Source organism: Triticum urartu, chromosome 7A, assembly GCF_056163025.1.
Source record: "Triticum urartu cultivar PI428250 chromosome 7A, HENAU_Tu73, whole genome shotgun sequence".
In the NCBI taxonomy this organism is placed as follows: domain Eukaryota; kingdom Viridiplantae; phylum Streptophyta; class Magnoliopsida; order Poales; family Poaceae; genus Triticum; species Triticum urartu.
The window spans coordinates 738,111,431-738,182,809 of record NC_141879.1 but is presented as its reverse complement, the minus strand read 5'-3'; the positions used below and the strand labels follow the sequence as shown (position 1 = coordinate 738,182,809).

General features: G+C 45.4%; 6 protein-coding genes and 4 pseudogenes across 6 annotated transcripts; 5 read left to right on the top strand and 5 right to left on the bottom strand.

Moving 5' to 3' along the window:
• Positions 1–4,435, top strand: part of LOC147962512 (uncharacterized) — a 9,225-nt pseudogene extending 4,790 nt beyond the window's left edge.
• Positions 4,436–24,291: 19,856 nt separating this feature from the next.
• LOC125524879 (uncharacterized) lies at positions 24,292–25,626 on the top strand (annotated as a pseudogene).
• A 6,254-nt stretch (positions 25,627–31,880) lies between these two features.
• Positions 31,881–32,833, bottom strand: LOC125521778 (uncharacterized). Its single transcript, XM_048686842.2, has 2 exons — positions 32,632–32,833; positions 31,881–32,521 (listed from the first exon to the last, which is right to left on the bottom strand). Exons 1-2 carry the CDS (start codon positions 32,816–32,818, stop codon positions 32,097–32,099), a joined length of 612 nt encoding a protein of 203 aa, XP_048542799.2. The 5' UTR covers positions 32,819–32,833; the 3' UTR covers positions 31,881–32,096.
• Positions 32,834–35,810: 2,977 nt separating this feature from the next.
• LOC147962511 (uncharacterized) lies at positions 35,811–38,516 on the bottom strand. The gene is made up of 2 exons (XM_087535547.1): positions 37,239–38,516; positions 35,811–36,250 (listed from the first exon to the last, which is right to left on the bottom strand). Exon 1 carries the CDS (start codon positions 38,476–38,478, stop codon positions 37,540–37,542), a length of 939 nt encoding a protein of 312 aa, XP_087391673.1. The 5' UTR covers positions 38,479–38,516; the 3' UTR covers positions 35,811–36,250; positions 37,239–37,539.
• A 6,464-nt stretch (positions 38,517–44,980) lies between these two features.
• LOC125519526 (uncharacterized) lies at positions 44,981–50,493 on the bottom strand (annotated as a pseudogene).
• LOC147962510 (uncharacterized) lies at positions 47,842–49,111 on the bottom strand. The gene is made up of 2 exons (XM_087536236.1): positions 49,101–49,111; positions 47,842–48,292 (listed from the first exon to the last, which is right to left on the bottom strand). The coding sequence occupies exons 1-2, from the start codon at positions 49,109–49,111 to the stop codon at positions 47,842–47,844; spliced, it is 462 nt and encodes a 153-aa protein (XP_087392362.1).
• A 4,333-nt stretch (positions 50,494–54,826) lies between the features above and the next one.
• Positions 54,827–56,093, bottom strand: LOC147962509 (uncharacterized). Its single transcript, XM_087534212.1, has 2 exons — positions 55,686–56,093; positions 54,827–55,531 (listed from the first exon to the last, which is right to left on the bottom strand). Exons 1-2 carry the CDS (start codon positions 56,091–56,093, stop codon positions 54,827–54,829), a joined length of 1,113 nt encoding a protein of 370 aa, XP_087390338.1.
• A 4,666-nt stretch (positions 56,094–60,759) lies between these two features.
• On the top strand, positions 60,760–61,200 carry LOC147962508 (uncharacterized). The gene has a single exon (XM_087534211.1). The coding sequence runs from the start codon at positions 60,760–60,762 to the stop codon at positions 61,198–61,200; it is 441 nt and encodes a 146-aa protein (XP_087390337.1).
• Positions 61,201–62,263: 1,063 nt separating this feature from the next.
• On the top strand, positions 62,264–62,815 carry LOC147962507 (uncharacterized). Its single transcript, XM_087534210.1, has one exon. The coding sequence runs from the start codon at positions 62,264–62,266 to the stop codon at positions 62,813–62,815; it is 552 nt and encodes a 183-aa protein (XP_087390336.1).
• Positions 62,816–68,405: 5,590 nt separating this feature from the next.
• LOC147962506 (uncharacterized) lies at positions 68,406–69,652 on the top strand (annotated as a pseudogene).
• The last annotated feature ends 1,727 nt before the right edge of the window (positions 69,653–71,379 follow it).

The window sequence follows — 71,379 nt, the reverse complement described above, 5'->3', positions numbered from 1 at the left end:
ATGATTTATGCATTTTTGCCCCATTTGTTTTATTTGATTTTTGATCCAAGGAACTTTGAGCAACTCAAGGACCAAACGAGAGAGTTGGAAGTTTCCCTAAAAACCAATTTTGAATTTGTTTGAAGTTGGGAGTTTGGATCAAATTTGGTTTCACAAAAAAAATTCATTTCCATTATATATAAAAAAAATATAAAGAGAGAAGATAAAATGACTTCTTCAATAATAGAAGGAAAATATTGGAAAATGAATTTGGAACCAAAATATATTTGTTGGGTTTTATTTGCACTTTATTTTATTAGTTTAGCAAAAAGTTTATTTTTGAAAACTTGCATTTTAGGCCGGATAAATGTTCACAAGGTCATATATAAGACCATATATATGTGATTTTTTCTGGGATTTTTAAGAGTTATTTTATTGTATTTTGTAGCCCTAAAGTGCTTCTGTAAAAAAACGTTTAAAAAAACATGGGCAGCCAAGGCCCAAGGAAGGTCCAGCCTTCTTCATGACAAGAGGTCGTCTTCAACCTCCAGTACGTTACTGCACGCACACACGCAACATCACGTTTTCTCCCCACCCTAGAGCCCCACCCCCTCCCCTACTCTCCCTCGCTCCAAAACCGCTCTGAACAAAATCCCCTCGCCTCCATCGACCCTTTGCCCTCCTCAGTGCGCCTTGGAGTCGCCTGTAATGGCCATTACGAGGCAGAGAAACAGCCACCATTATACTCCATTGTCTGCTCGAATTCTGACCTCCCCAAGCTCTATATAAAGCACCCCTAGGAGCCCCTCTCGCCCCTCGTCCGAAGTCCTCTCCTTCTGGACTTTTTCCTTCTCTCTAACCTCTCCAATTGCTCGCCGGAGTTCGCGAATTCCGGCGACCTTTCACCGTGTGTATAGGAAGCAATCTACCACCACAACTTGTTTAAGTGGTTCACCTCATCGTCCTCTACACCGTCCCGCATGCATACTTTGCCGAAGAACACCAGAGTCGCCTTCTTCCTCGTCTCCGATGACAAGTACGGTGAACACCCAGGCCAAAATTTTCTCTTTTTCCAGTATTTTTTTCAATCTCAGATTCTATACCAATTCTTGTTTCTTGTATATCTTTTAGTCTATAGATCCGATTTAGTTGATTCTTTTTCCTACTAGTTCATAGAAATCCCATCTATCCAAAGAACCAAATGAAAAATATTTTTGAAAATTTTCAAATTTTAATTCAAACATATCTGAATTCAAACTTCGTTAGGCCATATCTCGAGTTTCGTAACTCCGTTTTAGGTGATTCTTTTGCAAATCGAAGCTCGTAATGTGTACTTTCTGTTAAAACCAAAACCATTTATTTTTGTTGCTGTAAAAATTACGTTCTGTACAGAAACTTTATTTGGATGTTTTGGAGTTTTTCGAAGTCTTTCATTTGTTTTTTTGGATCTTTGCTTGTATGCTTATGTATGTTATTGCTTGCTTACGCTAGATCATCCAGAGTGCGAAGCTTGATACTACGAATCTTTACAGTTCAACGAACGTCAGCAAGGAAAGTTCACACTTTGATCATAATTTTTAATACCCAGTTTTTACTATGCATTAGTTTAACCCTGAAAGATTGCATGAGTAGGGTTGGAAACATGTGGTTATGCTATGTAGTTCATGTGGTAGGAACCTATGACCTTTGATCACCCCGGGAATATTCGTTATATCATATATTTCTTAGCCATGCTCGTAGACGGGGATTGGTATGTGTGATCCATGCAAGTTGCGAGAGTTAATAATTTTTGGGATAACCTAAGGTGGCAACTTTAATACACATCTGGGTGGATTGTTTGGGGCACCTGGAGAAACCAGTGCTTGCCCAAGGGGAATCCCGGAGTACCCGTGTGATTACCCTAGGTCCGCCACCCAGGCTCAAAGGGATCATAAGATATTTCATGCCTAGAAACTTTCGTGTGCAGCCACAAGCCATTATAGGCTCTGGCATAGTTGAGTAAGTTGTGCGACCTCTTTCCGTGGTAGACTAGCTAATGTAGGGGAAAGTAGGTGTACCGGTCTACCCAGGGTTTGGAGGAAATACTTCAGAAAGGCTATGTCTCGATCTTCCGATCATGGAGGTGGTCGAGTCTTGTGGGGAAAAGTGCGCAAACCTCTGCAGAGTGTACAAACTAATCATGATTAGACGTGTCCCCGGTTACGGACATCTTGAGTATCTAGAAGTGAATTATTGGTTGATCTCATCACTCTTTTTAATGAAATTATTGGGTTACTAATAACTTGGGAATTTTTGGGATTGAGTTGGAGGAACCTTCTCAATAATGGCATTTTAATTTAGTAGTAAATAATAAAAAAATTATTCCTTTGTTGTAGGGTAAAATTGGCTTTATGCAAAAATTAAACTTAGAGCCTCCACCAGCTAATTTTGCATATAGAGATAGTCTTTTCATTTATTATTATTATATGGTGTGAAATTGCCAGCATATTCCATGTGCTGACCTACACGGCTGCAATGTCTCATGTTGCAGACTTTTCCGACGAGGATTAAAGGTGCGATAGGTCGTTGTTCTGCACTCAGTTTGCCGTGGAGTTGGATGGACTCATTTACCTTAAATGATTCCGCAGTTATTTTTATTGAGATGGCCTTTGGCCATATTATTGTAATAAATACTCTTTTGAGAACCTCGATGTAATAAAGTGTGATTGAACTCTGTTATAATTCCTCGAGTACTGTGTGTGTCAGCATACCGATCCAGGGATGACACTTAAGCACAGAGACTTCGATACATTTTGGGTCGGGTCGCTACACCCTCTCTTTCTATCTCTCTCTCTCTCTCCAATCCTAATCACATGACTTAAAGAACCGAATGTTTCCCCATCCATTCTTCGTAGGCATGGTCCGGGACAAAGTCCTTAATGCAACTTATGGCCCAATGCTATCTTGAAGCCATCTTTGTGAAGCGTCCTCCGTTTGGTCGCACGAATATTTGTGTGTCGTGCAAAAAAACTCACTTTTTTCAAGTTTCTCGCGCAAACTTCGATGGTGGTGGTTGTGCCAGACAAGTTCTTTGAAGAGTTCCTCATCAAGCTATGCGTCATTGATGTATCGACCAATGTGACTTTCGATCCTCGCAACACATTGTCGGGGATTGGTAAATAATGTGGTAAGTACATTTTGTAATAAAAGGGTAGGCACACAAATTTAACACAGTAAAAAATGGTATGTATGGTATGTACACATAATTAACTCGTCAAAGCGTAAAATTATATGAGGAAAAATAATTATACCTATAGCCTAAAATGTTATGAGGAAAAATAATAATAGTCATATCAGTCCTCGACATCCTTCTCGCGAGGAGTGTGCCGCTGGAGGCGGCAAAGTGTGATGATGTCAACACCAAGAAGTTCCTGCTCTACTCCACGCAGCTCTCGTGGGAGGAGCTCGTCTTCTTCCGGCCCTGGTCTTATATTAGCAAGCCAGTCCGTCGCATGGGACTTGCCATGCCTTCCTTCTGCCGCGCCACCTCCATCAAGATGGACACGCATTTTCTCCGCATCCAGCCAACGGCGCTGCCGGACAGCCAGCTCCTCCCTACACTCGAGAGGTTGTGTCTCTCCAGAAACATTGTCGACATCAACACCTTTCTCAACTAGTGCGCATAGCTACGAGTGCTCAGGGTCACCTTCCATGGGGTTAGCTCTGGCATGCTCAAAGAGGTGCTCACCACAATAGAAGCGGTCGTGGTGCTCGTACTTACAGTGTCCCACCTAGGCATCAAACTCGGCATTTATTATGGGGGACAAACTACCGACGGAGCTCAATTTTCTCCCTTCTCAGCGTTGCGGCACGGTATTTCCATAGGAGCTCGTTCTTATTAACAACTACAATGAATAGTTTACTGTTGAGATGCCATTCTTTCCTCGCACCATGTCGAGTGAGATGTGATTGTGCTCCATCTACTTCACATAGGTGTCGGAATATGAATTCTTGACCCTTGAGAGGTTGTCTCTCCAATGCTACCACTCCGCCATCCTCGATCTTTCCACCATGGTCGACCACTGCCCATGCCTATGTGTGCCCAAGGTGAACACATATTGTTTTGCAAAAGATGTATTAGTCTGCTGAACGTCATTGTAGGAGCTTGATATTGGTGTCTATGAAGGCAATGTGAGGGCATCGGCATCGAGACTCCACTGCTTACACAATAGAAGCTCGGTGTTGATGCTGACTCGGACCTCAGTGTGTCCATCTGGGCCCCAATTGTGGAGAAGGTCTCTTATTCGTTTTCATATAAAAATTTGACTATTTTGTTTGGCTTGTGGTCACTTCAGACCCTGATGGCAGAGACGATAGAGAAAACAAATAGAAACATGAGGGGCTTAAAAAGGAAGGGAAAGATGCATGTTCCCAGCACCCTCATGTTCATGTCCTATGTTTGCGAATATCTTCTTAGGTATGTCTCTTGTTCTATGTATATTTTCTTGTGTTTTCCAATTTTTCAGTCATTTGGTTTTTATTTCTCAAATAAATTTTTATCAGTTGGATGCTATTTAGTATATGTGCTTTTGGTGGCTAGATTGTTCTATCTTTTGTGCTTGACTTTTGACTAGAAAAGAGATGTCAATTGAGGGATAGAGTATGCAACTTTCCATGTGAAACACGTGAAGGAGTGCATTTGTGCATGTGTGTGTGTGAGAGAGTATATGGGCGGATCAGTGGAGTGTGTCTGTCATGTTGTGTAACTGGTGGTTTGTGAGTGAGAGAGTGGGGTGAGATAGATAGAAAAAAGAGATAAGTGAGCACGCATAATGTGTGTTAATATGCTTGTGTGTGCAAGAGATTGTAAGAGCATATCCAATAGGTGCCATCTTTTTGGGCACCAAAATGTGCATGGAGAAAAATTTGCGAGACTTAAATGCTTTTTGGGTCATAAAAAACTTCCAACTCCAATAGGTGCCCTAAAATAGGGCACATTCGAACATGCAAACAATGTTTTCTAAAGCACATTACATAGATTATTTTAAACATTTAAACACCTAAACATTACGAAAAATTAAACCCCTAACATAAAGTTCATCCTACTACTTGATCACCCTAAATAAAAAGATCGCATACTTGACGCAATTTTCCTCGCAAGTAACCACCGCATATACTTCATTCATTGTGTCTCTCTTTTGCTCAGATGCAAGTGCGATATACGTGCGATTCAGAGAAAAGTCCGAACATTGTATATACCATAACAAATACCTGGCTACTTTGAGTTGTTTGTGTCCTTTCACACCCCATGAACCCCTAATTAACCAACTTAAAATATCAGAAAATGGGGCTTCCACGATTCTTACCTCGGCACTGGTAATGCATAGTTGCACGATCTTGATTTGATACCAGAGACAACGCTAATGGCATGCCACCTACGCGAATTTGACATGTTTCTTGGATACTACGTGTCGAAGTTACACAATAGTCCTGTCGAGAAAAATATATTCTGATCATATTTATCGAGTAAGCGACCAACCACGGATAAGAAACATTTCTAGATGTGGTAAGTACATTTTTTGCGAATGTGGTTAGTATAGATATTTAACATTGTAAAAAATGGCATTGACATAAAATTAGCTTGATAAGGAAAATGGTAAGTAAACACAAATGAGAGTAGAAAGCCATCTAGAAAACTCTTATGTTACAAGACAATAAAGTACAGACCACAATTATGATGTTTGATGAGTACTGTCATGGTTGTCAATTACTTGGATGTGAATAAATGACAACTTATATTGATGCGTACGGATGTATTTATTTATTTGAATAGTTAGGCTCACCGGTTCTATAAACTAGATGATGCCCCGCGTGTTGCTGCGGGGACCTTGGTAAAAACATATGCATAAATAGATGCTAAAAAAACTAAAATTGTTGCCAAAAAAGGCTCTTGGGATTTATTTTGAAAACAATAAAGTTTATGAAGCATGTGAAAAATGTTGTATAAAAAGAATCTATTGGACTGAAGTCAAACATGGTCCCATTTTTAACCAAAAATGTGTAACATGACCTGCATATATTTGCTCCAAGCGTACAATGTACAAATGTATGTAGGTTATGCTACAAAAATGTGCAACATGACCGCCTATTCCCACGCAATAATAAGCGGAGCAAATTAACATGCATGGTTAACGAGGTGGCATGGTTGCATGAATAGACGAGTGCACAAATTATAACTTATGACCACATGCATGATTTAGTGATGTGGCATAGTTGCATGAAGAGAAAAAAATATGTAGTGGGTTGCAACTATTTAAGTATACAAGACACCGTGCATATGTTATAACCAAAGCATATAAGATCCCAAACAAATTTAATCTTGACAACTTACACTCTTTGAAAATTTTCTCTTACGTTATCAAGCAAATGAGAAAGTGAGGAAGACATATATATATTCGGTTGGTAAGTTCCACCATTCTCATGACATTTTGTCCCATATGCAAACACATATAGCCTTCTTTAGCCTTCGGGAAGAAAACAACCGCAACGAGGACATGGGACAACCTGGATTCCACCAAACACAAGAGGCATTCGGGAAAATCTGGACCACCAACCAACCTACAATTGCCCCGAGTAACTATATTTACTATATTGCTTATTATAACTATTTGTGCATCATGTGCATCTCATAAGCATATCATCGGCAGCACGTTGCCTTCGTAACGAATTATCTAGGTGTTTTAGTAAACCACTAGCTTATCATTTCAGTGTTCTTCTAGAAATGGGGAATAAGCAAACCGTTAACCCTTCTGGTTCTAAAGCCCTCGCCTTTAACCTGACACTTGCACATTATCGTGGTATATCATTGTGAAGTCCTACGTACTGTGTCACAATTATACACCTCTTATACTCACAGTTCTAGCTCTTTTTCTTCGATAAAGGGTTTACTTTATAAACGGGTTCAAAACGAGGTCCAAAGGACTCAGATTTTTACTTGCGGTCTTGTATAGTATATCGAGGAACCACTTAAAAATTTGTCCAATTTCGGGTTTGTTCTTACTAAAATGATCAGATATAAGCTGATAATAGCTGGTTAATTAATGAAGCGAATTTCTAGCATAAAACTTGCAAGGGCCTTTTCCGTCTCTTCTAGATTGCCAGGCAGCCACCTAGCCCATTTAGACCACTCTAGCATAGCCCAACATAACCCCAAACCCTGCCTATATAAGGCTAGAGGTCCCCAACATTATTTGGACAGACCCCCCTACCAATTAGGATTCTCCAACCCTAGCCATCATCCCCACCAAGCTCTCTCTCTTTTTCTCTCTCTTTCTCTCTCTCTCTCTCTAATCCTAATCACATGACGCTAAGCACCAAATGTTTCCACCATCCATTCTTTGTAGGCATGGTCCAGGACATCGAATTGTGGCACAACTCTTGAGTCCTTAACACAGCTTATGGCCTAGTGCTACCTTGAAGCAATCTTTGTGATGTGTCATCCATATGTGTCGCAAGAATATTTGTGTGTCTTGCCAAAAACTCGTTTTTCTCCAAGTTTCTGGTGCAAAACACGATAGCGGTGGTTGTGCCGGACAAGTCCTTTGAAGAGTTCCACATCAAGCCATGCGTCCTTGATGTCTCGATCAATGTGGCTTTCGATCCTTGCAACACTTTGTCGGGGATAGGTAAAAAATGTGGTAAGTATATGTTTAATAAAAGGGTAGGCACGGGAATTTAACACGGTAAAAATGGTATGTACACATAATAAACTCGTTAAAGCCCAAAATGATATGAGGAAAAATAATAATACATATAGCCTAAAATGTTTTGAGGAAAAATAATAATAGCCATCTTAGTCCTCGACATCCTTCTCATGAGGAGGGTGCCGCGGGATAAGGCAAAGTGTGACGACATCAATGCCAAGAAGTTCCTGCTCTACACCACGCAGATCTCGTGGGAAGAGCTCGTCTTCATCCTCCCGCGATCTTCTATAAGCAAGCTAGACCGTCACATGGGACTCGCCATGCCTTCCTTCTGCCGTGCCACCTCCATCAAGATGGACACGTATTTCCTTTGCATCCATCAACCGAACAGCCAGCTCCTCCGAGCACTCGAGTGGCTGTCTCTCTCCGGAAACATTGTCGACATAAGTGCCTTTCTCAACCACTTCCCCCACCTGCATTTGCTCAGGGTCACCTTCCGTGGGGTCAGGCCTGGCTTGCTCAAAGAGGTGCTCACCGCACTAGAAGAGGTTGTGGCGCTCGAACTTACAGTCTCCCTCCTAGGCATCAAACTCAACATTTATAATTGGGGCCAAACTACGGACGGAGCTGAATTTTTCTCCTTTCTCAGCGTTGCGGAACAGTCTTTGCACAGGTGCTCGTTCTTATTAACTCATTAATAAATAGTTTACTGTTGAGCTGCCATGATTTCCTCGCACCTCGTCAATCGAGATGTGATTGTGCTCCTTCTACTTCAAACAGGTGTCGAAAGATGAATTCTTGGCCATTGAGAGGTTGTCCCTCCAATGCTTCCACTGCACCATCCTCGATCTTGCCACCATGGCTAACCGCTGTCCATGCCTATGTGTGCCCAAGGTGAACATGGATAGCTCTGCACAAGATGTTTTAATCCGCTCAACATCGTTGTAGGAGCTTGAGCTTGGTATCTATGAAGAAATGTGTGTGCATCTAATACGTCTCCAACGTATCTATAATTTTTGATTGCTCCATGCTATATTATCTACTGTTTTCGACTATATTGGGCTATATTTTCCACTTTTATATTATTTTTGGGACTAAACTATTAACCGGAGGCCCAGCCCAGAATTGTTATTTTTTGCCTATTTCAGTGTTTCGAAGAAACGGAATATCAAACGGAGTCCAAACGGAATAAAATCTTCGGGAACGTGATTTTCTCACCGAACGTGGTCCAGGAGACTTGGACCCTGCTCCAAGGAACAAAAGAGGCGGTCACGAGGGTGGGCCCCCCCCTAGGGCGCGCCCCCTGCCTCATGGGCCCCTCGTTGCTCCTTCGGCGTACTTCCTCCTCCTATATATACACACGTACCCCCAAACGATCAGAACAGGAGCCAACAACCTAATTCCACCGCCGCAACTTTCTGTATCCATGAGATCCCATCTTGGGGCCTGTTCCGGAGCTCCGCCGAAAGAGGGACGTCATCACGGAGGGATTCTACATCATCATAGCCTCTCCAATGAAGTGTGAGTAGTTTACCTCAGACCTTCGGGTCCATAGTTAGTAGCTAGATGGCTTCTTCTCTCTCTTTGAATCTCAATACAAAGTTCTCCCCCTCTCTTGTGGAGATCTATTCGATGTAATCTTCTTTTTGCGGTGTATTTGTTGAGACCGATGAATTGTGGGTTTATGATCAAGTCTATCTATGAATAATATTTGAATCTTCTCTGAATTCGTTTATGTATGATTGGTTATCTTTGCAAGTCTCTTCAAATTATCCGTTTGGTTTGGCCAACTAGATTGGTAGTTCTTGCCATAGGAGAAGGGCTTAGCTTTGGGTTTGATCTTGCGGTGTCCTTACCCAGTGACAGAAGGGGCAGCAAGGCACGTATTGTATCGTTGCCATCGAGGATAACAAGATGGGTTTTATTTCATATTGCATGAATTTATGTCTCTACATCATGTCATCTTGCTTAAAGCGTTACTCTATTTTTAACTTAATACTCTAGATGCATGCTGGATAGCGGTCGATGAGTGGAGTTATAGTAGTAGATGCAGAATCGTTTCGATCTACTTGTCACGGACGTGATGCCTATATACATGATCATGCCTAGATATTCTCATAACTATGCTCAATTCTGTCAATTGCTCAACAGTAATTTGTTCACCCACCGTAGAATACTTATGCTCTTGAGAGAAGCCACTAGTGAAACCTATGGCCCCCGGGTCTATTCTCATCATATCAATCTCCATCACTTTAATCTTGCTTTGCTTTTACTTTTTACTTTGCATCTTTATACCAAAAATACCAAAAATATTATATCTATCAGATCTCACTCTCGTAAGTGACCGTGAAGGGATTGACAACCCCTAATCGCGTTGGTTGCGAGTAGCTATCGTTTTGTGCAGGTACGAGGGACTTGAGCGTGGCCTCCTACTGGATTGATACCTTCGTTCTCAAAAACTGAGGGAAATACTTATGCTACTCTTCGCATCATCCCTTCCTCTTCGGGGAAAACCAACGCAAGCTCAAGACGTAGCAAGAAGGATTTCTGGCGCCGTTGCCGGGGAGTCTACGCAAAAAGTCAACATACCAAGTACCCATCACAATCCCTATCTCTCGCATTACATTATTTGCCATTTGCCTCTCGTTTTCCTCTCCCCCCAATTCACCCTTGCTGTTTTATTCGCCCTCTCTCTCTCTATCCTCCCTCTCTATTTGCCCTTTTTGCCCGTTTGCTTTTGTATGCTTGTGTGCTAGTTTGCTTGTTTGTCGCGATGGCTCAAGATGCTACCAAATTGTGTGACTTCACGAATACCAATAATAATGATTTCCTTAGCACTCCGATTGCTCCTCTTACCGATGCTGAATCTTGTGAAATTAATACTTCTTTGTTGAATCTTGTTATGAAAGATCAATTCGCCGGCCTTCCTAGTGAAGATGTCGCTACTCATCTGAATAGCTTCGTTGATTTATGTGATATGCAAAAGAAAAAAGATGTCAATAATGATGTCATTAAATTGAAGCTATTTACTTTTTCGCTTAGAGATCGTGCTAAAGCTTGGTTTTCGTCTTTGCCTAAGAATAGTATTGATTCATGGAACAAGTGCAAAGATGCTTTTATCTCTAAGTATTTTCCTCCCGCTAAGATCATCTCTCTTAGAAACGATATTATGACCTTTAAACAACTTGATCATGAACATGTTGCACAAGCTTGGGAGAGAATGAAATTAATGATATGTAATTGCCCTACTCATGGTTTGAATTTGTGGATGATTATACAAATTTTTTATGCCGGCTTGAATTTTGCTTCTAGAAATCTTTTAGATTCGGCCGGGGGAGGCACTTTTATGGAAATCACCTTAGGAGATGCTACTAAACTCCTAGATAATATTATGGTTAATTATTCTCAATGGCACACTGAAAGATCTTCTAATAAAAAGGTGCATGCGATAGAAGAAATTAATGTTTTGAGTGGAAAGATGGATGAACTTATGAAATTATTTGCTACAAAGAGTGTTTCTTCTGATCCTAATGATATGCCTTTGTCTGCTTTGATTGAGAATAATAATGAATCTATGGATGTGAATTTTGTTGGTAGGAATAATTTTGGTAACAACGCTTATAGAGGGAATTTTAATCCTAGGCCATATCCTAGTAATCCTTCTAATAATTATGGGAATTCCTACAACAACTCTTATGGAAATTATAATAAGATGCCCTCTGAATTTGAGACTAGTGTTAAAGAGTTTATAAATTCACAAAAGAATTTTAATGCTTTGCTTGAAGAGAAATTGCTTAAGTTGATGATTTGGCTAGGAAAGTTGATAGAATTTCTCTTGAGGTTGATTCTTTAAAGCTTAGATCTATTCCTCCTAAGCATGATATCAATGAGTCTCTCAAAGCCATGAGAATTTCCATTGATTAGTGCAAGGAAAGAACCGCTAGGATGCGTGCTTCCAAAGATGCCTTTATTAAAGCGTGTTCTTCCAATACCTATGAAAATCAAGATGAAGATCTAAAAGTTATTGATGTGTCTCCTATTAAATCTTTATTTTGCAATATGAATCTTGATGAAACTGAATATGACCTTCCTTTACCTAGAAGGCGTTCTAAAAATTCGGAGTGTTTAGATCTTAATGATGAAATTGATGAAAGTGGGATTGAAAGAAATAAAAATCTAGATGTTGCTAAGCCCACTATATTGGATTTCAAGGAATTTAATTATGAAAGTTTCTCTTTAATTGATTGTATTTCCTTGTTGCAATCCGTGCTAAATTCTCCACATGCTTATAGTCAAAATAAAGCCTTCACCAAACATATTGTTGATGCCTTGATGCAATCTTATGAAGAAAAACTTGAGTTAAAAGTTTCTATCCCTAGAAAACTCTATGATGAGTGGGAACCAACTATTAAAATTAAAATTAAAGATCATGAGTTTTATGCTTTGTGTGATTTGGGTGCTAGTGTCTCTACTATTCCCAAGACTTTGTGTGATTTGCTAGATTTCCGTAATTTTGATGATTGCTCTCTAAACTTGCATCTTGTGGATTCCACTATTAAGAATCCTATGGGAAGGATTAATGATGTTCTTATTGTTGCAAATAGGAATTATGTACCCATAGATTTCATTGTTCTTGATACAGATTGCAATCCTTCTTGCCCTATTATTCTTGGTAGACCTTTCCTTAGAACGATTGGTGTGATTATTGATATGAAGGAAGGGAATATTAGATTTCAATTTCCATTAAAAAGGGCATAGAACACTTTCCAAGAAAGAAAATAAAATTATCATATGAAACTATCATGAGAGCCACTTATGGATTGCCTGCCAAAGATGGCAATACCTAGATCTATCCTTGCTTTTATGCCTAGCTAGGGGCGTTAAACGATAGCGCTTGTTGGGAGGCAACCCAATTTTATTTTTATTCCTTGATTTTTGCTCCTGCTTAGTAATAAATAAATTATTTATCCTCTGTTTATGTTGTATTTTTTGTGTTTAATTAGTGTTTGTGCCAAGTAGAACCGTTGGGAAGACTTGGGGAAAGTCTTGTTGAACTTGCTGTAAAAAACAGAAACTTTAGCGCTCAAGAGAACTGCTGTCATTTTTATTTGAAGAGTGATATTTAGTTAATTATTTTTGAAGATTATTAATAGATAAATTCCTCACGTCCAGAAATTTATTTTAGAATTTTTGGGGTTCCAGATCTTGCGCTAGCTACAGATTACTACAGACTGTTCTGTTTTTGACAGATTCTGTTTTTCGTGTGTTGTTTGCTTATTTTGATGAATCTATGGCTAGTAAAATAGTTTATAATCCATAGAGAAGTTGGAATACAGTAGTTTTAACACCAATATAAATAAATAATGAGTTCATTACAGTACCTTGAAGTGGTCTTTTGTTTTCTTTCGCTAACGGAGCTCACGAGTTTTCTATTTTGAGTTTTGTGTTGTGAAGTTTTCAAGTTTTGGGTGAATTCTTTTGATGTATCATGGAACAAGGAGTGGCAGGAGCCTAAGCTTGGGGATGACCATGGAACCCCCAAGATAATCCAAGGACACCAAAAAGTCAAAGCTTGGGGATGCCCCGGAAGGCATCCCCTCTTTCGTCCACTTCCATCGGTAATTTACTTGGAGCTATATTTTTATTCACCAACATGATATGTGTTTTGCTTGGAGCGTCTTGTATTATTTGTGTCTTTGTGTATTAGTATGCCACAACCATCCTTGCTGTACACACCTTTTGAGAGAGCCATACATGAATTAAAATTTGATAGAATACTCTATGTGCTTCACTTGTATCTTTTTGAGCTAAGTAGTTTTGCCTATGTGCTTCACTTATATCTTTTGACCTACATAATTTTGCTCTATGTGCTTCACTTAGATCTTTTAGAGACGGTGGTGGATTTGTTTTAAAGAAACTATTGATCTGTCATGCTTCACTTAAATTATTTTGAGAGTCTCTTAATAGCATGGTAATTTTCTTAATAATAATATGCTTGGTATTTAAGATTTGTGAAACTTTATTTTGAGTGTGTTGAATACTAACAAAAGATTGAAGCATGATAATTGTTTTGAGATATGGAGGTGATAATATTAAAGTCATGCTAGTTGAGTAGTTTTGAATTTAAAGAATACTTGTGTTAAGGTTTGTGATTCCCGTAGCATGCACGTATGGTGAACCGTTATGTGATGAAGTCAGAGCATGATTTATTTATTGATTGTCTTCCTTATGAGTGGCGGTCGGGGACGAGCGATGGTCTTTTCCTACCAATATATCCCCCTAGGAGCATGCACGTAATACTTTGCTTTGATAACTTCTAGATTTTTGCAATAAGTATATGAGTTCTTTATGACTAATGTTGAGTTCATGGATTATACGCACTCTCACCCTTCCACCTTTGCTAGCCTCTCTAATACCGTGCACCTTTCGCCGGTATCATACACCTACCATACACCTTCCTCAAAACAGCCACCATACCTACCTATTATGGCATTTCCATAGCCATTCCGAGATATATTGCCATGCAACTTTCCACTGTTCCGTTTATCATGACACACACTCCATCATTGTCATATTGCATATCCCGGTACACCGCCGGATGCATTCACATAGAGTCATATTTTGTTCTAAGTATCGAGTTGTAATTGTTGAGTTATAATAAAAATAAAAGTGTGATGATCATCATTATTAGAGCATTGTCCCAGTGAGGAAAGAATGATGGAGACTATGATTCCCCCATAAGTCGGGATGAGACTCTGGATGAAAAATAAATAAAAGAGGCCAAAGAAGCCCAAATAAAAAGAGGCCATAAAAAAGAGAAAAGGCCCAAACAAAAAATATAAAAAAATGATAGAAAAAGAGAGAAGGGACAATGTTACTATCCTTTTACCACACTTGTGCTTCAAAGTAGCACCATGATCTTCATAGTAGAGAGCCTCTCATGTTATCACTTTCATATACTAGTGGGAATTTTTAATTATAGAACTTGGCTTGTATATTCCAATGATGGGCTTCCTCAAATTGCCCTAGGTCTTCATGAGCAAGCAAGTTGGATGCACACCCACTTAGTTTCTTTTTGAGCTTTCATATACTTATAGCTCTAGTGCATCTGTTTCATGGCAATCCCTACTCACTCACATTGATATCTATTGATGGGAATCTCCATAGCCCGTTGATATGCCTAGTTTATGTGAGACTATCTTCTCCTTTTTGTCTTCTCCGCAACCACCATTCTATTCCACCTATAGTGCTATATCCATGGCTCACGCTCATGTATTGCGTGAAGATTGAAAAAGTTTTGAAAAAGTTAGAGTATGAAACAATTGCTTGTCTTGTCATCGGGGTTGTGCATGATTTAAATATTTTGTGTGGTGAAGATAGAGCATAGCCAAACTATATGATTTTGTAGGGATAACTTTCTTTGGCCATGTTATTTTGAGAAGACATAATTGCTTTATTAGTATGCTTGAAGTATTATTATTTTTTATGTCAATATAAAATTTTGTCTTGAATCTTTCTAATCTGAATATTCATACCACAATTAAGAAGATTTGCATTGAAATTATGCCAAGTAGCACTCCGCATCAAAAATTCTCTTTTTTATCATTTACCTACTCGAGGACGAGCAGGAATTAAGCTTGGGGATGCCTGATACGTCTCCAACGTATCTATAATTTTTGATTGCTCCATGCTATATTATCTACTGTTTTGGACTATATTGGGCTTTATTTTCCATTTTTATATTATTTTTGGGACTAACCTATTAACCGGAGGCCCAGCCCAAATTGTTGTTTTTTTGCCTATTTCAGTGTTTCAAAGAAACGGAATATCAAATGGAGTCCAAACAGAATAAAATCTTCGGGAACGTGATTTTCTCACCGAACGTGATCCAGGAGACTTGGACCCTGCTCCAAGGAACAAAAGAGACGGTCATGAGGGTGGGGGCGCGCCCCCCTGCCTCGTGGGCCCCTCGTTGCTCCTCCGGCGTACTTCTTCCTCATATATATACACGCGTACCCCCAAACGATCAGAACAGGAGCCAAAAACCTAATTCCACCGCCGCAACTTTCTGTATCCACGAGATCCCATCTTGGGGCCTGTTCCGGAGCTCCGCTGGAAGAGGGCCGTCATCACGGAGGGCTTCTACATCATCATAGCCTCTCCGATGAAGTGTGAGTAGTTTACCTCAGACCTTTGGGTCCATAGTTAGTAGCTAGATGGCTTCTTCTCTCTCTTTGAATCTCAATACAAAGTTCTCCCCCTCTCTTGTGGAGATCTATTCAATGTAATATTCTTTTTGCGGTGTGTTTGTTGAGACCGATGAATTGTGGGTTTATGATCAAGTCTATCTATGAATAATATTTGAATCTTCTCTGAATTCTTTTATGTATGATTGGTTATCTTTGCAAGTCTCTTCGAATTATCCGTTTGGTTTGGCCAACTTGATTGGTAGTTCTTGCCATGGGAGAAGTGCTTAGCTTTGGGTTCGATCTTCCGGTGTCCTTACCCAGTGACAGAAGGTACAGCAAGGCACGTATTGTATCATTGCCATCGAGGATAACAAGATGGGGTTTATTTCATATTGCATGAATTTATGTCTCTACATCATGTCATCTTGCTTAAAGCGTTACTCTGTTTTTAACTTAATACTCTAGATGCATGCTGGATAGCGGTCGATGAGTGGAGTAATAGTAGTAGATGCAGAATCGTTTCGATCTACTTGTCACGGACGTGATGCCTATATACATGATCATGCCTAGATATTCTCATAACTATGCTCAATTCTGTCAATTGCTCAACAGTAATTTGTTCACCCACCGTAGAATACTTATGCTCTTGAGAGAAGCCACTAGTGAAACCTGTGGCCCCCGGGTCTATTCTCATCATATCAATCTCCATCACTTTAATCTTGCTTTGCTTTTACTTTTTACTTTGCATCTTTATACCAAAAATACCAAAAATATTATATCTATCAGATCTCACTCTCGTAAGTGACCGTGAAGGGATTGACAACCCCTAATCGTGTTGGTTGCGAGTAGCTATCATTTTGTGCAGGTACGAGGGACTTGAGCATGGCGTCCTACTGGATTGATACCTTGGTTCTCAAAAACTGAGGGAAATACTTACGCTACTCTACTGCATCATCCCTTCCTCTTCGGGGAAAACCAACACAAGCTCAAGACGTAGCAGCATCGACATCAATACTCCACTGCTTACGAAACAGAAGCTCGGTGTTGATGCCGACTCGGACCTTAGTGTGTCCATCTGGGCACCAATTGTGGATAAGGTATCATATTCGTTTTCATATAAAAAGTTGGCTCTTAGGTTTGGCTTTTGGTCACTTCAGACCCTGATGGTAGAGATGATAGCGAACACAAATAGAAAGATGAGGGTCTCAAAAACGAAGGGAAAGATGCATGTTCGCAGCACCCTCATGTTCATGTCCTATGTTTGCGAATATCAGCTCAGGTATGTCTCTTGTTCAACCTATATTTTCATGTCTTCTCCCATATTTCAGTTACTGTATTTTTTATTTGTCAAATAATTTTTTAACAGTTGGATGCTATTTAGGATATGTACTTTTGGTGGCTAGATTGTTCTATTCCTTGACTTTTGACTAGAAAAGAGATGTGGAGTGAGGCATAGAGCATGACACTTTTCATGTGAAGCATGCGAAGGAGTGCAATTGTGCATGTGTGTAGTATGTGGGTGGATCAACGGAGTGTGTGTGTTGTGTTGGGTAACTTGTGGTTTGCGAGTGAGATAGCGGGGTGACATAGATAGAAAAAAGCGATAAGTGAGCAGGCATAATGTGTGTTAATATGCATGTGTGTGCAAGAGAGAGTAAGAGCATCTCCAATAGGTTCCCTCTTTTTGGGCATCAAAATGCGCTTGGATCAAAATTTGGGACACTTAAATGTTTCTTGGGGCATAAAATCCATCCAACTCCAATAAATGCCCTAAAGTAGGGCACATACGAACATGCAAACAATGTTTTCTAAAGCACATTACATAGATAATTTTAATCATTTAAACACCAAAACATTGCAAAAATTTGAACCCTAAACATAAAGTTCATCCTACTACTTGATCACCCTAAATAAAAAGACAACGCATACTTCACACAGTCTTCCTCGCAAGTAACCATCGCATATACTTCATTCATCATGCCTCTATTTTTCTCTGATGCAAGTGAGATATACATGCGATTCGCAAAAAAGACAGAACATCGTAGACATGGTCTAGGACATCGAATTGTGGCACAACTCTCGAATGCTTAATGCAGCTTATGGCGCATTGCTACCTTGAAGCCATCTTTGTGAAGCGTGCTCTATATGTGTCGCGCGAATATTTGTGTGTCTTACCAAAACTCATTTTTTTCAAGTTTCTGGTGCAAACCTCGATGGTGGTGGTTGTGCCGGACAAATCCTTTGAAGAGTTCCTCATCAAGCTATGCATCCTCGATGTTTTGATCAATGTGGCTTTTGATCCTCTAAACACTTTGTCGGGTATTGGTAAAAATGTGTTAAGTTCATTTCGTTAATAAAAGGGTAGGTACAAAAATTTAACATGGTCAAAAATGGTATTATGGTATATACACATATTTAACTCGGTAAAGACTAAAATGATATGAGCAAACATAATAATAGCTATAGCCTAAAATGTTATGTGATAATAATAATAATAATAGCCATCTCGGTCCTCGACATCCTTATCTCTAGGAGTGTGCACTAGAGGTGGCAAAGTGTGACGACATCAACGCCAAAAAGTTCCTGCTGCATTCCATACAGTTCTCGAGAGTGGGTGCACCATGCTAGATCTTACCACCATGGTCGAGCGCTGTCCATGCCTACATGTGATCAAGGTGAATGCAGATAGTTCTGCACAAGATGTTTTTGTCCGCTCAACCTCGTTGTAGGAGCTTGAGGTTGGTCTCTATGAAGGCACTGTGAGGGTATCGACATCGAGACTCCACTACTTACGCAAGAGAACCTCGGTGTTAATGCCGACTCATACCTCAGTGTGTGCATCTAGGTGCCAATGGTAGAGATGTTCTTGTATTGCTTTTCATCTAAAAAGTTGGCTCTTATGTTTGGCTTTTGGTTACACTTTAGACCCTGATGGTAGAGACGATATACAACTACAAAAAGAAAGATGAGGGGCTAAAAAGGAAGGGAAAGATGCATGCTCGCAGCACCCTCCTCTTCATGTCCTATGTTTGCGAATATCTGCTCACGTATGTCTCTTGTTCAACCTATATTTTCACGTGTTCTCTTATTTTTCAGTTACTGGATATTTTTTATTTCTAAAATATTTTTTATCAGCTGGATGCTTTTTGGGATTTGTTCTTTTCATGGCTAGATTGTTCTATCTTTGTGCCTGAGTTCTGACTAAAAAAGTGATGTGGAGCGAGGGATAGAGCATGACACTTTGCATGTGAAGCACTTGAAGGAGTGCATTTGTGCACGTGTGTGTGAGAGAGTATGTGGGTGGATCAATGGCGTGCAGGTGTTGTGTTGTGTAACTGGTGTTTTAAGAGTGAGAGAGTGGGGTGTCAGCACGCATAATGTGTGTTAATATGCTTGTGCGTGCAAGAGAGAGTAAGAGCATCTCCAATACGTGCCCTCTTTCTGGGCACCAAAGTGTGCTTGGATCAAAATTTGCGGCACTTAAAAGTTATGTTTGGGGCATAAAAAACATCCAACTCCAATAGGTGCCCTAAAATAGGGCACATTTGAACATGCAAACAATGTTTTGTAAAGCACATTACATAGATCATTTTAAACATTTAAACATCAGAACATCGCAACAATTTAAACCCTAAACATCAAGTTCATCCTACTACTTGACCACCCTATATAAAAAAGAACACATACTACACGTAGTCTTCCTCGCAAGTAACCACCACATATACTTCATTCATCATGTCTTTCTTTTGCTTAGATGCAAGTGCGATATACATGCAATTTAGAAAAATATTAGAACGTCTTATAAACTATACATATAGTGTAAAATCCCTGGCTACTTTGAATTGTTTGTGTTCTATCACACTCAATCAATCCCCTAATTAGGCAACTTAAAATGTCAGAAAATGGGGCTTCTACAATTCTTACCTCGGCACCAGTAATGCCTAGCAGCACAAGCTTGATTTGATGCTAGAGACGACACTTATGGCATACAATCTAAGCGAATTTGACCTGTTTCTTGCATACTATGTGTCAAAGTTGCACTATAGCCATTTAGAGAAAATATATTATAATGATATTTAGCAAGTAAGCGACAAACCGCGGAGAAGAAATGTTTCCATATGTGGTAAGTACATTTTCTTGCAAATGTGGTGTTTGAGTATCTCCACCATTATTTAAAACGCCTTTAGTTGTATAGGATAGCATCTTATAGGCCTTTGGAGGCATATGAGAATACCCGCTAATAGTTTACGTGTTTTTGTGCCAACACCTACAGGCTGCCGGTTTGACCATATGGAAGATGCACTGGAGATCAAGGACATGGAAAAATCATAGACGCAATCCTCTTCCGCCTCCCGCCTGATGAGCTTGAGAATTTTGTTCGTGCATCCGTCGTCTGCAAATTGTGGCGCCGCCTCCTCTTCGGTAATGGCTTCCTCAACCGCTATTGAGCCTTCCATAATACGCCACCTATGCTCGGCCTTCTCCACAGTTGGCTCTGCAATCACCCCTTCATCTCCATCACAAAATTTATCCCTCGTGATCATTATAAACACAATAATGTGGCCGACTACCGCCACGGCCGTGTCCTATTTTCAGATTGGGTCATCTAGTTCCCCATGCCGGGAAACACTAGGGAGCTGCCGGCACCACAGAGAGGCGATAGTTGGAATACTTATGAATGTGCAGCCATGCTTTGTACCGTTGACTGTTGCAACCATGGGGCTTACCAATCGGGCCCATTTTTGGTGGTCTCCATCAGCCTTAACGAGGAGAAGTTGGGCACGACGATCATGTATTAGTCAAAGACGAGTACTTGGAGCGCTCGGCCTCCCTTGACCTAGCTTTATTGAGAGTGATATCAGTATCTCTTGGATGCCTGTTGTGCTCTTCGGAGGCATGCTAAATTTTATTTTTATGCACGATGCTCGTCTTGGTGTACTGAAGTATGACTTGGGAACGTCTTGTCTATCAGAGATTGAGCTGCCGTTTGTGATCCAGATCGCCCACTTTGACTCTCATGCCCTGATTATGCCAGAGGATGGCCAGCTGGGGATTGCGAAGCTCAATGGATTAAATCTCTCCGTGTACTGGAGGGCAGTTTGTCACGACCAGGTTGCAACGTGGACAGGATCTGAAGTCGTTGACCTAAAGAAACATCTCCCTGCAGGCGATCCCATGATCCCACATACTGAGTTGGTTGGCTCTGTAGAAAGAACGGCTACCATCTGTGCAACCACAAATCTTGGAACCTACATGATTGATCTGAAGTCACTAAGGTCGAAGAAGCTCACAAGTGAGCTTCATCTTTTCAACCATCGATGGGCTATGTTCCTCTATTTTAGCTTCTACAATCCACCAGGTAAGTAATTCGTTTACCACCATGTTGTCTACTGTAGTACTACTAGCTATTATTTGCAGGAAGGTGTTAATAGTTAGTAATGATATATTTTTTATCAGTGGGACAATTTGAGAACATGGTCGATTTAGGAGAAAGTTAAATGGGAAGCATCGATGAGGAATCGGGAGAGAGTGAATCTCGAAGCAGGGACAAGGAATTAGGAGAAAGTGATGCTGGAAGCAGCGACGAGGAAATGAGAAAACTGATGCTGGAAGCACCGATGATGAAGCAAAAGAAGCCGAAGCTAGAAACATCAATGACGAAGCATAGACCTTGAGTGAGGGCTTGAAGAAAGGTCATTCTGTCTACCATTTTGATATTGATTCTCGTTCAAAGCCCTACCAGTCAGTAACTAAAGTGTACCTATAAACCTGGCAAGATAGTTTTGCACAAGATATTTTAGTCCGCTCAACGTCATTGTTGGATCTTGATATTGGTGTCCATGAAGGCAATGTGAGGGCATCGACATCGATACTCCACTACTTACGCAAAAGAAGCTCGGTGTTAATGCCGACTCAAACCTCAGTGAGTCCATCTGGGAGCCAATGGTAGATATGTTCTCGTATTGGTTTTCATATAAATAGTTGGCTCTTATGTTTGTCTTTTGGTCACACTTCAAACCCTGATGGTAGAGACGATATACAACTACAAGTAGAAAGATGAGGGGCTGAAAAAGGAAGAGAAAGTTGCATGTTCGCAGCACCCTAATATCCATGTCCTATGTTTGTGAATATTTTCTCAAGTATATCTCTTGTTCAACCAGTATTTTCACGTGTTTTCCTATTTTTAATTTACTGGATCTTTTTTATTTCTCAAATAAATTTTTATCAGTTGGATGCTATTTGGGATATGTTCTTTCGGTGGCTAGATTGTTCTATCTTTTGTGCTTGACTTTTGACTAAATAAGTGATGTGGAGCGAGGGATAGAGCATGACACTTTTCATGTCAAGCACATGAAGGAGTGCTTTTGTGCATGTGTGTGTGAGAGAGTATGTGGGTGGATCAGTGGAGTGCGTGTGTTGTGTTGTGTAACTGGTGTTTCAAGATTGAGAGAGTGGGGTGTGATACATATAAAAAAGAGATAAGTGAGCATGCACAATGCGTGTTGATATGCCTATCCGTGCAAGAGAGAGTAAGAGCATCTCCAATAGGTGCCCTCTTTTTGGGCAACAAAAGTGTTTGGATCAAAATTTGCGACACTTAAAAACTCCTTTTGGGGCATAAAAACATCCAACTCCAATAGGTACCCCAAAATAGGGCACATTTGAACATGCAAACAATGTTTTGTAAAGCACATTACATAGATCATTTTAAACGGGTTTCAAGGAGAGGTTGATAGTAGGGTGTTGGAGCATATGGAAGCACAGGAATGGCATCATCTTTGATAAAAATGAGAGAAACCTACTACACTGCATATCTAGCTTCAAAGAACACTTTAGTACTATCATCAAAAGAGCCAGGCCTAGCTTAAAAGATGGGATGCAATCATGGGTAAACACATTGTAAGATGTTTGTCATGTACTTTTTCTCCTTGTTGCACAATGCCATGTAACCCTATCATTGATCAATGAAAATAGAGTTACTGTGGGGAGCTTTTTTCTACTTTGTTTGCTCAAAAAAGATCTTTTTAAACATTTAAACATCAAAACATCGCAACAATTTAAACCCTAAACATAAAGTTCATCCTACTACTTGACAATCGTAAATAAAAAAGAACACATACTACACGTAGTCTTCCTCGCAAGTAACCACCATATATACTTCATTCATCATGTCTTTCTTTTGCTCGGATGCAAGTGCGATATACATGAGATTCGGAAAAAACTTAGAACATCTTATAAACCGTACATATAGTGACAGACCCCTGGCTACTTTGAATTGTTTGTGTCCTGTCACACCCAATCAATCCCCTAATTAGCCAACTTAAAATGTCAGAAAATGGGGCTTCCACGATTCTAACCTCGGCACCGTTAATGCATAGCTGCACGAGCTTGATTTGATATGAGAGATGATGCTTATGACATGCCATCTAAGGGAATTTGACATGTTTCTTGCATACTACTTGTCAAAGTTATAGTATAGCCATTTAGAGAAAATGTATTATAATGATATTTATCAAGTAAGCGACAAACCGCAGATAAGAAACCGTTTCTGGATGTGGTAAGTACATTTTCTTGCGAATGCAGGATAATTCTCATGAATGGAAGCTGGAGAAGATCGTACAACTACCTGGGCAGTATCTTCCATTTCAATTGAAGGTGGAACTTAGGGATTATTGTTCTTCCAAGGCACTCCGCTTGGCATTGAGTTTGAGAATGTTGATTGTTACTAAATGGATGAAAAAACTTATGAAATTGCCAAGGTCTATACAAAGATGGTAAATTTCTTTGATCGTATATGCGCCATCCCCTACTTTAGCTCCCCATGCCTGTTATTAGAACAAACTATTTGATCAACTGGTAAGCGTAGTCATATTATTTATATAGACTGGGATTTTGGTCTATTGGGCTTGATTGCCTTGTCAAACTAGCTAGGTGAGGCAGCCAATTCATGGTTTAGTTTTCCGTGTATGTTTAACAATTATATCTTAGGAGGGCCTCCATCTATGAAAAAAAAGGATTACGTACTACATTGGAAATACAATATTTGTTGTTCCATATCTTAGGAGAGAAAATGGCTTTCATTCTTGCATTTTCATATGGTACATTTTTAGTCATACTTTGCACTTATACATGAATGTTGCATAACCTGCTCTTTATGAGCTTTCCTTACTTACCATGTCCCATTTCCACAAAAAGATAGGGTCACGGTCACTTGTTATGGTCTACTAATTTTTATGTATATTGCTTCCAAACTGCAATAAGATGGCTCTGGGAATCTTGTGCGGGGGGGGGGGGGGGTGAGGGTGGGGGGGGGGAGGGTCAACTAAATAATGTTCTCGAAAGGAAATGGTTTCATAGAGCCCCCTCTTCTAACCAGTAGTTGCTCCCAAATATTTTTCCCCAACTGTAACCCTAGATCCCCTTCCTCCACCTCGGTCGTGATGGCATTGCCCCAATCGGCCTCTGTACCCATCCTCGATGAGCTCATGGGGGAGATCTTCCTCCGCCTTCCTACCCTAAACACACTCTCCCGCGCCTCCTCCATGTGCGCCACATTCTACCGCATCATCAAAGGCCGCACCTTCCACCACCGCTTTCGCGCGCTCCACCAGCCTCCCAGCCTTGGATTCATGGATGCAACCAGACTCCGCCCCACCCAGGCTCTGCACGCCTCCGTCCCCGCTTGCCAGCGCCATCACCCTGCGCGCCGGGGATTTCTCCTTTGTCCCGACCATTGTTTGTACCTCCTTCTAAGCTCCGCCCACCGAGGAACGCCCCCGCTAGTGCCCTTGCGACTCCCGTAATGGTCGGGTCCTCCTCGATTAGATCTCCCTCCAACCCCGTGCGTCAACAACTGGAGCTACTCTGAAGAAGTCTCCGAAGTAAGCATCCTCATTGAGATTAGGGAGCTCATTGACTTCTTTGATGAAGGTCGCCGCCTCGCATGGACCAAACGGGAGCGTTGCAACACCGCTAACTTTCACCTTGCTATCTGTGACCCCCTATCCAACATATATGTGGTGCTTCCAACCATACCTGAGGAAATGATTTCTAGCCGCGAGATTACCTTTGGGAATTTGAACATGTGCTTGCTCCCAACACCAGCTACGAAAACAAGGAGGAGCCCTTCAAGGTGATATGCATAGCAAGATACCAAATGAATCTCATCCTCTTTGTCTTCTCGTCCACAACTATGCAATGGTGTATGGTCGAGTCCCCCATCCTCCCTTATTTAGATGACATGGTCTGTTTTGACTCTGTACACGACTGCTTCTATTGGACACATTTTTTGGTTTTGGAGTGACCATTTGATGGTGTCGGACACACACACTTTGAATTTTTCAACGGTCAATTTTCTCACCGGCTACCATCGGCACCTCAGAGACATTGACCCGAGCTTTGATCATCGGTGTCCAAATGTAGTTGTGGTGGGTAGGAAGGAGCCATTGAGATGTTTTCTCTTGTTTATCAACTCGGGTATGCTCTCCACCATACCACTCTGCAGGATAATTCTCATGAATGGAAGCTGGAGAAGATCATACAACTAGCTGGGAGTATCATGACTATTCCATGTCCATTGTGGGTGCAGCTGAGGGATTCTTGTTCTTGCAAGGCACTCCGCTTGGCATTGAGTTTGAGAATGTTGATTATTACTAAATGGATGAAAAAACTTGTGGAATTGCCGAGGTCTGTACGAAGATGGTAAATTTCTTTGATCGCAGACGCGCCACCCCTACCTTAGCTTCTCATGCCTATTATCAGAACCAACTATTTGATCAACTGGTAAGCGTAATCATAGTATTTTTTGTTGTCATTGGTTGCAATTTGCTTGTTCTACTCACATGGTTATATATAGACTTGGGTTTTGTGCTATAGGTCTTGATTGCCTTGTAAAACTAGCTAGGTGAGGCAGCCAATTCATGGTTTAGTTTTCCATATATGTTTAACAATTTTATCTTATGAGGGCCTCCATTTATGAACATAAAAAGAATACATACTACTTTGGAAAGATAATCTTTGTTGTTCCATATCTTAGGAGATAAAATGGCTTTCACGCTTGCATCTTCATATGGTGCAACTTTAGTCATACTTTGCACTTATACAAGAATGTTCAAACCAAGAATGTTGCATAAACTGCAAGTTGATGTTTGAAGGCTCTTTATGAGCTTTCCTTATTTACAATGTCCTGTTTCCAAGAAAAGATATGGTCACTTGTTATGGTCTGCTAAATTTTCTGTATATTGTTTCCAAACCACAATAAGATGGCTCTAGGATTCTTGCGGGGGGCACAAATAAGCAGCTTCTCTTCCGTTATTCTTAAGCTATATTGTACTATGCAATTTAGTGCATGCCTCATTCCTAAGAAATTGGGATAGGAAAGATTACCAGCTCCTTCCTAAGAAACTGGGATAGGAAAGATTCCCATTGCATCAATGTGGTAGCTTCAAATTTCTATCTAAATAGATGTCTGCAGATTTAAGCTTGCTCTCTAGTTGCTCTGATCTTTCTTGGGTCATACACCTGGAGTTGGATGGCAAAATTTCAAGATAGTGCTGATTTAGTTTGATATGTCTGTATTGTGCATCATATGTACCTATTGTGCTTGCTACAAGATTTGCACTTATGTTTGAGATTGGCGGTCAGGTTATGTTAGTCATATGGTCTATCAGCAGCTGAGAGAGCTAGCTTTTCTCCGTATGAGTGGATGAGTTAGTTAATATGTTCCATTAAGATTTTTTTGATGAGTTCATCTGTAATGCATGTCAAATTGTGGATGAGCTGCTATGGTTTAGTTTCTATAGCATTGCAAACATAGAGCTTGCGAGCAGACTCTATAGCCTCCATTCTCCATGGGGCATGTCTGAATGGTTGTGACTTCTCTTTTGCTTTTCCTTGATATGCCTTTTGCTCGTAGCTCTTTATGTGTAACGTACGTTGTTTTAGAAGTGCTCAAAACTTTTTTTTTTGAATCATACAAACATTTTTTACATTGTATAACATTTTTCAAAATGCCTCGTACATTTTCTTGAAAAGTGTGAATAGCTTGGAAATGTCAAATAATTCTTTTTGTATGGTTCAAACATTTTCTAAAACTTGAGAAAACTTTTTTAAATAGCATTGACACTTTCTAAATGTGGGATGAACACTTTTAAAAATTAGATAAATGATTTTTTCACAACAATGTTCTATGGTTTCAGTTTAGCCATCACACTGTCTTCACTAGTGTATTTGGCTTCAGTTTAGTGTATAATTTGGCTTAGCCGTCACTCTGTTTTCAGTAGCGAAACCAAGTCTTGAGTTAGTGCATCCACCCTGTCCACGTTCTACACACGTTCATCACTTGCACTTGCCAATGTATAAATCCGTTTTTTCGGGTTGTTCGGGTACCCCAAGTACAAACCCGAATTTCAGATTTTTAGATTTGCTACCCCGTTATGGTGTTCCGGTTCGGGTTATATAGGTACAGGTTTCTGCTTCGTGTATCGGGTTTAATGCCCACCGTGACATGCGACCGCTACACTTGCTTGGCTTGTTGCGCAAGTAAATGCTTTGACCCAAGCGTGGCTAAGGAGGCACACGTCTGCAATGACCTAGCATACGCGCTTATGTTTTTTGAACTTTTTCTTTCTCTTTGATAAGTATTAGTGTGCTTGGGCAAAAAATACTATAATATTTTTTCCTGTCATTTTATAATATGGTTCACAGTTTTCTAAAAAACTGTTCGCATATTAAGTTCTATGTATTTAGAAGAACATTGATAAAATTTAAATATTATTCATGCATTTTAAATAAATGTCCATGACATTTCATATTTTTTATATATTTTAAGAATTAAATTGTATATTAACAATATGCTCATAGAATTTAATAAATACTCACACATTGAAAGCAATATTCATGAAATTTTAAGTTTCATTGCGCAATTTTGGAAAATGTTCACCCAATATTTTTAAAATTAAAGATATAATATTTAGTCACTAATGTTTTAAACTTTTTCAAGATATAAATTTACCACATTAAAAAATGTAGACACATTGTTGAAAGAAAATATTCATATATTTATAAGCGAAAAAATTATTAAGAGAACAAATATAAAATGGCAAAATTTTAAAAGAAGTTAAGAAAACAAAGAAAAGAAAAGAAAAGAAAAGAAAAGAAAAAGGATTAAAAACCTGAAAAACAAAAAAAGAAAGTGGACCACAAAAAAACTCACATACACAAATGATTGTCGTAAACTCGTTTCCGACATTAAACCGAAAAGAAGGATAACCAAAGAGAAAGACGACACAGAAAAAAACAGAAGGATAATCACTGCCACACTTGCTAATGGGCCACGGCCCACTTCATTTCTTCTTATTCTGTGCGGGAGAGCGGTTTTTATCTTTTTGGGAACCTTCTAGAAGGTTCCTTAAGCAAGTTTTCTCTTTTATTTTTTATTTTTTATTTTTCTGTTTTCTTTTATTTTTTTTCTTTTGCCATATTTATTTTTTCCTCTCCTTTTTCTTTTTATTTTTTTCCTTTTTCCTTTTCTGTATTATTTTTCTTTTTTTTCAAAATTATTTTGTGTGTTGGAAAAATGTTCGAAAATTTGTAAATATGTTTTCACCTATCATCAATTGTTCAAAATTTTAAAAAATGTTTCCGCTTTCGAATTTTGTTCAGAAATTCAAAAAATGTTTGCTTTTTAAAAAAATCTTTGTGCTTTTTCAAAAATTGTGCAGTAGTTTGAAAAATGTTCCTGTTTTCAATTTTGGTTCAGAAATAAAAAAATGTTCGTGCTTTTATCTAAAATGTTCCCGTTTCAAAATTTTGTTCAGATATTCAATTTTTTTTGAGAATTTAGAAAATGTTATTGCTATTCAAAATTTGTTCAGAAGTTCTAAAAATGTTCCTGTTTTCAGTTTTGGTTCACAATTTATAAAACTGTTCGTGCTTTTACGAAAAATGTTCCCGTTTTAAAATTCTGTTCAAAAATTCAGAAAATGTTCTTGCTATACAAAATTTGTTCAGAAGTTAAAAAAGTTGCTATTTCAATTTTTGTTCATAAATTCAGAAAAAAATCGCAAATTTGAAAAATTGTTCGGAATTAAAAAAAGGCTGCTACAGTTCCAGGCGCTACAGTACAAAAATGTTCGCTTTTATAATTTTCAAAAAATGCTTCAGAATCTGGCGCCGATGTTAGTTCTTGAATATTTCGGGCTGTGTCCTAGACAACAACTGCTTTTTTTTTAGACAACTAGACAACAACTGCTGTCATCTCCCCTGGCTAGCTACATGCGCTCACGAGCGGGAGGGCGGGAGTTGGATCCCTAGCTAGCGCACTTCATTTTTTGCGGGATTTTCAGTTTGCGCCGTTTGCTACCGCACCCGCAAATGGGCCGGCCCAACATAGCGTTGTCTGTGAGTTTGCTCGGCTATTCGACGCAAAACGCGTCGAATAGGAGCTCCCCAATAGTCCAGCGAAAATCCTATTTACCGCTCTCTGCAGCAAATTGTCAACTAGCCCATAGAGCTAGTGGCTTGGGCCGACCCAGTTAGCATACATTGATTTCCTATTTTAGGTCTAAATTTTCTGGTTTTGGGAAGCTTTTGCTATGTTCTCGTTCGGTTTTTGTTTCCCTCTATTTTCTATTGGTTTTTAGACATTTTCGTTTTTAGGTTTTCTTCTTTAATTCTTTATTCTATCCTTTTTTAAAATTTTGACTTTTATTATTTTCATCTGTCATGTATCTCTTTTAGTTTTTATTTTCTTTTAAGAGTGTTCCCCGAACTTAAAAGATGTTTTGGTTGTTTGAAAATGTAAAAACAATATTCACAAACTTTAAATATATTCACACTATTGATAAAACTTTCACAAAACAAAAAAGTTTGGAATATTGAAAAATTCATTCTTTTGTTTAAAGTTGTTAATATTTTCATGTTAGTAATTACAAACCGACTAAAAACTAGAGTAAACCAAAAGGCCATTAAAAAAGAAACAAATTGTAAAACAACACAATTCTTTGATCGGCACAAACAACACCGGAAAAGCTAAGTGAGGTGAGACCTATAATAGTCGAGAAAAGCTTTGTGCCTCCGGAGTGCATGTAGCTCAAGAAAGGGGCTATGGGTGCACCTTAATTTTTAGTGATAACTTGTCAGTTAACGCGAAGAATAGGAGGTCCTGAGAGCACCAGACCCCCCGAGCAGCCCTACAATATGAATCATTCTGGTGGACCCATCATCCTCCCAAGCGCACTTCTTTGACACAATCTTGAGCCCATTTGAGTAGTCAAGCATTCGTCTAGGCGAGTTCGAGCAGGTCGGCCCATGTAACACACTTCCCTGCTGTGTGTATTCTTCTTGTTCTTTTTTTTTTGTACCGGTACTGCAGCGATCTGAGTACTGTAGGAGTCATTTTTATTCTGAGCATTTTGGAAAATATGAAATTGGTAAAAAGTCAATATTTTTGGAAAACATGAATAAATATTTGATATTTCCGAACATTTTATGAAAAAAAGCGATTTTGTTGGAAATTTATGGATTTTCTTAATGTGAGAAAAAATTAATTTTAAAACTTTTTAAACATTTTCTGAACTTTGAAAAAAATAGGGACCACGAGTATGTTTTTTTTTTCAAATTCTTAACATTTGGTGGAAAGCATGAACATTTTTTTGTATTTGTGAACTAATTTTGAAACTGAAATTCTTTTGAAAACATATGTATTTTTAATTGCTCATTAGTAAATATTTTTTTGCTCAGAAATAAGATTAGCTTTTGAAATTCCAAACGATATCTAGAAACCCCAGCATTTTCTGAAAATGCTGAACATTTTTTCAAAGAAGAAAACTTTTCGAAATTCAGAGCACTTTTTGAAACTAGTAAATTTATGAAACAAACAAACTATAAAAACCCAGAAAAGCCGTTGTATGAGGTTTCCAAAACTGGGACCAGAACCCCTCTGCCTACCGCTGAAATGGGGCTACTTGGTCAGTCGGTCGGTCGTCCGTGTGTGAAGCGTCGGTGGTTGGCGACAGTTCGACACAATGTGGATCACACAGGAAACACGCCCATTTGAGAGACCGCGACAGACGATGACGGGCCGCGGTCGGGCACGTGCTTGTGCGGCCTAGCCTTGTTTGTAGCGCTCAGAGAAAGCCCACGGCGTTCGAACCTGAAAAATCGAACAAACCGGAGCGCGCGAGACGGCCACAACCAAGAAGGGAGGGGCATGGTAGGCGGTGGTGCACGTCGCCGCCTCACCGAGCGCAGAAATGAGTTGAAGAGGAGCTCATTGACGGCAAGGTTGAACGTGGTCACCTGCAACCACTGAACCACCTACACAGCAACACATATCAACTGCTACACACTTCTCACATTGCTTGGTCGAAGGAGGGCAACCGTTGCAAAATTGAACTTCAGTTACCACAATTAATTATACGCCCAGTTAAGCTAGCATACTAGTATGAACAAACCCAAGCGGTCGACCAAGGTGCTCCTGAAATTCAGAGATCTGAATCTGACATCTCGAGGCACCTACAGCCGGTTCAGTTCAGTTCAGTTGGTTGCTGAAACATAGACAAATCTTGCCTTTTCAAATACTAGCTTATAAGATTCAAATAAACAACTTAGGTGATCCATATACAGACAAGAGAATAACTTGCATAAGAGAAGCGATCATTATAAGGACACACTGTCTGCACTCGTACTCGAACGCTGTTATTACAAACACACAATGTAAATGAAGGTTCTAGCTGAAGCACATGGTACTAGATGTCTGGGAATACATAAATAGGGTGGCCGATCACATCACTTGGTCTTCTTGCTGCTGTGGAGGAAGAGTAGCAGATCAGTAAATCACAGGATGCAATGCAAAGGACATGAGGTCATGAGCTAATCACAAGTTGGCCTACAAGTTTTACAGACCTTAAATGATACTATAGTCTGTGGTTACATTGAACTCATTTCAGATCATCAATGCAAGAACTTTTTTTTTTTTGATAAATCAATGCAAGAACTTGATACAGAGCCAGTAAAGTGGGACCATATGTAGTAGTAGTATATATGTCTTTATATCCGATAGTGGTTGATATCTTGAGACTTGGATTTGAACAATCCCGCGTTCCAAATCCTGCCTATTTACATGGTTCTTATTCCCTTTTATCAGCGGAGTATATGGAAGCGGATCCTGTGACGTACTAAATGATTACATCGATATGTTGTGCTGTACGACTGTCCCGCTGTGCGTGCATGTGTGTCGCTTGCCTCATTCGTTCTTGATCTGCCCACCGCTCTGCTTGCTGTTGGCGAACGCGACGAGCCAGAGGAGCACGACGGCGAGCACGACGTTCAGGACGACGTATCGGTGCTCGCCCAGGCTCTTGGCCAGACGCCACGCCGGGTGCTCATCGGCCCGCCACGCCGCCGTGTGGCCGCCGCTCCAGGACAGGCCGGCGTCCTCCTCTTCTCGCAGCGCGTCCTCTTGGCTGTCGTCGGTGGAACGGGGCACCTGGACGTAGAGGACTCCCTTGTCGAGCTGGACCTTGATCGCCGCGGCGTCCAAGACGCCGGGGAGGTCGAACCGCTTCAGGAAGTGGCACCACTGCCGGCCTCCGTTGAGGGCGCGCTCGCCGCCGATCTTGAGGCTCCCCGACGACTCCACCTGGACCTTGAGCTGGTCCCTGGTAAATCCTGCAACAACGGGCATGCCGCATGCGTGTCGATATGCGAGAACATGTGTGGAACGAGTGGGTTCAGTTCCTGCATGCAGGAATGATGGCAAAAGCAGCATGCAGCGGTACCTGAGACGTCGACGATGAGCGTGTGGAACTCATCCCCATGAACCCATTCGCTGCGGGGGTCGACTTCAGCCACGACGCGAGAGCGATGCCCAGCAGCCTCCATCTCTTGCTTTGCTTTTGCACTTGCTCCTATCGTTGCTTGAATGCGAGCCGAGTCGTGGTTGGATTGCAGCTTGGATACATTCATATATGTATATATAGACGTGAGAATTTTACTTGAGGACCGAGGACGTGAGATGAGAGAGATACCATATCTGCGGTGGAGACGAAGGAAAGGAAAGGATACCTCACCTTGCCTTGCCGGACAGCATGCTGAAATTTATATATACGTGGGTCCTATAGTCTACTCTTACCTAGGTGATTTCCCTTGCTTGAGTGTAGGTCTTTTCCTTGACCCTGAAGTGGTGCCATGCATCTCCTTCTTCTTCTTTCTTTTTGTTCGAAACTTGATGCAACTACTTCCATTTCATAACTTAAGGCATCTTTTTATTTGGAATGTTCCAACTTAAGCCATATGAATGGAAAGGTAAGCTTAGGGGGGCAGGAATCAGGATAAGAAGATTCAGATGGCTGATGAATCCTCAATGGAGTGTCAGGTTGCGGATATATCCCCCTTCTACTCTTTTTTTCTTTTTGATTTGAAATGGAGGCCAAGCTTTGGCTTATTATATTTATAAATTAAGTTCCCGAAAAAATGTATAAATTAAGAAGAGCATTATTTTGAGGAGGCCCAACACCTCAACAGGAAAATACAAAGCCTACTCCATTGAGGATTTGATAGAATATATGGTGTCTCACTGAATAAATTAGTGTACATGAGCGATATGTGTCCTGTTTTTTCTTTGGTTCACTCTTGATTTTTGAATACAATTCACTCCCGGTTTTATAGTGTGTTTAGACCACTAGAAAAATAGCACGGTACAACGTTCTGAGCAATGCCTCACTAAATAAATTAGTGTGTAATGTCTCGCTTTTTTTTAACATAGTACAGACACACCCTACCCGTATGAGCACCTTCGAGAGATTGAGCCATCATATCATATTGAGATTTACAAAGTCATCGTAGGTGCCTCGTTGTCGACGGGAATGTCTCCCCCCACTGAAAGCGCATCACCGGAAATCCTGAAACAAATGCAGGAATAATGCGACGATACCATGGTCCAATACTTATATGTACACATTAAGCACACATAAAACACTATAAGGCAATAAATCCAAAATGGAATACTAACAAGCATTTGTGTCATCTTGTGAAGGAGATAAAATCACGAATTTCATTATAATATTGAAAAGGTTGAATTATTTTGCTTATCCTATGTTGTCATATGTCAACATATTGTATCATATAACATATTGCAGGAATGAGACTCGTATTCAAAACAAATTTGTTTGGATGTCAAGATATCTTACCCTAGCATAACCTTCGAATTCGGAAATGGTTTTGGTTGCACATTATCCAATCCACTTTCGCTCCTACTAGATTGGATCAGAGTTTTGTCCATTTGTTTTCCTCCTTGATGGATTCTCTTTGACCTCATCCGCATCGTCCTCTAATAAGCTCCTTGTTGTTCTTGCCGAAGTTGTATCTTATAGGTGGATCACGGTCCTTCTCCTTCTTTCCTTGCTCATGACACCCTTCGAGAGAGGTGGGACGAGCATTCTATATGACAACATCGCAGAGAGGATCCCTGAGGGTAGTCTGAGCATGTCACCTAGGTACAATGCATGTGTACGACAACTGGGAGTTTGCTTTTCAGTTTTAACGGAGGAAGTCAACAGCACTCACCGGAAGTTTTTGGTCAAATAGAGGGAGACTAGGATATGTCTGAGGGAATGACGATATGGGGCAACCGAGAGTGCTATCGCGAGCAAAGCGGCCTGATCAGGCGCGGGCAGAAAAGTAATTATGCTAGTTGATTTCAAGTCTCGTTACGGTAGAGAAGAAACCAAGGGTTGCTTTAAGTCTACGGATTTGGTCGATATCAACCCTCAGTAGGATGAGAGTTTCACCGAAATACTCAATGGCGGGCTGGCAAAGTCACCAATAAGGAGGTGCAATCAATACAGGGTAAGATCACCAACGATTAGGTAGATATATGAGGACACAGGGTCACCATGACACTGTTCATTATTACACTCAATACATTCCCAGGAACACCATTAAGGAGCACAACATTGTTGCCACTGCTAAGGGGAGATCAAATCCATGCACATCATGCGTTCCTGAAGCCATGGGAATGAAGAATCATGTCCATCGTAGACCAACTGACTGAATCAAAATCGTGTCCATCATAGACCAACTGACTGAGTTAAAAAAAATCATAAGATTCAGCTTCAACACAATCATGGTAGTTTTTCACAAACGATAGCTCCAAACAAGAAAAAGGAAAAGATTCCCAGACCCAGATCCAACACAATCATTGTTTACTGTTAATTTCATTGTCTTTGGCTCTTTTTGTTTTGTTCCACAGTCATCTTCTCAAGTAGAAAAAGAAAAATATGCCCAGAACCAGATCCGAACAATCTCCAGCTCACATCCATTGATACATGCACCACAAAAACTAACCAAACACATATATACACATACGCACTTTCAGGTTGAGAAGAAACATATATATGTTCACTTTCAGGTTGAGCAGCCCACAACTATGCAAACAGTAAACATACAACAAGTACTTTTAAGTAGCATCAAAACAAGAACATAGGCAAGTGAAATTCTGTAGATTTTCATGTGCCATCTTGTCAGCAAGGTGGTCACATATGGTGACAACTCCACGCTATCAAAACAGCGATCACTTTGAACTCTAAAAGTTGATCTGATGATGACTCCTCTGAATCTGGACAAACATGACAGGAGTTTAGACACCAGAGAAGAAACTTGGGTCCAAATTCAAGACTCTTATACAGGCTAAAAGGAACAAATTATAGGAGCTTAGGTAGCACATATCACATTGTTAATACTGGTCTCAGCTGAATCTGAAATGTGTGACTGCAAACTCTCACTTCAATGTGCTTAGAATTGGAATTTGAAACACAAGTTGGAATACTAGCCAGACAGAGGCCCATCAACATGTATAAATAATACACTTTAAGTCATGCAAAATTGGAACATAGGCACATAGAAGTACAACAAAATTCAACTGGAAAAGGGAAAGAAACTTGGTGTATTGGTAGCGAGAACCAAGTGCCGTCCCAGTACAAAAGTGAGCGAGTCATAAAAAGGACAGAAGTACAAAATTCACCTCACAGAATTATGCACAAGCACCTGAAACCACCGCGGCACAGTGACGTTTTCAGAATCTCTCATAGTTGGGGGGAAAGACCCAACTTACAAATGTACATCAGCTAGCTCTACCACGGTTGTTGATTGACTGAAACTTTTAGTTTCACTACCACATTCTTAGGTACAGAGCAGGCACATTGATGTTACAGTAACGAAGGTAGAAGTTGCATGAAAACAAGAACAGCATACACATGACGACAGCCAAGTGAAAATACTATAGAGTGGTACGTGCCAACTTGTCAGAAACGGTGATCACATCTGCAAGAACTGCACGCTATCAAAACCACCGTTGCTTTGAACTCAGAAAGCTGATCTGATAACGTCTGCACACTGAATCTGGATAGACAAGACAAAAAGCTCAGACAACACAGAAGATCGTCTGCCCAATTCATGAATACTACTAATTCAAGAGTTATACAAGCTTAAAAGATTAAAATCTTAGGTATTTAGGTCGTATCGCAAAAATAGCGTAATATTAATCTCAACTGAATTCGAAACATGTCACTGCAGGAACTTACTTCAGTGTCTGCAATACAAGTGGGATACATAGCCAGACATATTAAAAAGAAAGAAAGAAATAATCTGGGGGTTTTGCTTTGAAATTAGGAGGACAACCATGATATGAGGATCAAAGAGTGGTGGAGAAATCGACTGCGATAAAGAAGAATTTCAGTTGATTGACAACGATAAGCGAGTAAAATATATCTTATGAGGTTGATTTCATATAGAACACCACGACGAGATAAAATTCCAGTCGCCTGTGCAATGATAAGCACTCCCTTGATCTTACAAGGTTGATTTCAGATAAAACAACATCGTGAGATAAAATTTCAGTTGCTTGTGAGCATAAGTTGTTCTTAATTTAGAGCGCTGACTCAGGATCTCAATTCTGACTGTACTAGTTATGCAGGTTTATCACAAAACAACGACACGAGATAAAATTGTATATGTAAAGCTGACTAAAACAAAACTTTTGTGCCACCTTGTATCTATCAAAAAGAAAAGTGTACAAAAGGGAGTTGCGCATGACTCAAATGAAATTTCTCAAGGTCAAACAATCAAAGGTAAACTGGGTCTACACTTGTATTACTTCTACATTGCACTGACCATCAAAACTACTAATAAAACTATTTGCCGCGACCTAGTGTTTTTGTGGTTAAATGAAAATTTATGCACAAGACAGTCATGGGGTGCATGATTTTTTTCCTCTTACTAATCTCATTCTCTTAAAATGTCAATTGTTAGAAACAAACAATATAATCAGATTAGACAAGTTGTGCAATAATTATAAAGGGAAGGGGATAAACATGATGCAAAAGTTTACCACTTCAAACTGTCCGTGGAGGCAACAGTGATGGTGGAAAGTTGGTATATACCCCAGTTTCAAACAAGTGGGCATATATCATTATCCCGGGCAGCCAAGTCTTGCATTCTTTCGCACAAACCCTCTGTAGCTGTAATGTCTTGATGTCCATTGTGAAATACTCAATGAGTCGAGGTGAGCCCGGCAAGGCTTTTGTCCTCATCAATAGCAAACATCTCTCTGTTACAGCTTTGATATAACACCGGTACCCAGAATGTAGTGAGATTGTCTTCTCCATCTGCCACTGGCTTGGGCTCTCGCCTCAGTTTCGCACAACGGCATAAGTGAGATCAGATGCAGTTTCACCATGGAGACCAAACATGCCGAGCCTGCCTTCCCCTGCCTCAACAATGGCCACACCTTGTGTGCACCATCCTCCGGGTGGGAGGTTGGCAATGGAGAACTCCATCCTTCTAGTGTCAAGCACGAGCAACTGCTTCTTGTGGATCACTAGCCAGTCCCAGTAGAAGCAGCCATAAGCATAATGGCGCCTGAGATAACAAGAGTTGGTCCGTGACATCGTGGCCGAGTCAACCATGTCAAGGGCCAAATCACTCCAAAACATGCATGCGGCAGCTTGCCATTGTCCGATGCTCGAAGAGAAGACGAAGGCAGCCACTTTAGTTTTGTCGTGTGCCAAACAGATCACCTTGAATGCCATCTCTTCCTCAGCCGCCATCTCGTCATTGCTGAGGGGGACGAGGAAAGGGCTGGTGAGCAGGCGATCCACCATAGCGGCTAGGTCGTCAGGCAGTTGGGGAAGCAGGACGTACCGCCGGTGCAATGGGTCGCAAACCGCGAGCTCCCGGAAGACTCCCGGCAGCCCATATTCTTCGAACCCGCGGGAGAGGAGGACGCGGCCGTCGCGGACGTCCAGGTTTAACCAGCGGAAGTGGCCGGGGAGGAAGGAGAAGGTGAAGTCGGCGGCGAGGGCGAGCGCGCGGGCTGCGGGAGCGGAGGGGTGAGGCGGCAGGGCCGGGTGGAATCCGTCTCTGTCGAGGAGCGCGAGGATGAGCGGGGCATGGTGGCTGCGGAAGCTGACGAGGAAGGAGCCGTCGGTGACGAGCCGGCGGAAGGAGACACAGGCCACAGAGGCGCGGGCGAGGTCGGCCGGGTCGGACAGCCGGAGGAAGATCTCCGCCAGGAGTTCGTCGGGGATCTCCGTCAGCAGCGATGCGCTTTTCTTCTTGGTGGTCGCCATTGGCCGCCGAGGAACCCTCGGCTGGGCGAGATCGGGAGGGCAGGAAGAGCCGTGTGCGGCGGTCGGTGCGACTCCCAGCTCGAGGGGAATTTTCTTCTGTGTTGACGAAATGGGCCACGGCCGGTGCCAATGTGAATTTTCTTCTCTTCTCAGGCCCGGCCGGTATCTCAGTTTTTTTTAGAATTGTCAACAAAAACAAAAGTCTGAAAAGTGCTTTGTCTCAAAAAAAAAAGACTGAAGAAGCAGACCCAGCACTCTCGACAACTTCCAAATTTTATGTCCCTGGCTCGTCATCTCGCACATCGATGATGTCCTCGGAGCATCTACAGCCACGGACAGCAAATCCGACTTTTCAAACGCCCGCAGACGTATCCGCAGGCATTAATCCGGCATGCCTTAAATTTGTCTCTTCACATCCGCGTATCTCATATCGAGTACCCTATATTCATACTATGCATGCACATGATGAACTACTCTACATGATCAAACAACATACAAACAAATCGGCATGAAACAGAGAATAAAATGCACATAAACCCACTCTACATCATCCAAAAGGTCGGCACAGTTCATCGTCGGACAAGTTCAAACACTAAAAACGATAATCAGACATAAATAGAGGCCACCTTCACCATTTCCTCGCTGCCGGCCCTTTGCCCTTCCGGTCTCCGGCGCTACTGTAGGAGTCCGCAGCTGGGGGAGGATTGTCCGATTTGTCGGACGAGGAGCCGTGGTCGTCGTCGTCATCGGAGGAGGACTCGACGATGATGAGGGCCATGAGGCGATGGATGACACGGTCATGCTGGCGCCTGAGCTTGGCCAGCCGAGCCGCCTCCGTCGCCTTGTCCCTCACCTCCCGCTCGGACTGCTCCATGGCAAGCTGGAGAGCCTTCACGTTCTTTCGGTGGAGCCAGCGAGCACCTGTCTCCGTCATCATAAGCGACCGGCGGTAGACCCACTGGAGGAGCCGCTCGTCCTCGTCGGGCTCCGCGGGCCCACGCCGGCGGCGGACAGAGCTCTGGCGTGCGCATCCGGGTCGGCAAGGCGAGCACAAGCACCCACCGCTACCCACAAAGGGGAGCAGCAGCCGACAGGGCGAGGGACGGTGTAGGAGAGGCGCAGATAGCGCCGGCCGCCTGTCGAAGTTGCCCATGGGCCGGGAGGCACCAGCGCCGGCATCCGAGATGCGCCGACGGGGAAGTGGCGGCTGCGGCGAGGCTGCAGATCCAGAGCTGCCCCCGGTGTCCACCTTGGAACACTCCAAGGCAATGCGAAGGGCAAGCTCGTACTCCGGATCCACCTCGTCATCGGAGCGGCTGCTGAAGCTCGACATTGCGCTGGATTCGATCAAAATCGGTGAGGGGACAGGAGATGACGGAGCGAGAGAGGAGAGTGAGTGAGTTAGGGTTTCAGACCGACGAGGCCGATGGGGTTTTTTGTGGGACATCTGAGGTGTCGGTGGTGGGCCGGGCTTGTCAGGCGGACGCGCCCAGGCGTGCCCATATCCGCTCCATATTTGGGCTGGATATGGGGGGTGCCGGTCAGTCCGTACGTTTAAGGCCCGCTTGAGGCGTCCATCTAGATCGAAAAAACGAGACCGGACAGTGACCAGGCGGCTTGCCCAGACGTATGAGACGGGTTTGAGAGGTCCGGTTTTAGATGCTCTCAGAGTGGACAAATGACATGAGCATGTGATTCATTGCCATAGAGTGACATGAAGATAAATCCCACATAACCTTCAACTTCACTATCGATGACATCGCCGCGAACTAAACTTTGCCATGGGTAAACCTGGGAATGGTTTTCAGTTATCAATTACCATGTCCAAGGCAGAGATACTTTCGAATAAGATGAAGTGCAAAGCGAAGATCACTAGCACTAGTTAGCTCTTTTCTCCACTCTGCATTGAGATCAGGTACCAACAGCTTCATGTTGACTGAACTACAAAAAAAACCTTAGCACCGGTTCACAATTTCAATACACTGTTTTTACGTGGCCACAATCCACTGCTACTACAAGTTACTTCCGTGATAAGTAAATCATTTGTCAAGCAGATTGCTACAAGTTTACTTGAATGACAACATATCCTAATCGATGCAATAGAGAAAAGAAAGTAAAGAAATAACATCTTTAACTAGCTACACACTTGGCAAGCTGGCAGTACTATCTTTACATCCCCTTTCTTGCTTAATCAATGTCTGGAAGTCAAAGCCAAGTAGCTTAGCCAGAAGGAATAACATCTTTCTAATTCTAGCTACAAATAGAGTAGGTTTTAGCTTCAGATCAATTGATTGAACAAAGCTTACAATCCTAACAGCACAGTGTAAATAAAGAGTAAAAAGTGATGAAATATTGGACTCATCAACTCCCCCAATCCTATTGGCAATGATGGATGCTCTGCTCTGAGGTCATAAGTCTTGTTTGCATCCCTGTTGGCAGATGCATCCTTACCATATCTTCAGGTTTCTCTCGCTTCTTCTCCTCCATGGCCTACCATTAGAGATTTTTTACGGTACATCATACTACCGAATTTAAGAGGTAGTATTAAGTTGATCCAACGGCTGATAGTGTTTGACTCAAAGATTGGTTTGAGGATAGCTTGGTAATTTCCTACTGTTCATCTGTGCTTAGACTCTGGCCGGCAAACGATCTATTTAGGGCCTACGATCAATCGAGCAGGGGAAACAGAATTAATCGATTGCCATTGTACGCCCTCATCTCCCCTGAGACTGTCTCAAGTTGCGCTGCCGACAAGAGCAGGCAGGCCGGCTCATCCTGTTGAGGACGCCGAAGGTAGACGAAGCAGACGACGACGACACCGGCTGCTGCTCGCCGTCTCCATCAACACCAACAAATAAGATACTTGGAATTCAGGAGCTTTGCCATGCAAAACTGCAGCACTACGAAAAACTGCTCACCCAACCACACTGCCAGTGGCGGAGCGTAGTGGGGACAATTCCGGGCCCTGGCCCCTCCTTCCAAAAGGACAATTTACCAAATACATTTACTTATCTGCTAATTGCTCTACTAATCGTCTGGCGTCTCTGATCATCCTAGCCTTTTCTATGCCATATACACTTATTTGGCCCCTCCTAATATTTGATTCACGCTTCGCCACTGCACACTGCGTAAAAATTTAGCACGTGATGTTTCACCGTCAATTCTGAAACCAAGCTTAAGGGCATCTCCAGCCGCGCCCTCAACAGGCCCCCTCAGGCCACTTTTTCGGCGCCGGCGCCGAAAAAACGGCCCAGTCGCGCCCCCAGGACGCCGAAAATCGCCGGTTCGGACCTTTTTTCCGCCCGGCGGTCACAGGCCGAACCCGGCGCGCTGGGGAGCAGTTGGAGGCTCCGGCGCTAGGGAAAAGCACGCCTGGCCCACACTAACAGGGAAAAGTCAAGGTTTTATTCCCCCGACTCGCCTCGCACCCCCGCGCCCTCGGCCACCACTAGCTATATCCCGGCGACGGCCGCCGCCCTACTCCGCTAGATAGCCATTCCCCGCCGGAAAATAGCAGCGCTTCGTCGCGGCAGCCCCTCCCATAGCAGCTGGGCGTTTCCGGCCGCCGTTTCCGGCCGCGGAGGCGCGGTTTAACGGCGGGTACACGCCCACCGAGCGCAAGGTGTTCGGCATTTTGTCTGTCTCGGCGATGGACTCGGATGAGGAGGAAGAGCTCGCCGCGCTGCTGGAGGAGGAAGCCGCGGCCGACGTCCAGGAAGAAGAGCATCTCATGGTGCTCGCCGCCCTCGCCCAGCTGCTGGCGAGCAATGAAAAGCCGCGGCGAGGTGGCGCGGCGCCGGGGCGGGTGAAAGCAAAGAACCGGCATCGTCTCCAAGGCTACTGCATGCTTTACTCCGACTACTTCGCCGATACTCCACTTCATGGCGAGAGAACATTTCTGCGCTGTTATCGGATGAGCCGAAAGCTCTTCCTCAGGATTGTGAATTCCATCCGGGAGTTCGACAACTACTTCAAGTGCAAGATGGATTGCACTGGCGCTCTTGAATTCACCTTCATCCAGAAATGCACGACAGCAATGAGGATGCTTGCATATGGAGCTCCCAGTGATTCACTCGACGACTATGGGCGCATGGCCGAGTCCACCAGCATAGAGTGTTTCTACAAGTTCTATCGGGCAGTGGTGGCAGTGTTTGGGCCACAATACTTGAGAACACCCAATGCGGAAGACACTGCTCGGATCCTAAGCCAGAATGCAGCAAGAGGATTTCCTGGGATGCTTGGAAGCATCGACTGCATGCATTGGAAATGGAAGAATTGCCCATTTGGTTGGCAGGGGATGTACAAAGGCGCCAAAGGCGGTTGCAGTGTGGTGCTTGAGGCGGTAGCCACACAGGACCTTTGGATTTGGCACTCCTTCTTTGGTATGCCAGGAACTCATAATGACATCAACATGCTGCAGTGCTCTCCTGTTTTTGCCAAGCTCGTTGAGGGCCATTCTCCTCCGGTGAACTTCGAGATCAATGGGCACCAATACAACAAGGGGTACTATCTAGCTGACGGCATCTATCCGAGATGGTCGACATTTGTGAAGACGATCTCAAACCCTGTGGCAGGAGGCAAGAATGCCTGGTTTGAGAAGCTTCAGGAGGCTTGCAGGAAGGATGTCGAGCGGGCATTTGGTGTGCTCCAATCTCGATTTGCTGTTGTTCGGTACCCCGCTCAGACCTGGTCCAAAGATCAAATGTGGGAGATTATGACTTGTTGTGTCATCTTGCACAACATGATCATCGAGAGCGAGCAAGAAGACCCAGTGTTTGACACTGAACCATACTACAGGCAGGGTCCTCTAGCCGAAGTTGATCACCAGCTACCGGCAACTTGGACTGCGTATCTCAGTATGCGTCAGGAGATCCGAGACCCACAGGTACATTATCAACTGCAGAAAGATTTGATTGAGCATCTATGGAGGCTCAAGGGGGACGCCGTGTGATGAAATACGAGTTTTTATTTGTTGAACTATATAATTTGTATTGAACTATTTGTTGTTGTACTATTTTGTTGAAGTATTTGATTTTTCTGTGATGAAATATGTGATAAGAAATAATTGTGTTGATAATTGAACGCCGAGACACGGCGAAACCACGCCGAATATGGGCCTATTCTCGTCTATATGGGCCGTTTATTCGCCGAAATTGGGCTGCAAAGTGGGCCAATTTCAACGCCTGGGGGCGACGACTGGGTGCACAACCGCCCCCAGCGCTGAGTGTATCGCCGGCTCGCCCTCAGGGGATGATTTTTATGCGTCCTGGGGGGGCCAACGGCTGGAGATGCCGTAAGCAAGCTAGCACCTTATTAACTGTGAAATAATCATGAGAAACGGAAACGGCGAGAACTAGCACCATGTTCTCGCGCTTCTGCAGCGGCGACATGCTCAGCAGTGTGACTGCGGGACCGAAGGGGAGCAACCTGTTCACGCGCTATGCAGCGGCGACGTGCTCGGCCACGTGACTGTGCGACCGAAGGAGAGCAATCTGTTCCCGCGCTCTGCATCGGCGACGTGCTCGGCAGCGCGACTGCGCGACCGAAGGAGAGCACAACCTGTTCTTCCGCTCCCTCTGCGGAATCAAGATCAAGTTAGGTTCTTATGGAACCTAGTACAGTATGGGCTCTGTTTGGAACAGGGGGAAATTCTATATGAACGAATTCTACGGGACTCTTGCGAACCAAGCATTGCAAGTGATACTAAAGACAGAAGCGCGATCAATCAAAGAACTAACTATTATTTATGCAATGAATACAAACTTACAGATTCATCAGCAGCCGCCTAATGCTAACAGCGTTAAAACATATAGGTTTCCTGAAAATAACAGGCAGCCAAAAGGCATCTTGGCCAGTTTCCACTATGAAGAGACATAATGATAACACGACGGGAGCTCTCTTGACAACAAGAGAGTCAAATCATCCAGTGCAAAAGTAAACACAAGGTCTCTAGCAAACTAGGCACCGCCTAACATTAACAACGCTAAAATCATACAGGTTTATGAAAATAACAGTCGTAAAAGCTACCAACACGACAGGACATAAGTTATCTTGACAACACGACAGAAGTTCAAAGCATCCAGCGCAAAAGCAAACACAAGGTCTCTAGCAAACAGGAGAACAAGTTTCTGAAAATAACAGGCAGCAAAAGCTATTTACAGCAGCACTCACTCAGGGCTGCACCACCCGTCATCCGGACAGGGCAAAAAGGCTATAATAGATCCAATATACACCAGCGCAATGAACATGGACGATAGGACAACCTTCTACTGTTTTGATCACACAAACCGAGACAAAACCTGATTTCTGCCTTGCATCCATTTTCTCCTAGCACGGCGATCTTGCGACACGGTCCACTCGCTCCGAGACATCCCTGCACAAGTTTGAACATAACACAGTCACGTGTGGAACGTAAGATTAGTTTGTATGATGAGGAATTGAGGACACAAGTGCATGCAGTGGATTTACCGGAGGGCGTTGATGATGATTGGATTCCCCTGATCAAGCTCCAATGCCATGCTAAACGCGGAACAAACACTGACGTAATCCTAACACAAGCATGACCGGATCGGATGCCATCTCGACCGATGAGCTAAGAATATAGGTGAATTAAATGAGGCCGATGATCACCTCCAACAAGGGGAAGGCCATTCCCTAACGGTAGTATCCTTTCTCCCAGTCAGGCCAGACCCTGGTGCAGGCCTGGGCGTCCGAAAGAGCCTCATCGCCGTCACCAAGGTGCAGCGCCAACAGATGCTCCTGTTTGAATATAAGGTGGCATCCGTGTCGTCGAGCTTCAGTGCCTACATGTTTGTTTTTGAATGTCAACATTTTCAGAAATGTAGATCTGAACCATCTGAATTGATTGGGGATATACCCTGACAATTTCGTAGTGTTTTTGCTGCCACTAGGACAAAAACAGAACATTTGCATCCCAACAGGTGCATACAAGAACAATCAATGGCAAAAGAGAGGTTACCATGCTGTACAGAGGAATCGCCGCATCGTAGTCCTTGATTTCAAAGGCCTTGTTTCCTTGTAGTTTTAGTTCATCTTTCCTCCTACATGTGATCATGTAAACACAAGATAAAAACTATCAACCTAAATAATAACCATCTAAGCAGAAAATAAAAAATATCAACCTAAATATGTTGTCTTTAGATGATGAAGGAAATCACTTACCAGGTAAACATGGAGATTCTAAAAAAAAACTTAGAGAAACAAGAGTAAGGGCCCCTCATGAGAAGTTAATTAGTACTAGTACTATATAACGAACAGTAATATGGCATTACCCGCTCCCTGTAAGAAGCAGATTTTACACGTCTCACTATGCTAGCAACACTCCAACCAAGCACAGTTGGAGGGCGTTGAGTCACAGGAAACAGAGCTCGAACGACTTTCCTCTCGGCATGGACAGCGGCGATTTCTATCGGAAACCTACCAAGCTGTTACAGAGTATAAAAAGCATGAGTTAGTTTTTGGGAACATTTTTTTATCAAGGCCAAGGATTGCAAAAAAAAAGACAAGGATAAAATGTGGCAGCAGAGGAGGTTCAGTATGCTCACTTCATCAGTACTGTTTGGATCTGCTCTGGCTTCCAGCAAGCACTCGACGAGCCGGATGTTGCCGCGGCGGCTGCATGCTACCAAGAGAGGGGTCGTTCCAGAAGATCCACCCGCGTTAACATTAGCTCCGGCCTAGTTAACATTTCCACAACAGTTTCAGTGCACCGACACTCATACAGTTGAGTGGCCATTAAGATTAGAGGAGGAAGCTCGGTAAACTCTTTCTCAAAGCAAGCTAGTTCTAATTCTTTGATCTGCGGAATCAAGATCAAGTTGGGTTCTTATCGAACCTAGTACGGTATGGGCTCTGTTTGGAACAGGGGGAAATTCGATATGAACAAATTCTACGAGACTCCGGCGAACCAAGCATTGCAAGTGATACTAAAGACAGAAGCGCGATCAATCAAAGAAGTAACTATGATTTATGCAATGAATACAAACTTACAGATTCATCAGCACAAAGATAGAGTAATGTTAATGTAGCACAAGACAGACTTGGTTAAGTCTCAGTCAACTAAGATTTAGCCACACTCTTATGCAATTAACACAAACTCAATGATCAATCAGCACAAGACAAATCATTGTAGCACCTGACCTGAATGATCAGTTTCATGCATTCCAGTGAGCCGCCAAGAATCGATGAGACCAAGGGTGTGAAGACACGGCAGAGAAGCTTGTTCGGCTGCACAAAACAAACTATAAGGGCGTGTTTGGTTGCCGTTGTGAACAGTTCCTCCATCGCATACACTTCTCAATCCAGTCTGGTCGAGAAAAAACAGGCCCTAATACGCCATCTGCTAGTTGTTTGGTTGCCTGCATCTAGTGTCTCTGCATTAGGTAAAACGCAAGTGCACTTTCTGTGGTTGCCTGCATTGGCCCGAGCGGCACGTGAACATGGCGTTTGGTTGCATACGGCGTACATGTTGTGCTTACCTTGTACCCTAGTTGGTGAGCTTACTCACACCTAGCACACCAACGCCACAGCACAGCAATGGCGATGAACTGGGCGAAGATGATGCAGTTCTTCAGCTTCAGCTCAAAATGACGATCCACCTTGACACCTCCAACCTTGCGAGTGTCAATACTGCTGCCGTGCTTTTGCACCCACTCGGAGTAAGCTTTTTCTGCTTCTTGCCTAGTCTTGAACCCTCTATGGGTGTTGTTGCTATACGATACCACTTGTGCACTGGCTTCTTCTCATGAACTATGAACCTCTGGGACCTTACCGATGAACACGGCATACCACTTGCCCTAGCAATGCACAAGAGCAAGAGTTGAGCACACAACTAGAGCAAAGTAGCACACAAACAACAATGGAGCAGAAGAGAAGTAAAGCATGCATGATCATACGGCATAGCAAGTTCTTCCTACCACTACCTTGGTGTTAACCTACCACCACATCCAAAAGAGGGTGTCGTCCTACCACCGCAAGTTCATCATCAGTGTGAGGGGTTAGTATATACCACCTCACCAAAATTTCAAGAATTCATCCGATTAACCAGTTAACTTGCCGATTAATCCCTACTCATAAGGTCACCGAGTAGCCGATAAACTGATAAATCGTCTGATTAATTGATTAAATGGCCGATTAACTTGCCGATTAGCCTATTAATCCCCTACTCGCCAGCCAACCGAGCAGTTACCAGTTAACGATTTCCTCAACAATGCCAAAATATACAGACCATCAAATAGTTTTTGAGCCCTAACTACACAAAATGCACGTCGTCATCGTCATCGTCGTCGTCGTCGCCACCGCCATCGCCATCGGGGATCATGCACGCTCACAGGCAGCATTACTCTAGTAGTAGTGCTTGCCCAGCCAGCTCCTGAGCCACAACACCCTGTGAGGGTCGGCCATGGCAACGAACCCAACACCCAGGGCCTTGTTGTCAAGCAGGTGGCTGAGAGCTGCCATGAGAGCCTCGTCGTTGAAGCCACCCTGGGTCATGACAGTGCCATACAGGTCAGGGTGGACGTCAAGGGGCTTGCACTCCCTGATGGCTGCTGCCACCTCCTTCACCGCCTCAGTCATGCTGCAAAAGACATTGATCTCCTCCTCCATCAGGCCTCCTCTCTTCCTCTTCCTATCATGGACGGGGTCAAATGGCTTATCGAAGGGCTTCACAGCGGGCTTGTCAGGGCCATCAAGGACCTCGACGTCCGGGGTCCCAGGGAAGTCTGGCATGGGAGAACCAAGAGGCTCACCCGAGCCCATGGCATGCTTCCCAGTTGCCAGCCCGAAGGAGAAGCTTGGACACTTGGATCTCCCTTTTCGCATCTGGCTGTAGTTTTGGATGGGTGTGTTGAGGAACTCATCGTCCCTTGGGTGGTCCTAAGAATGAAACACAAGTGTTGTTAGTTGCGATTAGGAGTAGGCAATGGTGGACAGTATGAAAAGGAAGGGTGCTGTGAGCTAACCGCGACATGGCCGACGTAGTGCTCTGCCTCCAGAACTATGGAGCAAGTGTTCTCATCCCATGTGACTCCGCTAAGGTCTCTCAGCTTGGACACTTGGATCCATCGACTTCTCCACTTCCTCATGTGGTTATATACCTGGGTGGCAGACACCTCTTACCCACAGAACTCGAACACCTGCTTCTCAACGGTGTTCAAGTGCACCTCCTTGAAGCCCTTGTCAGTCATAACTCCACTAGAGATGAGCTCACACATTTTGTTCAACATGAACGTGGACATGAACGGCTGCCACTTCATGTTGTTCCACCTACCATCCTTCTTTGCCTTTGCTGCTGCTAGCTTGATTGCAGCGGCAGCAGCAGCAGCAGGAGTTGGCTCAATGAGCACCACTGACACATAGAGGGAATTAGATGCGAACACCTCTGAATCACGTGCCATCTCGGACATAGGCTGCGAGTCCTCGACAAACAATGGAGCAAACTGGCTGTCGGACAGGACAAGGGCCTGACTAAGATCTTGCATCTGCGTGGTCATGTCCTACAATCGTAGCATGCATTGACAGTAAGCATAGCACACAACATACCGGAAAATCCATGAAAGCAGGAGCATACATGTACATGGTTCATCACTATCATAGTAAGCACATGCTTCATCGCAATCATACCAAGGATACTGGATAATCTATGAGCAAGAACATACATCTACAACAAACAACATGCTACAAATGGACCACCAATAGCTACAAATCATAGATCTAAGCATGATTCAACACAAGCACAAGGTTCAACTTCAAACTCTAATACTAATCTAGCCTACCACATGCTTGAACATCTAGCCCTACCACAAATTGCAGTCGCACCGTAGCAATCATCCATATTAGCTCACAGATCAGACCACTAATCAACCATGCATCCAGATCAAACCCTAGCTGCAGCTCAGATCTAGCTAGAAGGAACAGAGAGAAAGGGAGATTGAACTCATAGAGGCCATCGCTGCAGCTTGAGGATGAGGAGGGACGGTCGTGGAAGATCAACGCCGGCCGGTGAAGGAGCGCCGACGCTGTGGACCGCCGACCGATGAAGATGCACCGCTTACCTGCTCGTCGGTGCCGATGCGCGTCGGCGGGAAAGCTCGAACGGAGGGAGAATGGTGGCGGGAGTTGGGCAGTTAGGGAGGGGCTAAATAAGGATGGACTCGGCGGGAGGTGAGCCGAAATCCTCCCGCCGATTTTTTGGCGATGCGGGCGAGCTCACGCCATCTCCCCTGCTCGCACGAGGGAAGAAGCGCGTCGCCCTCCCTACCTCGCCCGAGCTAGGCTCGCGAGCTACTGCCGATTCGGGCGTTTCCCCTGGGCCTGGCCTGGACGTGCTTTAAGTTCCGTGGATGCGGGCCGCATAGTAAACGCAGGCAATCAAACGGGACACTTTCTTCCCGCGCGGGCCAGGCTGAGACTAATGCGGGAAACCAAACACACCCTAAATTGTTCGGCTCCACAAACAAACAAACAGAACGGCGGCGCAATGCGTACATCGACACCATGACGCAGCAGGAAGGCGACAAGGTTCGGATGCGCCTGCGTGGCCGCGATATGCAGCGCCGTGCCACGAGGGTTCGCCGTGCCAATGTCGGCGCCTCTGTCCAGGAGCAGCGCGACCAGCAGGAGGTCCCCTGCAGCACGGCCGAGACGACGGCGTCAGCTTGTTAACCTCGCGCTCGCGTGCTCCAGTGTCGGCGAGGTGCGTGCGTGCGTACCATTGTAGGCAGCCCAGTGGAGCGGCGTCTTGCCGTCGTGGTCCTGGGCGTGCGCGCTGGCGCCGTGCTCCAGGAGGCAGGCCGCCGTCGCGGCGTGGCCGAGCGTGGCAGCCAGGAGCAACGGCGTCTCGCCCGTGTCGGAGAGGGGGTCGATGGGGAAGCCGAGGTCCTGGACGAGGTAGCGGCAGGCGCGCGTCCTGCCGTTGGCCGTGGCCTCGTGCAGCGCCCAGTGGCTGCTCGCGGACCGGACGGTAGCGGCGGCCATGCCGCGCGCCTCCACCATCCCTTCACGTCGGTCCCAATGCCAGATTAATACGAATATACAAGCTTCATTGATGGAGGCATTTCGGTGGGCACGTCGGAGGCCGCGTCAAGGAGCGCGCCCTCCCACCGCCGCCGCATTTCGTCGTCCACATCGGTCATTCCATCTTTGTTTTTTTAGAGAAGGCGGAAGACCTCCCGCTTGGCCTATGCATGCAGCCACTTTATTAATTATTCACACAAAATCTTACAAGGAAATACAATAGTAAGTCTGAATCCTCCGTCTAGGCAACATCCGTCGCTATTCCTATCTAATTGATGAAGGGATGCTGATAGTCCAGGCATAATACCACAGACCTCGTAGCCAAGCCTAACATGTAAGACCTGAGGCCCCAACCAAGCCACTTGCCGGGTATGGGGCACACACCGGTCCGACGCGCTCTCAGAGGCCGCTGCCGCCAACTGCCACCACTCCAACTTCAGAGTTGTACTGACGTATCACCCTTGCCCGGTCTAGCTGCCGTCGATGCCAGCACGGTGCCCAACGCCACCATTTCCCTGCGCGCTAACTATTGAGCACGCCGCGGTCTCCGCCGGTACACCTCAGCACCATACCGCCAAGTACCACCAGCCGACACAGCTTAAAGTCTCTAGAAGATATGTCGTGCGTAGCACCTGCCGACCAGGTATGACAAAGTGTAGCACCTGTCGGCCAGACATGACTTGATATCTCCACCAAAGCTCCATGCAAGATGAAGCCTCTCCGCCTCCTACCTCTGACTTCCAACGCTGCTCGATGCTCCCAAAAAAGAAAGGACACCGTCATGCCGCCATCATCCGATCCGGAAAACCAGATCCTAGGGTTTCCCCTGGAGCAACACGAGTGGGTCGACATTAGTTACACGACGATGCCTTCATCAAGGTAACGACGCAGAACACCGCCATCGCCTGCCGTCGGCTCGGTTTTCACCGGCAACTCTATCTCCCCAACTCGCAGCCGGGACTAGATGACGGATCTCGAGATCTGACCACCCAACCTCTGGCCGGCCACCTTCGTCGGAGAAGATGAGCACCACCGCCGGCTGCACTGACCAGATTAGATCTGACCGGAGGTGCTGCCAAGCAGTTCACCAGGCCCTCGACGCCGTCGCCGATCCAAAACCGGATGACGCGTCGCTGTAGCATAGATCGCCCGCTGCGAGGCAGGAGTGGCCTTCGCCGTCATCACCGCAGCTTCGCTAGATCGGCCGCTGCCGCCGCCGCCTCAGCCATGGCGGACGCCGCCGCTTCGCTAGATCGGCCGCGCCTCCACGCGCATAGGGGGCCCGAACCGCCCCTGAGACATGGGAGCGAGGAGAACCCTCGCCACCGCTGTCGGCCACCGGGCGCAGGCCGGGGGCGTCCTCCGGCAGCGGCGGGAGGGAGGGAGGGGGATCGGCCCTGGCGGCGGCTAGGGTTGGAGTACCGCTCCTAGCAAAAATAAAAGCTCCTAGCAATTCCAGGTTCAAATTCAAATTGTGCATTGAGAAAAAAATGACAAATATAGCATGAATAGTGCCAAAAAAGACAAAAGGTCGGCAAAATTGACAGTATTCACACATGAATTTGTCTTTTTTGTTTCTTAATGTGTATTTTGAATTTGAATTTGATTTTGTTAGGGGTTGTAGACACATACCTTGTAAACATCCATAAAAAATCATGATTTTTGTAACATTTAAATTTGTCTTCCGTGGTAGCACTTAACAAATGGTATCACGTGATACTTTCTCTGATGTGTATCTTTCTTATGAGAGTACGTGGCAATCAAATTTCGTGCACGAAAATTGTCGTCTTGCACGGCACGACAAACATGTTACCTTTTTTTTCCATGATAGAGGCCATTTGGGTTTGGATTGAGTAAATCGCTCCAAGAGTCGTGTTGTTGACTCTTTAGTACCTTCAAAGGTTCGTCGTACCCACGCTACGAAGCAATACGATCTTTCTATGGAGCGATGTATATGTCAAAAGAAAATATTCATGATGAATGTGACAAATCTTCTGGAATAGCAGAGATCTTCGAGACAGATAAAAGATAATTTATTTCAAATATTTCTAGAGATAGAAATTTGGACTTCATCGCTCTCATGGAGGCGGGTCATTCATATTCTGTCACGTCTTTTCTAGACTTCTTATGTGCACCTGTTGATTACTCATCGTTTTTCTTACTCCCAAGGGGAAGGTGTGAATAATTCTAAACTTGAGGTTCTGAATATGGAGTTTTATGACTTCGTGGTCAAACATGATGTTTGCTCGAGAAATGATGTCTTCTCATGGGCTCTTCTGACTGTTTATGGGGTAGCACAAATTGAGCTTAAACACAACTTCCTTGCTGAGCTTGCTAGGATTTGTGGTTCGAAATATCCACCTATGTTGTTGGGTGGTGATTTTAATAGTATTCAGAGACAGAAAGAGAAGAATAAGAATAATTTTGATGTCATATGGAATTTTATGTTCAGTGTCACTATTGGGAGCTTAGACCTGAGAGAGATAGCACTATCGGGCCATCAATCTAGTTGGGCTAACAATTTACTCTCTCCGATCTGTGAATAGTTGGATCCTGTCTTGATGAGTGTTGAGTGGGCGCATAAATTTGGTCCGGTGACGGTTCATGCTCTCTAGGGAAGTATCTGCAGCCACACTCATCTTTTTTTGGATTCCGGTGAGGCGGCTCATCCGGGAAATAAATGTTGTTTTTTTCCTTTGAAATATCTTGTTTTGAGAGGGAAGATTTTCTCGATATTGTAATTCATGAGTTATCAAAGGAGACTATAGGAGTTACTAACACCGAGGCCTTCTTTGTTTCATAGAATAGCAATATCATAGGAATTGAGATTGACATGTATCTCAATTCTTGTAAAGACAAATAATTTATTTGATTCATAGTATAAGAACTTTTGCATTAAGTCTATGCAAGTGTTTTTTTTCTTTTGAAATGTGAAGGATTGGTTCCTACCCTATATAGAAATAGGAATCCATTCCTATAAATGAAAGGTCTACAAAGTAATCATTCCTACAAAATTTCTATAAACCAAAGGAGGCATGCGAAATGGCAATTTAAAATATGGCAACTTATACAATTCCTTCGAGGTTGCGCTAAGCGTATTAGTGGTGAGTACAAGAAATAAAAAGATCTTCTCCTAACAATTGGTAATGCTTTGGACATTAAGGTGGAGACGATCATTCATGAGACGATCCATGAGCTGCACACAAAGAAGCTTGATGTAGTTATTTGTAAGGTGAACTTTGAAAACGCATACGATAAAGTAAACTGGTATTTCCCTCAACAAGGTATTCGCATGAATGTTTTTGCAACTGAATTGAGGCAGCAAGTGTCCTCTTTCATTTCGGGCATTATTTCCAAACCAAGAAAATTATGGGGAAAGGTGACCCCCTGTCGCCAATTATATGCAATGCTATAGCAGATATGTTCGCTATTCTCATTGCCAAGGCTAAGGAGGATAGTCGGCTTGGGGGCCTTATCCCGCATCTGGTTGAAGGAGGTGTGTCTATCCTCTAGTATGTGGATGGCACTGTCATTTTAACGGAGCGTGACCTCCAAAATATGATTAGTATGAAGTTGATACTATGTCTTTTGGAACAACTTCTAGGTTTCAAAATCAAATTCCAAAAAAGTGAGTTCTTCTGTTTTGGTAAGGATATAGAAGAGGAGAGTATTTTCGAACAACTTTCGCGTTTCATATTAATTTTCACAAAAACGGGCTCTTCTGTTTTGGTAAGTTCAAGGCAGAGAGTACTGTTTTGCTGTGTGGGACATAAAAGGATTGACGTTACCAAAATAGAAGGGCTCGCTTTAGGTGCGAAATTTTCTAAAGCACTCGTCATTAGATCAACCGGATGTTTGAAGGAGTTTTTCCTATGTTGATTATTTGGATTGTATCTATTGGAATTTTTCTAAGCAATCATTCGTACTACACTCCATAGAAAATTGTATCCACTTCAGCCTCCCACGGTATCATTTACGATCAAACTTTGACCCAAAATATGAGGAAGGTCCAATGAGACTAAATAGATGAAGTAGGAGCTAGCACTCGACTAGAGAACTAGAGGAAGACGAGAAGAACACATGAGCAGGGGAGGTAGAGTTCAGGCATCTACGCATGCACACTCTTCCGTCTTTGTCATCACAGGCGACATCCATCTCTGAGTTGGGCCAGACCGAGCCAGATAGGATGACCCATAGTATATTCGCTAACAAAATTACTAATTGACTAGTTACAATGCATTTATTATCTCAAAAGACTAATTACACAACATGAAAAATTGCCCTTCTTTTTCATAAAAAAGTTATGATCTTTTCACCCGGAGGGGAAAAACCATGCCATCTCGGGAGACTCCATCGAACAATGACCTCCACCTAAAGAAACTAAACTAGCTTCCCTGCTCATCATGTCATACACACAATAGCTAGGAGCATTATAGCCGAGTTTTTTGCAGTCGAAACACTTGCACCAGGGGCGTGTAGGATGTAACTGTGCCCAATCATCGCCGAGAAGGAACACACGATTCCCTTGGAACATCTGATCTGACAAACCACCCACCGCAAGCGCCCTCGATCCGGTTTGGCCAACGAAAAGGGCCTGGCCACCCAAGTCCTTGACCTCGGACCACCGGCCCTTCCGCAAGTCCGCCTCGAACACCTGCAGATCCATCATTCGATGATGAAACTTGGTCCGATCTTCCCGTAAAGGGATTCGCCACCGCACCATTAGTAGTTTTTGTTCGTCCGGAGACGTGACCAGGTGGTGGTTGTAGTAATCTACCGCGGCACCTGCCGCTGTAGCTGGCCCTTCCTTGATGGCATGCTCGACGCGACTTCTAGTTTGAGATAGCGACATCTCTTCGATGGACGAATCAAAGGCAAAGAGATTCTCTGTTAAGCTCAGAGCAAAGACCTTCCCATGGTGGAAGGCTATATCCGCGTAGATGAAGTCCCAATCATCATGCCAATCATGGTTATTGATGACCGTGCGAGTAATCTCCTTCCGACCAGAAAAACGTCGCTGGATCCACCGTTCCATTGCTTGGCCGAAAGCATGCAATTTTGAGTGGACCATTGTAGGCGGATGTGGCGACGACGAGATGAGGTGAGCACACAACCATCTTTTTTAGGGGCCATGTCAGGAAAGTGCCGTCTTGGCAGAATCTCATACTCACTCTGCCGTCACCAGTGTCGTCGCTCGGGTCGTAGCGGCACGGGACCTCGATGGCCGGCATAGAAGGGTTCAAAGGGTCGGCGAGGAAGAACCGAGAGGAACGCTCGTGCTGGTAGAGGACCCAGCTGCCAGAGGTGGCACCTGCACGGTACCCTTCGGGCGCGGCGAAACGGCGAGCCTTGCCGTTGCCGGCAAGATCCATGTACGCGCCGCTGCCGATGTTGATCCATGGCATGGACGGCGGCAGCAGCAAGCGGTGCTGCCTCGCGGCGAGGCGCCAGCCGCGGCACACGGCACCAAAGCTGAGGCGATCCGTGTGGCTGAGCAGCCGGGCGAGGATTTTGGCGGCCAGCTCTGGCGGGAGGTCCGGCCAGGGTGACGTTGCAGTCTTGCCGAAGGAAAGGCCCATGATGATGATGGGATCTATCGATCCACTAAGTACGGGTCGAGATGAGCAACAACCTCGTTCGTTCGTTAGGGTTTATTCTATTCCAAACAAGTCCACGTGCATACGTATTCGTATTGTATTCAACTCGATGCGGTCGTGTTGGATTTCCGCCCTTTTGGCACACGTAGCTAGCTCTTGAAGAACTCAAGTTTATCTCCAACAAAACTTCAAAAAAAAGTTTATCTCCAACAAATCCATCAGCATTGCTGCTCGTGGAATCGAACCTCGCGAACGTGTCGTTGCCGGCACCCGAACCCGAAGGAATGGAAGCGTGAGAAGCTCGCGACTGACGGACGGGGGTTTCAACCGTGGCCTCAGTGTTGGAAACCCGACCGCGGCCCACACACAGGAGGACAACCACCTGGACCGGTTCCTGCGGTGACCACGACGCCCATGCTCGCGCACGCTCCCACGACTTCACGCACGGCGTGATCGCAGCTTACCATGGACAGTCTGTTGTAACAATCCTAGCGTGATGGCTTGGAATTCGGTTTGTAAACCTACTTGGCTTGGTGGTTTGGGTGTCCGCAACCTTCAGCTGCAAGGCTTGGCTTTAAGAGTGAGGTGGGAGTGGTTGAGGCGGACGGATCCCGAGAGGCCGCGGCAAGGGCTACCCATGGTTGTGGACTAGGAGGCTCGTGCGGTCTTTGACAGTATGGTGCATATTGCGGTTGGGGTGGGTAATAAAGTTCTATTCTGGACTTCCTTCCCACTGCTAGTAAATTTGTAGGTTTTTTGTCCGCCCCTCTCGGTGGCGGTTGGCGTAATTTCCTGAGTGGCGATCCCGAGGGCGATCGCGTGAAGGGTAGGGTTCCTGGCGGCGGGGATCTCGAAATCGATGATCCTTTCCCCTCCCGTGCATCAACCGCCACAGCAGGTGTCCACCAATCCATCCCATCCACGATAAGCCTTCCGCGTGCTAGGGAACGCGGTCGTACACCACCGAGTCGATCCCTAGGGTTTCTTGGTCTCTGAAGGTTGAAGGCGGAGGGGAGGGAATGGAAGGAGTCGAGGGGCTGTTGAGGGGGTTGAAGCTGTCGGAGGCAGAGAAGAGAGGGCTGAAGATTGGAGAGGAGGAGATAGGGAAGGCAGCGGACTGGGCGGCCAAGGAACCACAGGCGATGGGAAAACTCTTCTCGGAGAAACCCGCACATGCCAGCGTGATCGGGCAAACGCCGGGGAGGATCTGGTGTCCCATTAAAGGTGTGGATTGCAAAGAGGTGGAGTCCAATGTGTTCTTATTTACCTTCCGTCAACCGGAGGATTGGAGGCGAGCACTGGAGGAAGGACCGTGGTGGTTTGATAAGGAACTCTTAGTAATGGAGGATTTCGACCCGGAGAAGACGGTAGATGAATATGACTTCAACCTGATCCCAATATTGTTCCGTGTGTTTGGGCTACCACTCGGGTATATGAACAGAGCCACAGGTGAGTGCATTGGCGCAGGTTTTCACGAACTAGTCGAGGTGGATGTAGGGCATGATGGGAGAGCTGTGGGGAAGTACCTCCGCGTGAAAGTGAAACTGAACATTAAGGAACCGATCATGAGGGGCTTCGTGCTGGACAGGGAGAGGAAGTCAGATGGCAACATGCTGGTGGAGGTAGCGGAGGGAGAGGACAGTAGTAAGAAGAAGAAAAGGAAAGAACTACTCTGGTGCCGTTTTGAGTATGAACACATGCCATATTTCTGTTACACCTGCGGGATTATTGGACATGGGGAGAAGGAGTGTAGTATGAAACCTGTGAGAGGTGAAGAACCCCAGTATGGCCCATGGATGAGAGCAGAGGACAGCCACAAGAAGGAGGAAGGAGGGAGAGGTAGATGGAATGAGGGGAAACGCAGCAGTAGTGGTAGAAGTCTGAGTGGAGGGAGAGGATGCGAGGGGAACTTTTCCCAAGGAGAACGTAGGCAGTACAGCTGGGGCAGAGGTTCTGGTGGGTTGGGCAGCGATGCCCCATCTTGGAGGAAGGAGGGGGCTGTATCAGGAAGCAATGATAAGATAGCAGGAGGGAAGGAGAAGGAAGTAACAAGCCCGCTAAAGCTAAAGGAGAAAGGAGGGGAACAAACAGGAGGTAGCGTTGCCAGAGCTCTTCAATTCGGGCTAACCACGCAGAACTCAAAGGATACTACACCAGAGAAGCCGAATGGTGTGGTGGAGGTTGCGCCTAATGGTGTAAAATCTGGCATAGAACCAAAAGAGGTAGCTATAGAAGGGGAACGTGAGCAGGATAAGATGGAAGTTGCAGGCCGAACGGGGTTAAGTGGAGAAGGGAATAACGGAAAGAAAGAAGGGAAGAAGTTCAGAAGGAGGGAGAGGGTGGAAAGCGGTGTCTAACATGACCAACTGGGGGTTAAACTCAGGAAAAGGGATGGTGAATGCATGGAGGTGGAGGAACCGGCTTCGGCGAAGAAGAGTAAGTCGGAGGGAGGCGGTACCAGCAGTAGCTTGGAAGGAAGAGGAGGGAAGGATACCAGTCCAGTAGTGGACGAGCGCAACATGATCATATCGGCCGGGTTGCAAGTGCAGCCCCGCCGGGAGCAATGAAACTCATAAGTTGGAACTGTCGGGGACTCGGGAACGGCCCGACAGTTCAATCTCTTCTCGAACTGGGAAGAATGGAGGATCCCGATATCTTATTTCTGTGTGAGACTAGGCTGAAGGAAAAGGAGTTGGGAAGATTTTGGTGGCTGTTGGGGCTCGCCAACATGGTCGCTTGGAAGGATGAAGGAAGTGGGAGAGGGGTGGCACTGTTCTGGAGGCAGGGAGTTGACGTTACTCTCCGATCATATGAGAGGAGGCATGTGGATGTGGATGTAACCAGGGAGGATGGATCAGTCTGGCGGCTTACGGGGGTTTATGGAGAATCTGAATTGAAGAGGAAAACAGAAACATGGAGGCTACTAAAGATTCTGAAGCAACAACATCAAGCAGATAGGCCGTGGTTGTGTTTTGGCGACTTCAACAAAATCCTAGCAAGCAACGAGAAGGTGGGGGGTGCAGATCGGCCGCAGCACTACCTTGACGCTTTCAGGGAGGCACTTGATCACTGCAACTTGCGGGATATTGGGTATGAGGGAGACACCTTCACTTGGAGGAACCATAGTAAGGAGCTGCGGACATACATTTGTGAGCGAATTGATAGGGTAGTGGCAAATAAGGAGTGGTGTGACATGTTTCCACAGTTTGTAGTTATCAACGGAGAACCACGACACTCGGACCATCGACCGATAATTGTGCAGCTGGAAGGGGAGGAAAAGAAATGGAGAGTTGGAGATAATAAATTTAGGTTTGAGGCTCGATGGCTGCAGGAGGAGGGGTGTGAGGAGGTGATCAAGAATGCATGGGAGAGAGGTTGCGAGGGAGGAAGGGGGAATGTAACCGAAGCCTTAAAAACGATCGCTGGGCAGATGGGGACGTGGAGTAGAGAGGTGGTGGGTGAGCTCAAGGGGAGGATCAAGAAGGCACGTAGGGAGTTGGAGAGGTGCATGAAGGAGCCAGTGTCGGATGGGAAAATTAAGGAGGAAGCAAGGTTGAGGGCACTAGTCCACGATCTAAAGGAGAAGAAGAATGCAAAGTTGAAACAACGAGCTCACATGTGGTGGCTGAAGGGGGGCAACCGTAACATCAAATACCTACAGTCGGTGGCGTCGGCTAGGAAGAGAACCAATAGGCTCAAGGAGATAAGAAGGGAGAATGGGGAAGTAGTAGCAGAAGGAGAGGATTTAACTAATTATGTGTGCTCCTTTTTTCAGGAACTCTTTACGTCCTCCAACCCCCACCGAATGCCTGAATTGATCAACAAGGTCCAAACGCGAGTGACTCCAGAAATGCATGCAATACTGGATGCAGAGTTTACTCGGGAAGAAATCAAGGCGGCTCTAGATCATATTGGCGATCTCAAGGCGCCGGGACCTGATGGGATGCCGGCTGTTGTTTTTAAACGGCATTGGCATTTCATGGGAGATAAGATAGTGGAAGAGGTGCTTGCGGTCCTGGATGGAGGAGAAATCCCAGAAGGGTGGAATGATACAATGGTCGTGCTCATACCAAAGGTTAAGAACCTGAGAAGGATCAAGGATCCACGACCAATCAGTCTTTGCAACATGGTGTACAAATTGGTGTCAAAAGTCATTGCAAATCGCCTGAAGATAATCCTCCCTGACATTATTTCAGAGAACCAGAGCGCTTTTGTTCCAGGAAGGCTCATCACAGATAATGTGCTTATAGCCTATGAACTCTCCCACTACTTGATGAACAAGAGAACCGGCAAGGTTGGATATGCGGTGGTCAAAGAAGACATGAGTAAAGCCTATGATAGGGTAGAATGGTGTTCCTTGGAGGCCATGATGATCAAGCTAGGCTTCAATAGAAGGTGGGTCGAGCTAGTAATGGAGTGTGTAAGGACAATGCGCTATCAAATCAGAGTAAACGGTGAGGTTACTCAATAGTTCAGTCCTTCTCGGGGTCTAAGGCAAGGAGACCCGACGTCCCCCTATCTGTTTGTGATTTGTGCGGAGGGTTTGACAGCAGCTTTGATGGATGCAGAAAGGAGGGGTGCATTGCATGGAGTTAAAATCTGCCCAAGGGCGCCCTGTGTGTCCCATCTCTTTTTTGCGGACGACTCCATGCTGTTGATCAAAGCGGAGCAGCAAGAGGCAGCGGCCCTCCGGGAGGCGCTACAACTATATGAGGACAGCTCTGGTCAATGCATTAACACGGAGAAATCCGCTATCATGTTCAGTCCGAGCACGGGCGATGTTGAGAGGGCATCAGTCAAAGGAACCCTTGGGATCCAGAATGAGGATTGGAATGAGAAATATCTAGGACTCCCGGTACATGTCGGCAGATCAAGGAGGAAGGCTTTTAATTATATTAAACGCAACATGTGTGGGAGAGTCCATGGTTGGCAAGAGAGGCTCCTAGCAAAAGAAAGCAAAGAAGTACTCATGAAGGGCGTGGCTCAGGGTATACCCGCGTTCGCCATGTCATGCTTTGACCTCACCAAGACCTTCTGTGCTGAATTGAACACGATGATGGGAAAATTTTGGTGGAGTCAACAGGACTAGCAAAACCCAATGCATTGGATAAGCTGGGACAAACTTGCTAGGCCGAAAGCAATGCGGGGCTTGGGATTCCGTGATATGCATAGTTTCAATATGGCGATGTTGGCGAGGCAAGGATGGCGTCTCCTCCAGAACCCCGACAGTCTCTGCGCAAGGGTTTTGCAGGCGAGATACTACCCAGGACGGCCCGTGATCGATGCTGTAGCCCATGATGGAATCTCTTATTCATGGCGCAACATTTTGCATGGCCTAGACCTCGTGAAGCAGGGCTACATCTGGAGGATCGGGGACGGGGCTACGGTGAATATTTGGTCGGATCCTTGGATACCCAGATCATGGTCAAGGCGAGTAATCACACCAAGGGGGGCGAATCTTCTCACTACAGTCAGTGAACTCATTAGCCCAATTACTGGCAGCTGGGATGAGGAGCTAGTCCGGGACACCTTTTGCGAGGAGGACACAAAACAGATCCTTAACATTCCCCTTCGAGAGGGGATAGATGACTTTAATGCTTGGCACTTTGATCCCAAGGGCGAATTTTCAGTCAAGAGTGCTTACAAACTCCATGTTGAGCTATGTCAACAAGCACAAACAGGGGCGCCTGGGTCGAGCACTGCTGGCGTGGGGCAGCTCAAGAGGCATGAAGACCCGACATGGAAACGGATATGGAAGATGCGCTGCCCAGTTAAGCTGCAGATGTTTATTTGGCGAATGAAGCACCATTCCCTGGCGTTATGCACTAACCTGATGAGGAGAGGGATGAAGCTGGAGAACTCTCGCTGTTTTCTTTGCGGGCGGGTGGAGGAGGATGGGGAACATTTGTTCATCAAATGTAAAACGGTCAAGGAGGGATGGCGGGCAATGGGCCTTGAAAAGGGACGTATGCAGCTTGAAGATATCAGGGGGGGTGCATGCAATGCTCGATAAATTGTGGGAGCTAGATGAGAGGAAGATGATGCTTATTGTGATATTTTGGTGGCATTGGTGGAATAGCAGAAACAAAAAACGGGAAGGGGGGCAGCCTATCCACGTATCGGAGGTAGTCGGACGTACGAGATGCGATGCAATGGAATATGAAGAAGTGTATAACCGGCCAGGGAAAGCGGCCTCAATTGCATGGGCCCCTCCCGCTAATGATGAGATTAAGATCAACCTTGATGGTGCCTTTACGCCCGGAGGAAGAATGGGTGGATGGGGCGTGGTCGCTAGGGACGAAGAAGGACATGTGATAACATCCCGAGCGGGCAGGCTGGATCACACGGCGGACGCCTTTGCGGCCGAGATCGGGGCAATGACTGCGGCAGTGGCGACAACAACAGACTTAGGCACCATTAGAGTGGTTTTCGAAACAGATTCACAGCTGCTCGCGGAGGCTCTGGATGTTGGGAAAACGGACTCTTCACCATATGCTGCAGCCATCGAGGACATAAAACTACAACTCAAGATGTGGTTTTCAAAGTTCACTATACGAGCATGCCGTCGGGAGGCAAATTCTGTAGCTCATGAGCTAGCTCAAATAGGCCGGATGTGTTTGCCAGACATTTGTATGGAGTGGAACACTACTGTACCGCCCAGTGTGGCTGATCGTGTGTTGGGCGATATGCCCAGCCACCGTTGATTTATAAAGCTTTGCTTTACCTCAAAAAAAAAGTTTTGTTCTGGAGAGATAGATGGATCCATGGCTTCGTAGTTAAAGACATTGCACCTTACATCCATGCTTTGGTGGACACAAGAACGATCAACTGCCGCACGGTTGAGGAAGGCTTAGAGAATGCGAGATGGTTGCTTGACATTGTCGGTGAAGTTAACTTTGGTGGCCACATGCAAATTTTACACCTCAACCTTGCGATCAGTACGATCAATTGTGACCCCTCCAGCGAAGACTCCTTTTCCTGGCCGGCGGACCCATCTGGCAGATACACTGCCAAGTCCACATACTATAGGCTCTGTTTGGGTGCTGGGAGGGTCCCTTACGCCTCATGCATATGGAAGAGTTGGGCCCTCCTCAAGTGTAAAATTTTTGTGTGGCTGGCAGTACAACACCGGATTTGGACATCTGACAGAAGAGCGAGGCACGGCCTTCAGGACTCCCCTTCCGCCTGCTACACGTGCCTTCAAGAGGAGGACAACGCGGAACACATTCTTGATCAGTGCATCTACGCTAGAGAAGTGTGGCACTACATCTTTGAGGCATTGAGCTTACAGGGCAATATCTCGGAGCCGGAGGACTGTTTGCTAGAGTGGTGGCTGGCAAGGAGAGCTCAATTCAGGGAGGGCTCCAAGCATGATTTGGACACGGTGATTGTAACGCCCTCGATGCAGCTATATCTCCCACGTGTCGAAGCACAACTTAGAGGCATAACCGCATTGAAAGCAATGTCGCAAGTGAGGTAATGTTCACACAACCCATGTAACACATAAGGGAAAGAGATACATAGTTGGCTTACAATCGCCACTTCACACAATTACAAGAATAAAGCATTACAACATCCAAATACAATCAAGGCCCGACTACGGAACCAAAATAAAAGAAGAACCCCAAATGCGACAAAGGTCCCCGATCGACCCCAACTGGGCTCCACTACTGATCAACTAGAACGAAGCAAGACAAAGGACAAGATCTTCAACGACCTCCTCCTGAGCTTGGTTGCGTCATCTGCACGGACTCAACGGCACCTGCAAACTGGTTTTGGAAGTATCTGTGAGCCACGGGGACTCAGCAATCTCGCACCCTTGCGATCAAGACTATTTACGCTTATGGGTAAGGTAAAAGTATGAGGTGGAGCTGCAGCAAGCGACTAGCATATATGGTGGCTAACATATGCAAATGAGAGCGAGAAGAGAAGGCAAAGCACGTTCGAGAAAGTATGATCAAGAAGTGATCCTAAAACAACCTACGTCAAGCATAACTCCAACACCGTGTTCACTTCCCGGACTCCGCCGGAAAGAGACCATCACGGTTACACACACGGTTGATACATTTTAATTAAGGTCAACTTCAGGTTTTCTATAACCGGACGTTAACAAATTCCCATCTGCCCATAACCGCGGGCACGGCTTTCGAAAGTTCAAATCCCTGCAGGGGTGTCCCAACTTAGCCCATGACAATCTCTCACGGTCAACGAAGGAATAGACCTCCTCCCGAGACATTCCGATCAGACTCGGTATCCCGGTTCTACAAGACATCCTCGACAATGGTAAAACAAGTCCAGCAAGACCACCCGATGCGCTGACATCCTGATAGGAGCTGCACATATATCGTTCTTAGGGCAACACCGGATGAACACTACGTACAGCTAAAACCAGCCCTCAAGTTTCCCCGAGGTGGCGCCGCAAGTGGCTCTAGTTTGGACCAACACTTAGACAAGCACTGGCCCGGGGGGGTTAAAATAAAGATGACCCTCGGGATGCGCGACTCCCAGGGGAAAAAGGCTAGGTGGCGAATGGTAAAACCAAGGTTGGGCCTTGCTGGAGGAGTTTTATTCAAAGAGAACTGTCAAGGGGTTCCCATTATAACCCAACCGCGTAAGGAACGCAAAATCCGGGAACATAACACCGATATGACGGAAACTAGGGCGGCAAGAGTGGAACAAAACACCAGGCATAAGGCCGAGCCTTCCACCCTTTACCAAGTATATAGATGCATTAATTAAATAAGAGATATTGTGATATCCCAACAAGTAAAACATGTTCCAACAAGGAACAACATCTCCATGTTCCAACAAGGAACAAACTTCAATCTTCACCTGCAACTAACAACGCTATAAGAGGGGCTGAGCAAAGCGGTAACATAGCCAAACAACGGTTTGCTAGGACAAGGTGGGTTAGAGGCTTGGTTCAACAAAGTAGGAGGCATGATAAGCAAGTGGTAGGTATCGCAGCATAGGCATAGCAAAAGAGCGAGCAACTAAGCAAGCAAAGATAGAAGTGATTTCAAGGGTAAGGTCATCTTGCTTGAAATCCCGCAAGGAAGAAGAACGAGTCCATGAAGAAGACAAACGGGCGTAGACGAACGGGTCCTCACAAACACGACGTTACCGGATCCAACCCGAAGAAGCAAACACCGGAAAGAAGCACACAACATAGTAAACAACCAACACATGAAGATGGTATGATATGCGGGATGCGGTATGCGATGCATATGCATGATTGGACAAGGAATGCATGAACCTGGCCTCAACTTGGAAAACCAAGTGTGCCACTGGAAAGATGAGATGGAATCACTTGAAAACGATGTAAAGAACGCCAGAATCGGAGTTACGGTTTGGAAATGGCAAGCAATTCAAATATGACCACGTTCTGCGATATACAGCAAGTAGCCATCTAAATGCAACAAGATGAACATGCTACAGCACCCAAACATGACAACAAAATACATGGCAGGGATCCATTCATGATGCTTAACAAAAGATGAACACTGAGCTACGACCAAATCATCCATTAACAGGTTCAAACAAGCATGGCAAAAATGCATATGGTAAACAGATTTCAGACTTAGTGAAATTAACACTTGTCTGGAATTTCAGATCAGATAGCACTCTTCGAAGCAATAAAACTATATGCTACATGACCTGAACATGGCAAAGTAAAGCATGGCATGGAGCTACTCAAAGAGCTTAACAAAAGTCCCTTAGTGACCTTGAGCCAAAAGGGATCAGAAAATACAATTGCAAGCATGTGAACATGGCAAAACATAATCAGGTTACAGACTTGATGAAAAACTGAAGCATGCAAATCGGATATCAAGTAGGCATGTTTACGAGCTTGAAGCACTCACTACAGAGCAAGTCATGACAATCTAAGCATACAACCATCAAGAATACACATAATGCAAGCTAGACATGGCAAGAACAATAACATAGCATGCACGGATCAACTACAACATCCTTGGCAAAATTGCTAACAAGTAGACAATCTGCCCAGATTCACGAAATAGCAAAAGTAGAGCTCGATTGACTCAAGCTAGGGTGCTCCATAATTTCAAACAAAGACACTGATGGATAGAGCACTACAATATTAACAAAACATCCTTACTGATCATCCTCAAAAGAGGCACGGATAACTAGGAAACAACATGAACATATGGCATAATGAGATAAACAGTCCAAGGACTTGGTGGAATTGCTAAGTCCCTGAAATCAGCATTAACAAGTGCACCACTTTGCAAGCTTGTGCTAGTCACCACACACATCACAAAAATACATGGGTTGAACCTTTGGAAAGATGGCAAAACCCTTAACAAAACATATGTAGAGCTCATGGGCATATCATGCACACAATAATCATGGCAAAAATGACAAATAGCTAAATGGAGCAGCAGATCTGACAATTATCTCAAGTAGCATTCTTCTAACAGAATTTCGGGCATCAAGATGAGCTCAAATGAAAATGATGCAATGGAATGAAATGATGTACTCTCTGAGGCGAAAATTTTGATATGCTATATGCATGAATCGGAGCTATGGATGCAAAGTTACGATGCGATGAACATGAGCATTTGAAACATGGAAAACTCGGGGACTTAGTGAAAATCACCAAGTCTGGAACTGGGCGTAAGATAGAATGTCGCGCACGGGGCAGGGAATAGTGGTGGCTCACCCATGGGCTTCGGCCCAAAACGAAGAGGAGGCGGCCTGGGCTAGAGGAAATGGGCCGGATCTGGCCGGCGAGGCCCACGCGGAGGTAACGGTCAACGAAGGAGGCGGATCGGGGCTCTCCCGATCCCGTCCGGCGGCGGCGGCGCGAGGGCACTCCGGCGAGGCGGCTGGGAGACCTCCGGCGAGGCAGGGGGGCTAGGGAGCACCGGATTCGGCGGGACTCGGTTCCCCGGGGCCGGATCTGGCCATGACGAGGCGGCGACGCTAGGGTCCCATGGCGGAGCAGCGGCGGGAACAGGCGGTAGCGCGAAGCCAGGCCGCGGCGTTCCGGCGAAGAAGGTGTGGCGGCGGAGAACAGGCGTCGGCGGCGGAGCGGGAATCCGGCGCGGGGTGGAGCGAGCGCCGGCGGGGAGGCGGTTGGCGGCGCAGAGCGCGTGGGCCGGGAGGGCTCGGTGCGGGCCTGCCCGGGCCGCGGCGGAGGGGGCCGGCTGGGTACACGTGGCGGCGGCTGAGTGGGTGCGGGAGGCGGCGGCGCTGAGGTGGCACTCCCTCATTGGGCGGGGTGAGGTGGCCGGCTGGGTGGACGCGTCCGCCGGTGGGCGGACATGTACGGCGGCGCGGAGAGAGGTAAGATCTAGGGTTCATCCGCGAATTTCGGGAGGGGAGCACATATATATAGGTAGAGGGAGTTAGGAGAGTCCAAATGAGGTGCGGTTTTCGGCCACGCGATCGTGATCGAACGACCGAGATGATGGAGCAGGTTTAGGTGGGTTTTGGGCCAAAATGAAAGGGTGTTGGGCTGCAACACACACGAGGCCTTTTCGGTCCCTCGGTTAACCGTTGGAGTATCAAACGAAGTCCAAATGGCACGAAATTTGACAGGCGGTCTACCGGTAGTAAACCAAGGCCGCTTGGCAAGTCTCGGTCCAATCCGGAAATGTTTAATCCCCACACACGAGAAGAAGGTAGGAACGACCATCGGAGGAGAACGGAGCGCCGGAATGCAAAACGGACAACGGGGAAAATGCTCGGATGCATGAGACGAACACGTATGCAAATGAAATGCACATGATGACATGATATGCAATGCATGACACGCAAGCAATGACAAGGCAACAACAGCGAATAACTGGACGACACCTGGCATATCGGTCTCGGGGCGTTACAGTGATATTGCGACCACTTGGGCTTTATGGAAGCAACGTAACGCTAGAGTGTTCCATCAGACTCATCAACAGATGACGGCGTCAGATTTGGCCCTTGCCATCATTGTGGAGCTCAAAGAGTGGAAGATGGCGGGCTTGGGAGGAGGAGGCTATGACACGTTTTGTGAGAGTGTAGGCATAGGCTAATTTGTAGGGTGTGGTAGGGTGTGCGTCCTTGATGGAAGTTCGCTTCCATCTTTAACTCTCTTGTACATTATTCATTGCTCTTCTCTTCTATAAAAGTAAGGTATGCCTTTGGCGTACTCTCGAGAAAAAAAACAATCCTAGCATAGGACCTGTACCTCTGATGTATTTAAGCCCATGTTCTCTTTAGATGGAATATACAAGTGATTCCCTTAACCCAACTTGGTATCAGATGTTCTCGTTCCTACCTCTCGCTTCCGCCATGAGAATCCAACGTCCTCTTCATCGCACTCGCTCCTTCGGGGATGCCGACGCTGGGTCCTCCCCTGCGTCACTCCCGGACCTGCCCCGGCTGCACCTGCTGCGCCGGCACCCGTCGCCGCGGCACCTCGTCGCGCCGCGCCCGCACCCGCGTCTCCGAACGCGCACGTTCTCCGTCGCCCCGGCTCCCATCCCGTGGCGCCCCTCCACGCCGTGCGCCCTATCGCCGACGCCCTCGCCATCGCGCCTCCACCCTTCCAGGTTCCTGCGGTCCCTCCTCCCTCAATGCACCACATCAACATATCTTCGTTCATCCCCTTCAAGCTCAGCAGCGACGGGGACACCTACTTGAAGTGGCGCCAGCTCTTCTGGTTCGTCATGTGCAAGTACCATGTCGAAGAGCACGTCCTCGAGGAGGCCGAGCCGCTGCATGAGGACGCCGTGTGGCGAAACGACGACATCATGTTGGTGTTGTGGATCTACGCCACGATCTCCGACAAGTTGTACGACATCATCCAGTCGTCCGAGTCCAAGGCGTAACACCCCTGACAGCAGCTGGAGATCTTCTTCCATGACAATGCCACCGGCCGCCCGGAGCACATCGGCGCCGAGTTCCGTGCCACCGTCCAAGGCGACATGACCGTCACCCAGTACTGCTGCCGCCTCCAGCAGCTCGCGTCTGCGCTGGCTGACGTCGGCGAGCTGGTCACCGACCGCTCGCTCACGCTGCAGCTGGTGCGTGGACTGAGCTGGCGGTTCCAGACGATGGCCACCCTGCTACCCATGCAGTAGCCCTTCCCCATCTTTGTACAGGCGCAGTCGCGGCTACTTCTGGAGGAGATCGACATCACCGAGCGCGAACGGGCGGCCGGCGCCACGGCGCTCGCCGTCAACCACGGCGGGCCCTCCTCTGGCGATCGTCCTCCTCCGTACTCACCGTACGACAAGGGGAAGGCGCCTGCCTCCGGGAGTCCCTCCGCTGACCGTGGTCGTGGGCGCGGCCGTGGTCGCGGCTCCCCCGGTGCCTCGACCAGCTCCAACCCCGGATGTGGCCAACCCAGCCTGCAGCTGTGGATGGGGTACTTCGCCCCCTGGGGGTCGCCGGCGCCGTCTCCACAGCAGTGGCGCTCCCCCTAGGTGTCGCCCAATGCCGCGGGCATCCTCGGTCCACGTCCGCCCGCGCCCCAGCAGGTGTACCAGGTGGCCGGCCATCTTCCTCCGCGCCGCAGTGGGACCAGCAGGGCATGATGGCCCATGCCTTCGCCAACCTTCAGATGCAGCAGCCGCCCAGCAGCTCAGAGTGGCTCATGGACACGGGGGCCACCAGCCACATCGCCGGCTCCTCGGGTAACCTCACCAAACTCATCTCCTCTTCATCGCATTGTCGTCTTCCTATAACTGTCGGTGATGGTTCGACGATCCCTGTAGTTGCTACCGGTTCCACGACTCTCTCTCCCCACCCCTGCCACCTCCATGACATCTTAATTTCCCCTCAAATCGTCAAAAACCAATTTTTTGTCCGTCGCTTTACTAGAGATAATTGGTGTATTGTGTCTTTTGACCCGTTTGTCTTCTCTGTGAAGGACATGGCAACGGGAAAACTTCTCATGAGGTCCAATAGCTCCGGCGACCTCTACCCGTTTCTCCCACAATATGGCGGTCCTCTCGCGTTCTCCGTTTCAAGCACCGGCGATATTTGGCACTTGCGGCTCGGACACCCTAGTCGTGCCTCTCTTCCCGCCTTAGCAAATAACTTCTTAGGTCATGTAATAAAAATGTGCCAGACTCCCCCATGTGTGGTTCTTGTAAGCTGGAAAAGCATACACGTTTACCGTTTTCACATTCAACTTCATTTACCACTTCTTCCGTCCAGCTTATTCATTGTGATTTATGGACGTCTCCAATATGCTCTTTTTCTGGTTATCAATACTATCTGGCAGTCTTAGATGCTTTCACTCACTATTCATGGGTTTTTCCTCTGCGCAACAAATATGATACGAGCACCACCCTCCAACACCTTTTCGCTTACGTCTCCACTCAATATAATGCTTCTATTAAATGTGTGCAGTGTGACAATGGTGACGAATTCCTCTCCATCTCCCTCCGGGATCACTTCTCACGCCTTTGTGTAGTCTTCCTGCTCTCCTGCCCGCACACTTCACCACAGAATGGGAAGGCAGAACGCCTCTTGCGCACCACCAACGACGTGCTCCGCACCCTCCTCGTCCATGCACACATGTCGCCCGAATATCAGGTTGAGGCCCTCTACACTGCCAACCACCTCATCAACCGGCGCCCGTCCACCACGGTCACCAAGCTCACCCTCTACTACCTTCTTCATGGGCAGCACCCCTCTTACGACCACCTACACGTTTTTGGATGTCTTTGCTTCCCTAACCTCACTCATCAAACACCGCACAAGTTAGTGCCCTGCTCCACTCCCTGCGTACTTCTTGGGTACCCCTTGCAGCACAAGGGTTATTGTTGCCTCGACCTACTCGGCCGTTGTGTACACATGTCCCGTCGCGTGGTGTTGGACGAGCATACTTTTCCTTTTGCCACACTCGCCGCAGAAAATCCCACACCCTCCCGTGCCGCAGAAAATCCGCAGCCCCAGCTGGCGCACCCGCAGATCTTACCTACCTCATACCGGGCCCCCGCATCCCCTCCGGGATCCGTGCGGGCGGGGCCGCACCTGCCGCCCTCGACTGTCATGCGGGATCCTTGTCCAGATCCGATGCACGCACCTGCCGCCCGTCCCGCGCTACCAGCTGGCCCCGCGACCCCACCTGCCTCCCCATGCACGCGCGTGCCCCCGCGTAACGACACCCCGCGCCCTCATGCTCCATGATGCGTCTCCAACGTATCTATAATTTTTGATTGCTCCATGTTATATTATCTACTGTTTTGGACAATATTAGGCTTTATCATCCACTTTTATATTATTTTTGGGACTAACCTATTAACCGGAGGCC

What these genes read in the sequence shown, in the direction of transcription:
- LOC125521778 (XM_048686842.2), bottom strand. Translation starts at nt 32,818, where the DNA reads ATGAATGTATCCAAGCTGCAATCCAACCACGACTCGGCTCGCATTCAA. An exon ending in GCTCATCGTCGACGTCTCAG is followed by an intron (nt 32,522 to 32,631) that starts GTACCGCTGCAT and finishes CCGTTGTTGCAG; the next exon opens with GATTTACCAGGGACCAGCTC.
- LOC147962508 (XM_087534211.1), top strand. Translation starts at nt 60,760, where the DNA reads ATGCTGTTGATCAAAGCGGAGCAGCAAGAGGCAGCGGCCCTCCGGGAG.
- LOC147962509 (XM_087534212.1), bottom strand. Translation starts at nt 56,093, where the DNA reads ATGGGCCTTTCCTTCGGCAAGACTGCAACGTCACCCTGGCCGGACCTC. An exon ending in ACGACACTGGTGACGGCAGA is followed by an intron (nt 55,532 to 55,685) that starts GTGAGTATGAGA and finishes CGGTGGATCCAG; the next exon opens with CGACGTTTTTCTGGTCGGAA.
- LOC147962507 (XM_087534210.1), top strand. Translation starts at nt 62,264, where the DNA reads ATGGAATATGAAGAAGTGTATAACCGGCCAGGGAAAGCGGCCTCAATT.
- LOC147962511 (XM_087535547.1), bottom strand. Translation starts at nt 38,478, where the DNA reads ATGGCGACCACCAAGAAGAAAAGCGCATCGCTGCTGACGGAGATCCCC.